Source organism: Delphinapterus leucas, chromosome 9 (genome assembly GCF_059928025.1).
Source record: "Delphinapterus leucas isolate spDelLeu-1000000601 "Yukka" chromosome 9, BTC_Dleu_Yukka2, whole genome shotgun sequence".
Lineage (NCBI taxonomy): Eukaryota > Metazoa > Chordata > Mammalia > Artiodactyla > Monodontidae > Delphinapterus > Delphinapterus leucas.
The window spans coordinates 105571219-105633747 of NC_143137.1; the positions used below are offsets into that span (position 1 = coordinate 105571219).

Below are 62529 nucleotides of genomic sequence, written 5' to 3' on the forward strand. Positions count from 1 at the left end.
ATGTAGAACCTCTGAGCTATGCCAGTATCTTTCCCCTTGGGTAATTTTTCCAACATTAACTGGTAACGATAGGACTGCAAATAGCCTTCCCCTGGGACTGCAGGGGGAAGCAGGCACCTGACAGACACTGGCAGATGCAGCTTTGGGTGACAGCTACTAAATGCATGATACTTATCTAGGTGGAGTTTACCATCTCTGCAGCTATAAAGAGGATAGTTCCTTACTTCCAGCTCCACACCCTGACTGATGTTTTGTATGCTTCACTCATTGTATTTCCGTTTTCAAGATGAGGGCATTTCCTTGCACAATAAACAAACATAATGAATAACATCAACACTGCTCCCCGGATCTTATAATCATATACATTAGAAGACTATGTATTAGCTAGACAGACAACAATATGACTACACATTGCATTAGAAAACTCAGTACCACACAGGTTTCTAGAGAGCTCTGGTGACCTCATTCCTTGCCTTCAAAACGTTTGGAAGAAATGTAAGGAAGTAGTGTCAATATATTTAATTATCAATACTGAAATTATTGAATTATTATTTTTTCTAAGAAGCATGCAAAAAGTCCATTTTTATTGATTTATAATCATATTATCGTATGGATTATGACCTTCATAAATAAAGATGGATCCAGGATGGCATGCCTCTCTGAGAGATGGTATGGCACAGAGCAAACCATAGCAAAAAGGTCCAAAAGATTGAAGCGAGACACAGCCTCATTAGTGTAATGAAATTCAACTCAGTTCATTAAGTATGTATTGATTATCAACTAATACCTATAATTAGAGAGATATCAAAATATGAATTAGTTTACTTTGGTAAAATTGATCCAAATACATTTATAATCATTTCAAATGCTTTAAGCTTGCCAATTCTCCCTGTACCAAAGACTATTATCTAGTTTCTGGATCACCAATCTTTGCTACTCTTTCAAGAATGGGAACCAGGTAACAATAGCACTTGAGTCCTAATGACAGGCTTAGCCTGAATTATTAATTTGCCAAACCTATTTACGAAAACTTCAAGAAAACATAAGATTCCTATTATCTTTCAAGAAAAGATCATTTCAACTTAATTTTATATTTGTTGGGTCAAAATTCCCTATATTATTTGGGCCTTTGTGCAGAATGTATACTGACGTATCTTCTTAGGAAGTTTAAAAAATATTTTTTTTTTTTTGGTTAATATTGCCAAAGAGCTTTAATTTTTTTCCTCTTGAACAAAACAACTCATCATCCATGGTTAGACAATTTTCCCCACAACACCCAACACCATTGTTGTTGTTATGACTAAACAAATCGGGTTTTTTATTTTATGGCAAAAAAAAGTGATTTGAAGTAAATATCAATATATTATGAAACATTGTTTACAAAGCTTACTTAGTATTTAATCATATTCATGACCTCCATAGCAACCACCTCATTTAGTGATTTATCTATTTTAAAATTAACTTGTGAAGCACTAAAAAGCATGTTTTGTTACTAAAAAATTTAAATGTGACACTAATCACGTTTGGCTTGGCAAACACTTGTAACAATGTAGATTGGAGTCTACCTTGTGTTATAGTCTTAAAATAGGCAGAACTGCTTGTAATTTTCATATTTTGCACTTTTAAAAGGATCTGTTATTGCTGTTTATCATATCTTGATTCTATACACCAAGGTAAAAACAAGGTTGTAGGTTTCTATTTGCAAAGCACATTAAAAATAAAACATTCTTAACAGGGACAATCTTGTCTCTGAAAAACCAAGTTGGAGACAATTGTTCTATTTCTCGTCTTGTTTTTCAAAATTCTACCACATCATTTATATCATTTGTGCTGTGAGATTTTTTTTTTAAATTAATTAATTTGTGGCTGCATTGGGTCTTTCTTGCTGCACGGGGGCTTCTCACTGTGGTGGCTTCTCTTGTTGTTGGAGCACCAGCTCTAGGCGTGGGGGCTTCAGTAGTTGTGGCACGCGGGCTCAGTAGTTGCAGCACAATGGGCTCCAGGTGCGTGGGCTCAGTAGTTGTGGCTCGCAGGCTCTAGAGTGCAGGCTCAGTAGTTGTGGTGCACAGGCTTAGTTGCTCTATGGCATGTGGGATCTTCCCGGACTAGGGCTCGAACCCATGGCCCTTGCATTGGCAGGCGGATTCTTAACCACTGCGCCACCAGGAAAGCCCCTCTGCTGTGCGATTTTTTTAACAGGCTTTAGTGAAGTTCATCTTGAGATAAGACTACAAAATTACCACTTAACATCAGTGTTCTTTAAACATCCTGCATTTTGCACAGTTTAAAAGTTTAAATTTGAAACAATTTCACAGCATCATCCAACGTGGTCCCGCACCGCTGGGGTACTAGTGCGAACGTCTGAGCCGAGGGAGGTTCTAAAGCTCCCCTACCCCAGAGAGGTGTGTATTTAAGCGGTAACTCTACTCAATACTTTATAAATAAGGGATTGGTTTTATTTCTCATGTTGTAAAAGAGAACTGGAAATAGGGATCACGGAGGTCAAACTCCAAATCGTCAGAACCACTTCCGGTACCTGCGGGCGGAGGACGCGTCACTTCCGGCAGAGGTTGCGTCACCCAGGGGCGCGACCCGAAAGCCCTCCTCCCCTCAGCGGCTGGCGTCCGGCCGAGCCAGGCGGAACCCGGGCCAGCGGTGGCGTTTCCGGCGGGCAGCGTAAGGCTGGGGTCCCTGGAGTCGGCCGCCTACGGGCGCCCCGCACGGGCTGCGTCCCGCCATGAAGTTTCGGGCTAAGCTCGTGGATGCGGCCTGTCTGAACAACTTCACGCGTGAGTGGGGGCCGTGTCGGCCCAGGGCGGCGGGGAGGAGGGCAGAGGGGAGGGCGGGAGGCCCGGAAGGGGCAGTGCAAGCGGCCGGGGCCCCGCGAGGAGGATGGGGGCGCGCTGGGCTGGCGGGCCGCTGGAGGATGGGGCGGGCGCAGGTGCCGAGGGTTGTCCCTGCAGTTTGAGTCCTATCTCGTGTCTTTTCTTAACCTGGCCGCTGGCGGCACAGACACCTTTATCTGGCGCAGACCGCCCTTCACAGCCCGGCCCCGTTGGTTCCCCCGCCCCCTGCGGCGCCTGGCCCTGCCCCGATCCCTGCAGCACCCGGCGGCCCCGAGTGGACGTGGGAGGGATGAAGGTGGCCGGTAGGCGCCAGTTCACTTACGAATATCGCGGTTTCCTTATTCCAGCCCTGATGGCTGGTGATGTGAACGGCGCAGGGTTGGTGGGAGGCTGGCGTGACCTCAGCGGCATTAAAGGCTTCCCGGTGGGTACCAGCGTAAACGTGATTTTCCCACCGGCAAGCTCGTCGGGCCGAACTGGGAGTTCTGCGAGCTAAGTTAGCGTCTGGGATACTTGGCGTGCTTCTTAGTAATTCCTTACTCGAATCCTTCGCTGTAGGAGTTAGTAACATGATAGCCAAGCTTGCCAAAACCTGCACTCTGCGTATCAGCCCGGATAAGTTGAACTTCATCCTCTCTGACAAGGTGGCCAATGGAGGGGTGAGCATGTGGTGTGAACTGGAGCAGGTGAGCGGAGGCTCTCTGAGGCCTGCAAACCGCCCCCACCCTCGCCCGCCACGAATGCCGCCGGAAAGAGCACAGATGTCCCCCCTTTTTCTTCCCTTAGGAGAACTTCTTCAGCGAATTTCAAATGGAAGGTGTCTCCGCAGAAAACAATGCGATTTATTTAGAGCTAACATCGGAAAATTTATCTCGAGCCTTGAAAACTGCCCAGAATGCCCGAGTTTTGAAAATCAAGCTGACTAATAAACACTTTCCCTGCCTCACAGTTTCTATAGAGCTGGTGAGTACGACGGGAGCGTTTCTGAAACTTCCCAGAGGATTCAAAAGTAGTTATAAGCCTAGGCTTTCTAACAGTATGTGGAAAGCTAATCGGTTTTATTAAAATGAAAGATCTGCAGGTCAGTATTTGTTTTCCCTTGGAGTCATGTCCTCCTCATGTTTAAATAGCATTGTGATCCCATAATATTCAACGAGGATACTCCTTTTCCTATGAAATAACACTTCTGCGTCTTTCTTCTCTATCTGCGTATCCCAGCATCTCCATTTCTTTTACAGGTTTTGTCACCTAGTCTAGAAACCATGGTTTCTCTGTTTTCACTTTTGAAGCATTTGTGTGTCCCTCCCTTCTCCCACGCCTCTGTTGCTGACACCTTTAAAATGACCTCTGGTTCTCGAGGAATACAACTTTCTTCCACGCTACTACCAGATGAATCCAATGCGCAGCTCTCTTCAGGACACATGTACCCCACAGGCTGTCACTGCTCACAGAATGAAGTTCACGTTTCCAACTTACTGTCCGAAGCCCTTGACATGTGGCCCAACCCATTGTAGAGCCAAATTGCAAACACCTGCCCTCTGAGTGGTTCCCCAGGTGTGTCCCGTTCTTTCCCAACTCCCAGGCTTTGGGGATGCTGGGTCTTCTCCTTGGAGTCTCTCCTCTTACTCTTTGAAGCCTTAACTTCCTTTAGCGCCAGTGCTGCCTCCTCCCTGGCCTTCCCTCGTCCTGGCACCTCTCCTCCTTGTGATTTGTGGACTTTATTTTTCGGGTGAGTGTTGTATTCAGTTCAATGCTCTTTATGGAAGAGGATTTCTCCACTTTTTTTTTTAATTGAAGTATAGTTGATTTACAATGTTGTGTTAATTTCTGCTGTACAGCAAAGTGACTCAGTTATACATATGTATGCATTCTTTTTTTTTAATATTCTTTTCCACTATGGTTTATCTCAGGGTATTGAATATGGTTCCCTGTGCTATACAGTAGGACCTTGTTGTTTATGCATTCTGTATGTAATAGTTGGCATCTGCTAACCCCAAACTCCCAGTCCATCCCTACCCCACCCACTCTCCCCCTTGGCAACCACAAGCCTGTTCTCTATGTCTGTGAGTCTGTTTCTCTTTCGAAGGTAAGTTCATTTGTGTTATGTTTTAGATTCCACATACAAGTGATACCATACGGTATTTGTCTTCCTCTTTCTGACTTCAGTCACTTAGTATGATAATCTCTAGGTCCATCCATGCTGCTGCAATGGCATTACTTCATTCTTTTTTTATGGCCGAGTATTATAACGTTGTATGTTTATATATATCACGTGTTCTTTATCCATTCATCTGTCGATGGACATTTAGGTTGTTTCCATGTCCTGGCTATTGTAAATAGTGCTGCTATGAACATATGGGTGCATGCATCTTTTTGGATTATAGTTTTGTCTGGATATATTTCCGGCAGTGGGATTGCTGGGTCATATGGTAATTCTATTTTTAGTATTGTGAGGAACCTCCATACTGTTCTCCATAGTGGCTGCACCAAAACTTACATTCCCACCAACAGTAGAGGAGGGTTCCCTTTTCTCCCCACCCTCTCCAGCATTTGTTATTTGTAGATTTTTTAATTATGGCCATTCTGACTGGTGTGAGGTGGTACCTCATTGTAGTATATTTTGAAAATTAATCCCTTGTCGGTCACATCATTTGCATATCTTTTATCGTATTCTGTGGGTTGTCTTTTGGTTTTATTTATGGTTCCCTTTGCTGTGCAAAAGCTTGTAAGTTTGATTAGATCCCATTTGTTTGTTTTTGTTTCTATTTCTATCGCCTTGGGAGACTGACCTAAGAAAATGTTGCTATGATTTATGTCGGAGAATGTTTTGCATATGCTCTTTCCTAGGAGTTTTATGGTGTCAATGTCTTACTTCTAAGTCTTTAAGCCATTTTGAGTTTATTTTTGTGTATGCTGTGAGGGTGTGTTCTAACGTCATTGATTTACATGCAGCTGTCCAAGTTTCCCAGCACCACTTGCTGAAGGAGCTGTCTTTTTCCCATGGTATTTTCTTGCCTCCTTTGTCACAAAGATTAATTGACTCTAGGTGTGTGGGTTTATTTTTGGGCTCTCTGTTCCGTTCCATTGATCCATATGGCTGGTTTTTTGTGTCAGTACCATGCTGTTTTGATTACTGTAGCTTTGTAGTATTGTCTGAAGTCTGGGAGGGTTATGCCTCCTGTTTCGTTCTTCTTCCTCAGGATTGCTTTGGCAATTCTGGGTCTTTTATGGTTCCATATGAATTTTAAGGTTATTTATTCTAGTTCTGTGAAAAATGTCATGGGTAATTTGATAGGGATTGCATTAAATCTGTAGATTGCTTTGCTTAGTATGGCCATTTTAACAATATTAATTCTTCCAATCCAAGAGCATGAGATATCTTTCCATTTCTTTGAATCATCTTTAATTACCTTTATTAATGTTTCATAGTTCTCAGCATGTAAGTCTTTCACCTCCTTGGTAAGGTTTATTCCTAAGTATTTTATTGTATTTTTCTTTGATGCAATTTTAAAAGGTTTTTTTTTTGTTTTTTGCTTTTTTACTTTCTCTTTCTGATATTTCATTGTTAGTGCAAAGAAATGCAACAGATTTCTGTATGTTAATCTTGTATCCTGCTACCTTGCTGAATTCATTTATCAGTTCTAGTAGTTTTTGTGTCAAGTCTTTAGGATTTTCTATGTGTAGCATCATGTCATCTACATATAATGACAGTTTTGCCTTTTCCCTTCCAATTTGGATACCTTTTATTTCTTTTTCTTGTTTGATTGCTGTGGCTAACACTTCCAGTAATATGTTGAATAGAAGTGGTGAGAGTGGGCATCCTTGTATTTATCCATATTTTAGTGGATAGGCTTTCAGCTTTTCATTGTTATTATATTGGCTATGGGTGTGTCATAAATAGCTTTTGTTATGTTGAGGTATGTTCCCTCTATACCCACTTTGGTAAGAGTTTTTATTATGAATGGATGTTGAATTTTGTCAGATGCTTTTTCTGCATCCATTGAGATCATCATGTGGTTTTTGTCTTTTCTTTTGTTCTTTTTTAAATTTTTAAAATTTTTAAAATTTTTTTATTTTTTGGCTGTGCTGTGTGGCATGCGGTACTTAGTTCCGTGACCAGGATCAAACCCATGCCCCTACAGTGGAAGCATGGAGTCTTAAACCACTGGACCGCCAGGGAAGTCCCAGTCTTTTCTTTTGTTGATGTGGTGTATAACATCAGTTTGCGTATGTTGAACCATTCTTGTTAACTTGGGATGAATCCCACTTGGTCATGGTGTCTGATTTTTTTACATGTTGTTGGATTCGGTTTGCTAATATTTTGTTGAGAATTTTTGCATCTATGTTCATCAAAGATATTGGCCTGTAATTTTCATTTTTGCTGGTATCTTTGTCTGGTTTTGGTACTGGGTCAATGGTGGCTTAATATAATGTCTTTGGGAGTGTTCCCTCCTCTTCAGTCTTTTGGAAGAGTTTGAGAAGGATCTGTAAAAGTTCTTCTTTGTATGTTTTGTAGAATTTGCCTGTGAAGCCATCTGGTCCTTGACTTTTGTTTGTAGGGAATTTTTTTTTTATTACAGATTTTATTTCACTTCTAGTGATCAGTCTGTTCAAATTATCGATTTCTTCTTGATTTGACTTTTGGTGGGCTGTATGTTTCCCGAAACTTGTCCATTTCCTCTAGGTTGTCCAATTTGTTCAAATATAATTGTTCATAGCAGTCTCATGTTTTTTTCTGCAGTATCAGTTGATAGTTCTCCTTTTTCATTTCTTATTTTGTTTGGTTTCTCTCTCTTTTCTTCTTGGTGATCCTGGCCAGACGTTTGTCAATTTTGTTTACCCTTTCAAAGAACCAGCTCTTGGCTTTATTGATTTTTTTCTATTTTTTTACTCTCTATTTTATTTATTTCCCCTGTGATCTTTATTATTTCCTTCCTTCTGCTGACTTTAGGTGGTGTTCTTTTTTTGATTCTTTTAGGCAGTAGGTTAGGTTGTTTATTTGAGATTTTTCTTGTTTTTTGAGGAAGGCCTGTATTGCTATGAACTTCCAAGAACTGCTTTTGCTGCATCCTTAGATTTTGTATGGTTGCGTTTTCATTGTCATTTGTCACAAGGTATTTTTAAATTTCATTCTTGATTTCCTTCTTGACCCATTGGTTTCGTAGTAGCATGTTGTTTAGTCTCCATGTAATTGCTTTTCTCTCATTTCTTTTGCTGTGGTTGATTTCTATTTTCATGCCATTGTGGTCAGAAAAGATGCTTGAAATAATGTCTGTACTCTTAAATTTGTTGAGGTTTGTTTTGTGCCCTAGTATGTTGTCAGTCCTAAAGAATGTTCCATGTGCACTTGAAGAGAATGTTTTCTTTTTTTTTTTTAATGTAATGTCCCAAAACCAACAATTAAGTGTAGCTGTTCTGTTGTATCATTTAGGATCTCTGTTGCCTTATTGATTTTCTGTCTCAAAGAGCTGTCCACTGATGCAAGTCAGGTGTTAAAGTCTCCTACTATTATTGTATTCCTGTCAGTTTCTTCCTTTATGTTTGTTAGTATTTGTTTTATGTATTTGGGTGCTCTGATATTAGTTGCATATATGTTGACGAGTATAAAGTCCTCCTCTTGTATTGATCCTTTTATCATTATATACTGTGCTTATTTATCCTTCTTTATGGCCTTTGTTTTAAAGTCTGTTTTGTGTGATACGAGTGGTGCAGCTGCCACTTTCTTGTCAATTCTGTTTCCATGAAATATCTTTTTCCATTCCCTCACTTTCGATCTTTGTGTTTCTTTTGCCCTAAAGTGGGTCTCTAGTGTTTGTTTTTTTTTGGCTACACCATGCTGTGCTGTGTGCAGGATTTTAGTTCCTAACCAGGGATCAAACCTGTGCCCTGTAGTGGAAGCACAGAGCCTTAACCACTGGACTGCCAGGGAAGTCCCTGAAGTGGGTCTCTTGTAGGCAGCATATTGCAGGCTCTTTTTTATCCAGTCCGCCACTCTGTCTTTTGATTGGAGCATTTAGTCCATTGACATTTGAGGAAATTATTGATAAATATGTATCTATTGCCATTTTAAACCTTGTTTTCCAATTGATTTTATGTTTCTTCTTTGTTCCTTTATTTCTCTTCTTGTTTTTCTTTTTGTGGTTTGATTCCTTTTATTTTATGCTTGTGTTCTGTTCTTTTTGGTTTTTGTGAATCTATCGTATGTTGTTGATTTGTGGTTACCCTGCTTTTCAAGTATGTTAACCCCTTTCTATATCTGCTTGCTTTAGACTGATAGTCATTGTAGGCTCAAACACATTTTAAAAAAAAATCTACATTTTCTAGTTCTCCTCCCCTACGTTTTATAAATTTGATGTCCTGTTTTACGTCTTCATGTTTATTCTTTTGTAGTTTGTTGTGGTTATCATCGCTTTCACAGATAGATTAAAAAAATTTTTTTTTCTTTTTAATTTGTATGTTGGCTTAAGTGATTTACTTTCCGTTTGTTATTCCCTCTTTCCTATAGCTTGTTGCTTCTTTTCTATTTAGAGAAGACCTTTCAATATTTCTTTTAGGCTAGGTTTAGTATCACTGTATTCTTTTAGATTTTGCTTGTCTGAGAAATTTTTTCTCCTCCTATTCTAAATGATAATCTTGCTGGGTAGAGTATTCTAGGTTGCAGATTTTTTTCCCTTTCAAGACTTTGAATATATTTTGCCACTCCCTTCTGGCCTGCAACATTTCCATAGTGAAATCAGCTGATAGCCTTATGGGGGTTCCCTTGTAATTAACTCCTTGTTTTTCTCTTTCTGTCTTTAGAATCTTCTCTTTAACTTTTGCCAGTTTTTTTTTTTTCTTTTTTGCAGTACGCGGGCCTCTCACTGTTGTGGCCTCTCCCGTTGCAGAGCACAGGCTCCAGATGCGCAGGCTCAGCGGCCATGGCTCACGGGCCCAGCCGCTATGCGGCATGTGGGATCCTCCCAGACCGGGGCACGAACCCGTGTCCTCTGCATCAGCAGGTGGACTCTTAACCACTGTGCCACCAGGGAAGCCCAACTTTTGCCATTTTAATTGTGTCTTGGTGTACGTCTGTTTGGGTTCACCTTACTTGGGACCCTCTGTACTTCCTGTACCTGGATATATGTTTCCTTCTTTAGGTTTGGGAAGCTTTCAGCCATAATTTCTTCAAAACATTTTTGATCCACTTTTCTTTCTTCTCCTTCTGGAATCCGTATTATGCATCGATTGGCATGCTTTATATTATCCCATAGATCTCTTATCTTGCTTTCATTTTTTTTTTCTTTTGGCTTTCTGTCTGCTGTTGTGATTGAGTGATTTCCATTATTCTGTCTTCCAGCTCACTTACCACTTCATTCTTCTATGTTATTCATTCTGTTATTCGTTGCCTTGAGCTCAGTTTTCATCTCGGCAAATTAATTTTGTAAGTTTTCTTGGCTCCTCCTTGTTGTCTCTAGTTCTTTTTTACAGTACTCTGCACTTCTGTCAAAAGCCTTTCTTAATACCTTCACTATTATCATCACCACCTTTTTGAACTTTTTCTCTGTTAGACTGAAGAAGTCTGTTTCATTGTTTGTTCCTTTGGGGAATTCTCTCTTTGTCTTTTAACTGGGAGTGGTTCCTCAGCTTCTTCATTTTACTTGTATTTCTCTTTCTCTGAGCTTAGGAGAAACAGTTACCAACTGTGGTCTTAGAAGGCTATTTATATGCGGGAGTATCCCTGTGTAGCTTGTGTAGGTTTAGTAGTTTTGGTGTGAGGGCTGCTTTTAGTATGGATGCCTTTTGCCGCTCCTCAGCGTGTGTTGGCCACTACCCCCTTGATAGGGAGTGTGCAGATGCGGCGGCTTTTGCATGTTCCCGGAGCCGCAGCAGTGAGGGCAGCTGATGCCCCCTCCTGGAGTTCTCAGCGGTGGCGGCGGCTGGCACCTGCCCACCCAGAGCCCACAACAGAAGCTCATGTGTCTTCCCAGAGCCTGCAGCGGCTTGCACGTGCTCCTGGAGCCTGCGATGGCAGTGGCAGCTGGCGCCCACTCCTGACACTCTCAGCGGCAGTGGTGGCTCACGCCCGTCCCTGGGACTCATATAGGTGGTGTTGTGTTGCCTGAAAGTGCGTGTGCACGTGGAAGGAAGCTCCTGTGGCGGCCCCGCCCCTCCCTTCACACGTCCTCCAACAGTGGCACGTTGCCTCTCTGGCGGGCCCAGGTACGTCCTTGGTTGTGGCCACACCACACTCCAGCCCCTTCAGGCAGCCCACCCCAGTCCTCTCCCTGGGTCTGAGCTCCGAAGCCTGCACTTCAGCACCCAGCCCCCACCCGCCCCCGCAGACACGTGTCTCAGGCTGGGCAGTGCAGGGCGGTGGCATCTCCCGTGTGTGCAGGTCTTTCTCCATTCTGCCTTCTGTAAACTGGTTGCTGCATTCTCCTCCAAGGTTCTACAGCTCCTCCTCTGTCCAGGCTGATCTCCCTGCCTGTGAGGGGACATCCAGGGTGTGGGCATCTTTCCTCTTTCACAGCTCCCTCCCTGGGGTGCAGGCCCCATCCCAATTCCCCTCTCTGCTTTGTTCTTTTTTCTTTTGTCCTACCCAGTTGCGTGGAGGTTTTCTCGCCCTTTCTGAAGCCTGAGGTCTTCTGCCAGGTCTCAGTAGGTGTCCTGTGAGCACCGTTCTGCATGTGGATGTAGTTCTGATGCATCTGTGGGAGGTGGTGAGCCCGCATGCTGCTCCTCCACTGTCTTGATCACTCTCTTCGTCAACCTTCCTTCCTTTTTCTCAGCTCTTTGCAGTCACGCAGTTCTCAGAGCTAATCTGTATTTCACCTCACAATATAAGTGTGGTGTGGTTCTAAAGTTACTTAGGGAAAAGTAAGAGATTAACATATCATGCTTTTCTTTCTTAAAGTGCAGAATATGTTGGTCTGTGGAGTCTCAGAGGAGCCCATGCACATAGACAGGTCGAGTTTTATCCTTCCAGCAGCACACGAGTGTCCTGTGCACACAGAACGGTCTCTTGGTCGCTTCTGCATAGCAAGTCAGCTTGTGCTTCACGACTTTACACTGCTCTTCTCCCTGCCTGGGAGAACACTGTCTCCCTCGTCTCTATTTTCCCATGACTGGCAGCTCGTCCTTGTTCTGGTCCTATCTGAAACGTCACCTCTCGGAGAAGCTTTTCCTGACTTCCCACTCTAAGACCCTCCTCACACGCTCACCTGGTTGCTGTTTTGCTTTCTTCAAATCTGTAGTGATTATATGTAGTGCACCCAGCTTGTATAGTTTGTGTTTCCTTCCTTACCCACCTGTACCTCTGGAACAGAGGGAACCTTATCTTATTCTTGTTCACCACACTTCCCAGCTCCTAACAGGACCCCAAGCTGGATACGCACACCATAAATATTTGTTGAATTGAGAACATTCCACTTAGATTTGGTATCAACTTTTTTAGTCTTTCAGTTCTTTTTTTTAAGTGTTGACAGGATGATACAAATAATTTTTAATTTTTCTGTTGGCAGTTATCCGTGTCAAGCAGTAGTCGTGTTGTGACACATGACATCCCTGTAAAGGTTATTCCTCGAAAACTGTGGAAGGACTTACAAGAACCGACGGTCCCGGACGCTGACGTGAGTGATGCCTGGCGTCCTGTCACTCACCACGTATTAAATGGTGTGATTTGAATTCTCTGACCTTAGATAAAGTCTTGCCGTAGGTTTTATTTGAAAGTTGTATAGTGCCTGAAAAGAGATAGTCTTTTTTTTTTTTTTTTTTTTTTTTTGCGGTACGCGGGCCTCTCACTGTTGTGGCCTCTCCCGTTGTGGAGCACAGGCTCCGGACGCGCAGGCTCAGTGGCCATGGCTCATGGGCCCAGCCGCTCCGCGGCACGTGGGATCTTCCTGGACCGGGGCACGAACCCGTGTCCCCTGCATCGGCAGGTGGACTCTCAACCACTGCGCCACCAGGGAAGCCCAAGAGATAGTCATTTTTAAAGGACACTCCCAGAAAAAAAAAATTTTGCAGTATTTGTCTTTAGTTGTTCACATAAAACATCCTAAAGTAGCGTTTTACATAATAGGAATGCCACATTCTTTACAGTTAGGAGAGAGAAAGTCTTGCCCAATAATAATGCTTAAGTAAAACTAAGGTAGTATTTTGGAGGACCATCACATTTATCGGGAGTAGCGGTCCTAGGTGCCAGCTTGGGTTTCACAGAACGTGGTTTTTTCCTTTGTCTCGTAAGGAGTGATGCCCGGGGTGTGTGGGAGAGCCTGCTTTAGTTCTCCTGACAGGAGTCCCAGAGCCACTGGAAGTAAAGATGATGCCCAAGGGTCAAACTCTTGCTCATGATGTATTGAAGAAGAGACCATGAAAATACAGCGAATGGAATATTTACTTGGCTTTTGCTAGAAGACATCTTTGCTGGGAAAAAGCCAGCATTGTACCAAGTACTGCTGCAACCCAGTCTGGGCACTGCTGCAGAGACTGGCCCCCAGTGTTTCTGCACAGGGTAGGAGGCGGACCTTGAGCCTGGGTGTGAACCCCTGGAGGACGGCCTCCCCCGGTGCTGAGCCTTAGTCCCCTGGGGCACGTGCAGGGCATCTTGGCTGCAGGGCTGCAGTCTTGGAAGCAGGGAATGCCTACAGGGACATGGTCACTGATGTCACCAGAGGCAGGCATGACTGAGTGAAGTTGTAAAATTGCTTTTCTTTTTATATTTTAAAAAGGACCTGTATTCAGGCAATTTAAAAACAAGATTCCAGAGCTTTTAAGCGTACACACATTGCGAACAGGTAATGAGCACCTGTCAGTACTTGACCATGTTATGTCAATGTGTTAATACTCCTGATTTTTCTCATTTGCTTTATAGGTTAGTATTTATTTACCAGTCTTGAAGACTATGAAGAGCATTGTGGAGAAGATGAAAAACATCAGCAATCACCTTGTAAGTCCTAACTCCTTGGAAAAGAGCTCCCAAGTGTGTGGTTTCGGCTGCGTGTCCTGGGAGGAGCCTCGTCTGATGGAGTCTTGGTGCCCTGCCATTCACCATGTGGTGTCCGCGTGGGGCGTCCCTCACCCCCCGGCTCTGGGGGCCTGGCTGGTTGTTGAGAGCCTGCAGTTTTACAGGTGCCCGTAGCAACCTGCTCAGGTCTTCTCAACTTTCCTCACTCGCATTTGCCCTAGTCCCTCATATCTATATTAATAGTATGTTAAGGATATATTCAACAGTTTTGGCTTTCTTTCCATATGTTCTGGACAGCATATTACATGTTTTATCTGATAATGTACATATTTTCTTATGATCACTGATGCTGGCCTCTCTACTTGCCAGATGTCTCTGTGAGCCCAGGACGGAGATCCCCTAGGACACACCCCTTTTCCTGTAGGCAGCTCTTAGGTCAGGTCGAGGGTCATGTTTACTTCCCTGTTTTCTTCTGTGAAGGTTTTCTGCCAATGTCATGAAACGCTATATGTGACAGTGACAGTGTTGGGGGATCGTGTGGGTCATTCTCCTTCCCTCCTAGGGTTCTCCTGAGTTCTTCACTCACCCCCAAAACTCATTCGATTGTGTCCCTGGATGTTTCATTATAGAAACCCCTGTCCACCTGGTGAAACCTTTGCTCTTCGGTGTCTGCAGGCCGGTTACCTGCCACATGGCTGCCCCCTCCCTGCAGGACCCCTCTAGACTCTTGTCCATCCCCGCAGCACCGGTTCTTCCCAGGCCCCGTCTCTGCCGTTCACACTTGGCTGCTTCTCTCCCGTTGTCCCCTGGAAAGCACTTGGCCCTTCTCACTGCTCATCAGAATTCCCAGACCTTCTACCACCACACTGGCTGTAAGCCCCTCCTCTGCCGAGCTGCTCTGTTCAGCACTACATAAGTTACCTGCTAGCACCTGGGAACCCCTCCTAAAGTGGCAGCTTCCTGAAAAGGGAAATTGTCTTAACCGTCTCTGCGTGACAGCCACCCACTGTGGGGTTGCCAGTCAGCACGTGGGTGATAGGTGTTTGCGCACGGACCTGGAATGAAACTTAGCTTCAAGAGATCTTTGGAATTACAAAAGTTTCCTGAAGCCTAGAAAACGTCGATGGGCTGTTTTATTGCCGCAGGTGTGCTCGCTTGAGAGTAATTTTCTTCCATGACTTCATCTTTATAGATTTCACTTTAATTTAGGATGGCTTCGGAGGAAGCAGTGTGTCCTGGGCAGACGTGGGTGTTCTGCTCTGCCTGCCTTGATGTTGACCCAGTTGTCAGGCTGGGAGCTGCCTCTGAGGATACCCTGGGGGCCTCCAGAGAGGTTCGAGAGGCCCAGGGGAGAAAAGGCAGGGCGAGTAAGCCAAGGATCCGATTGTTTGTTCTTTTGGTCCAAGGGAAATGAGTCAGCAAAGTCGCTTAGATAAAATCATCAAAGGTGTTTTTCTCTTCCCTGGAGTGTTTAAAAGCCAGAATTTTGTGGAAGTGGCTACTGCACTGTGAAATACTAAGGGGAAAGTTATCAAGCATATGGAAAGTTGGAGTAGCCAAATGCATAACGAGATCTACTTGAGTAACCAGAATTCTGTGTCTGAAGATTACAGACAAGAGAACTAAGGAAAATGACTAGGACTTAACACATTAAAAATATCCCTGTCCCGTCAGATGCCCCAGCGGCCCTTGATGAGATGCCATCCTTACCTTACTTCCTTTAATGAGAGACGTGGCCCGTGGGGGTGGGTTGCGTGTACGACTCAGGTAGGAACAGAAAAAACAGGCATGGACTGACAGGAGTCTCCGCCAGGTTTTAAGGCATTGGGATCCCCTCTAACCAAATGCCAGTTCTGGTTCAGGAGGTCTGCGGTGGGGTCAGCCTGAGTTTCTGACGGGCGCGCAGGGATGCTGTTGCTGTGGTGGACATGTGGGTCGGCGGTGCTTGGTGGTCGGAGCAGTGCTCTGTTGCTTACACCTTACACGTTGTCTCAGCCTCACAGGAGCCGAGTCCTTGCAGCCACCCTGGGCCCCCCGCTGAGTGGTGCGCCCCGGTGCTGGGTGTTATCCAGCACGGGAATGGCAGCCTAACTGTCACAGTGGCTCTGTGACTTTTTGTGAATCGAGATCACTTATGTTAGGTTCCCAGTGCGTTTAGCCACTCTTCCGTAAATGGTGGGTAATTATCATTTGGGGAATCTCCGAAAGAGGTAAGACTTTGTCCAAGTCCCTAAGAAGCAAAGTATGTTGATGTGGCTAATACTCTGGCCATCGCTCACAAAATAAACACGGCGACCAGTGTTCAGAGTGTCGCTCGTGAACTCCCTTGGCAAGTCCTGTTTGAATGCTGCCCCACACCAGGCACCGGGTGTGGTCAGAGGCGTGGAGCTACTGTTTGATCACTCAGGCGGTGGGGATGTGAAGAAAGTTGTGAGTGTTTCAAGTCTGGAGTGAATCTAGAACCTTGCAGGCTGCCTTCCTGAATAAATCTGTACTTATATAAAACCTGTTTTTCAAAAGCGGGGAGAATTTACAGGTAGATACTGAGTGTGTGCTTACTCAAAGCAGACGGGCCTGTGTTATGTGTTAGCTTTAGAGTCCCAGTAAGCACAAGGATTGTTTTACATATTTCAGTCAAGTATTGTGTCCAGATAAGAGAGCAGGCTTAGAAACATCACCGTGTGTTTCTGGGTAGTGAAAGAATAATGAATTCTTCTCATTCAGAGGTACGTTTACTAGATGACGCAGCAAGGAAATGTAGAGGCTGTTTTCTGTGTAACGTCAAAGCCTTAGAAATGAGAGCTCACTCAAGTTAAAAACATTTTTTGATTTTGTTACTAGGATGGAAACTATTCAGAGTTCACTGATTTTAAGGAACAAGAATAAGGTCTACTAGGTGACACTCCGAAGTAAATCTGTGTGAGATTTAGCTGCAGCTGAGCCCTGCGGAGCAGGCTGTGCTCCGCTCACCCATGGCCTCTGCCCCTCTTGCCGCGCCTCTGGAATGGCTCCTCGGCCAGATGACCACCATCACCTGCGGCGGCTCGGTGGCCTCTTGCATTGTTGGTTGAGCAAAATGCTGGCTTGCATGCTGCTGCACGGGCTTTCTGAAGACCTGCCAGGCTTTAGAGATGGCCAGATACCAACGGTAAAAGGCGAAATGCAGCGTGCCCTGGGCAGATTGCCCAAATCTTGGTACCTGTATCATGTCGTGGTACCTGTATCTTTCTCTGAACTTCATTTCTAGATTCTGTCCCGTTTATAGACCCTGTTGGTTGGTGGAGGGCAGAGCTTGAAAGGAAAGGGCCCCTCTGATCTTGGGAGAAGTTCCAGGCACTGTTGGGGCGGGGAGAGGTGTGGCCGGTAGGGGCCACGGCAATTGGTCACCAAGCCCAGCTGTCCTCTGAGTGTGGAAAGCCCAGCGGCCACGGGTCCCCGCAGCTTGTTGGAGTCCTGGACACCTGACGGCATCTTCGGGCCTTTCTGAATTTGGAAATCTCACTTCCCAATGTCTGAGTTTATTTTTCAGGTAGATGGTTATGTTCTCCTGATATTCTGAAGGCTTTCTGATTATGTGGAATTGGCAGTTGTAATAGATGGTTTGGTCCATTTATAAAGATAAGGCAGGTGGGGCTTCCCTGGTGGCGCAGTGGTTGAGAGTCCGCCTGCCGACGCAGGGGATGCGGGTTCGTGCCCCGGTCCGGGAAGATCCCACATGCCGCGGAGTGGCTGGGCCCATGAGCCATGGCCTCTGAGCCTGCGTGTCCGGAGCCTGTGCCCCGCAACGGGAGAGGCCACAACAGTGAGAGGCCCACGTACTGCAAAAAAAATAAATAAAATAAGGCAGGTGGTGAGCTTCTAACTTCACGTTCTCTTCCGGTTCTCCTCCCTCCGTTTTGCAGGAGTCACACAGTGTCTGTGTTGTCAGAGCTGCTAGCAGGGACCCCCAGCCCCACCTGTTCTCAGGTCTTCCCATGGCGCTCTGCACGCAGAAGGGCTGCTCTCCGGGGATTTCTGAGTCTCTGGCTCTCAGACCTTGTCTTCTTGCTGATGCCATGTGGGGCTTGGTGCTGTCAGGAGTGCCCTGGGTCTGGGGGGGCTACCTTGTCACCTGGTTTGTTGGAAGCTGGTGTTCACTTTTTTTTTTTCCTTTTTCCTTTTCGTAACACTGTAAAATACTCAATTTGCAGATTATTGAAGCAAACCTAAATGGAGAATTGAACTTGAAAATAGAAACTGAACTAGTATGTGTTACAACTCATTTTAAAGATCTTGGAAATCCTCCATTAGGTAAGTTTCCTGCTGGGTTATGTTTTGCTTTTGATAAATTGTTTCAGATGACATACCATACCGAGGTCTGTAGATGGAAAATGGTTGAACTTTGGGTGCCTGTGTTTCATGCTTGGGAAGGGAACAAATAATGGGGCTGGATCACTTGTTACTGCACTGTGGTGGGCAGGTGAGCCTCCTGGGCATGAGGAGCTGTGCCTCCACCAGTGGCTGAAGGGTGAGCCCTGGGGCTCCCTCGTTCCTCATCCATAAAACCTGGGCTTGGGCTCAGTCTCCAAGAGCCCTTCCAGCTCTTCACATCCTGTGCCTTCTCCCAAAGATTGTAGTTTCTCACGTGGGGTGGAGTTAGACATGTAGATGACACTCATTTTCTCCTGCTTTTTTTGTGTGTGTATTAAAAAGTAAAAAGTTTTTCTTTCTTTCTTTCATTTTTTTTTTTTTACATCTTTATTGGAGTATAATTGCTTTACAGTGGTGTGTTAGTTTCTGCTTTATAACAAAGTGAATCAGTTATACATATGTTCCCATATCTCTTCCCTCTTGAGTCTCCCTCCCACCCCCCCTCCCTATCCCACCCCTCTAGGTGGTCACAAAGCACCGAGCTGATCTCCCTGTGCTCTGCGGCTGCTTCCCACTAGCTATCCATTTTACATTTGGTAGTGTATATATGTCCATGCCACTGTCTCACTTTGTCACAGCTTACCCTTCCCCCTCCCCGTATCCTCAAGTCCATCTTCTAGTAGGTCTGTGTCTTCATTACTGTCTTACCCCTAGGTTCTTCATAACCTTTTTTTTTTCCTTAGATTCCATACATATGTGTTAGCATACGGTATTTGTCTTCTCTTTCTGACTTACTTCACTCTGTGTGACAGACTCTACGTCCATCCACCTCACTACAAATAACTCAGTTTCATTTCTTTTTATGGCTGAGTAATATTCCATTGTGTATATGTGCCACATCTTCTTTTATTCATCCGATGATGGACACTTAGGTTGTTTCCATCTCCTGGCTATTGTAAATAGAGCTGCAATGAACATTTTGGTACATGACTCTTTATGAATTATGGTTTTCTCAGGGTATATGCCCAGGAGTGGGATTGCTGGGTCATATGGTAGTTCTATTTGTAGTTTTTTAAGGAACTTCCATACTGTTCTCCATAGTGGCTGTACCAGTTCACATTCCCACCAGCAGTGCAAGAGTGTTCCCTTTTCTCCACACCCTCTCCAGCATTTATTGTTTCCAGATTTTTTGATGATGGCCATTCTGGCTGGTGTGAGATGATATCTCATTGTAGTTTTGATTTACATTTCTCTAATGATTAATGATGTTAAGCATTCTTTCATGTGTTTCTTGGCAATGTGAATATTTTCTTTGGAGAAATGTCTCTTTAGGTCTTTTGCCCATTTTTGGATTGGGTTGTTTGCTTTTTTGTTATTGAGCTGCGTGAGCTGCTTATAAATTTTGGAGATTAATCCTTTGTCCATTGCTTTATTTGCAAATATTTTCTCCCGTTCTGAGGGTTGTCGTTTGGTCTTGTTTATGGTTTCCTTTGCTGTGCAAAAGCTTTTAAGTTTCATTAGGTCCCATGTTTTTATTTTTGTTTTACTTCCATTTCTCTAGGAGGTGGGTCAAAAAGGATCTTGCTGTGATTTATGTCATAGACTGTTCTGCCTATGTTTTCCTCTAAGGGTTTGATAGTTTCTGGCCTTAAATTTAGGTCTTTCATCCATTTTGAGTTTACTTTTGTGTATGGTGTTAGGGAGTGTTCTAATCTCATACTTTTACATGTACCTGTCCAGTTTTCCCAGCACCACTTATTGAAGAGGCTGTCCTTTCTCCACTGTACATTTCTGCCTCCCTTATCAAAGATAAGGTGACAATATGTGCGTGGGTTTATCTCTGGGCTTTCTATCCTGTTCCATTGATCAATATTTCTGTTTTTGTGCCAGTGCCATACTGTCTTGATTACTGTAGCTTTGTAGTATAGTCTGAAGTCAGGGAGCCTGATTCCTCCAGCTCCGTTTTTTGTTCTCAAGATTGCTTTGGCTATATGGGTTTTGTTGTGTTTCCATACAAATTGTGAAATTTTTTGTTCTAGTTTTGTGAAAAATGCCAGTGGTAGTTTGATAGGGATTGCATTGAATCTGTACATTGCTTTGGGTAGTAGAGTCACTTTCACAATGTTCATTCTTCTAATCCAAGAACATGGTACATCTCTCCATCTATTTGTATTATCTTGAATTTCTTTCATCAGTGTCTTATAATTTTGTGCATACAGGTCTTTTGTCTCCTTAGGTCAGTTTATTCCTAGATATTTTATTGTTTTTGTTGCCGTGGTAAATGGGAGTGTTTTCTTGATTTCACTTTCAGATTTTTCATCATTACTGTATAGGAATCCCAGAGATTTCTGTGCATTAATTTTGTATCCTGCTACTTTACCAAATTCAACATTTAGCTGTAGTAGTTTTCTGGTAGCATCTTTAGGATTTTCTGTGTATAGTATCATGTCATCTGCAAACAGTGACAGCTTTACTTCTTCTTTTCTGATTTGGATTCCTTTTAATTCCTTTTCTTCTCTGATTGCTGTGGCTAAAACTTCCAAAACTATGTTGAATAAGAATGGTGAGAGTGGGCAACCTTGTCTTGTTCCTGATCTTAGTGGAAATGCTTTCAGTTTTTCACCATTGAGGACGATGTTGGCTGTGGTTTTGTCATGTATGGCCTTTATTATGTTGAGCAAAGTTCCCTTTATGCCTACTTTCTGGAGGGTTTTTATCGTAAATGGGTGTTGAATTTTGTCGAAAGCTTTCTCTGCATCTACTGAGATGACCATATGGTTTTTCTCCTTCAATTTGTTAATATGGTGTATAACATTGATTGATTTGCGTATATTGAAGAATTCTTGCATTCCTGGAATAAACCCCACTTGATCATGGTGTATGATCCCCTTAATGTGCTATTGGATTGTTTGCTAGTATTTTGTTGAGTTTTGCATCTATGTTCATCAGTGCTATTGGCCTGTAATTTTCTTTGTGACATCCTTGTCTGGTTTTGGTATCAGGGTGATGGTGGCCTGGTAGAATGAGTTTGGGAGTGTTCCTCCCTCTGCTATATTTTGGCAGAGTTTGAGAAGGATAGGTGTTAGCTCTTCTCTAAATGTTTGCTAGAATTCGCCTGTGAAGCCATGTGGTCCTGGGCTTTTGTTTGTTGGAAGGTTTTTCATCATAGTTGCAATTTCAGTGCTTGTGATTGGTCTGTTCGTATTTTCTATTTCTTCCTGATTCAGTCTTGGCAGCGTTGTGCATTTCTACGAATTTGTCCATTTCTTCCAGGTTGTCCATTTTATTGGCATAGAGTTGCTTGTAGTAATCTCTCACGATCCTTTGTATTTCTGCAGTGTCAGTTGTTACTTCTCCTTTTTCATTTCTAATTCTATTGATTTGAGTCTTCTCCCTTTTTTTCTTGATGAGTCTGGCTAATGGTTTATCAATTTTGTTTATCTTCTCAAGGAACCAGCTTTTAGTTTTATTGATCTTTGCTATCGTTTCCTTCATTTCTTTTTCATTTATTTCTGATCTGATCTTTCTGATTCCTTTCTTTCTGCTAACTTTGGGGGTTTTTTTCGTTCTTCTTTCTCTAATTGTTTTAGGTGCAAGGTTAGGTTGTTTATTTGAGATGTTTCCTGTTTCTTAATGTAGGATTGTATTGCTATAAACTTCCCCCTTAGAACTGCTTTTGCTGCATCCCATAGGTTTTGGGTCATCCTGTCTCCATTGTCATTTGTTTCTAGGTATTTTTTGATTTCCTCTTTGATTTCTTCAGTGATCACTTCGTTATTAAGTAGTGTATTGTTTAGCCTCCGTGTGTTTGTATTTTTTACAGATCTTTTCTTGTAATTGATATCTATTCTCATAGCATTGTGGTCAGAAAAGATACTTGATACAATTTCAATATTCTTAAATTTACAAAGGCTTAATTTGTGACCCAAGATATGATCTGTCCTGGAGAATGTTCCATGAGCACTTAAGAAAAATGTGTATTCTGTTGTTTTTGGATGGAATGTCCTATAAATATCAATTAAATCCATCTTGTTTAATGTATCATTTAAAACTTGTGTTTCATTATTTATTTTCATTTTGGATGATCTGTCCATTGGTGAAAATGGTGTGTTAAAGTCCCCTACTATGAATGTGTTACTGTCGATTTCCCCTTTTATGGCTGTTAGTATTTTTCTTATGTATTGAGGTGCTCCTGTGTTGGGTGCATAAATATTTACAGTTGTTATATCTTCTTCTTTGATCGATCCCTTGATCATTATGTAGTGTCCTTCTGTGTCTCTTCTAATAGTCTTTATTTTAAAGTCTATTTTTTTCTGTTATGAGAATTGCTACTCCAGGTTTCTTTTGGTTTCCATTTGCATGGAATATCTTTTTCCATCCCCTCACTTTCAGTCTGTATGTGTCTCTAGGTCTGTCGTGGGTATTTTGTAGACAGCATATATATGGGTCTTGTTTTTGTATACATTCAGCCAGTCTGTGTCTTTTGGTGGGAGCATTTAATCCATTTACATGTAAGGTAATTATCGATATGTGTGTTCCTTTGACCATTTTCTTAATTATTTTGGGTTTGTTATTGTAGGTCTTTTTCCTTCTCTTGTATTTCTTGCCTAGAGAAGATCCTTTAGCATTTGTTATAAATCTGGTTTGGTGGTGCTGAACTCTCAGCTTTTGCTTGTCTGTAAAGGTTTTAGTTTCTCCATCAAATCTGAATGAAATCCTTGCTGGGTAGAGTAATATTGGTTGTAGGTTTTTCTCCTTCATCACTTTAAATATGTCCTGCCAGTCCCTTCTCGCTTGCAGAGTTTCTGCTGAAAGATCAGCTGTTAATCTTATGGGGATTCCCTTGTGTGTTATTTGTTGTTTTTCCCTTGCTGCTTTTAATATCTTTTCTTTGTATTTAATTTTTGACAGTTTGATTAATATGTGTCTTGGTGTGTTTCTTTTTAGATTTATCCTGTATGGGACTCTCTATGCTTCCTAGACTTGATTAACTATTTCCTTTCCCATATTAGGGAAGTTTTCAACTAAAATCTCTTCAAATATTTTCTCAGTCCCTTTCTTTTTCTCTTCTTCTTCTGGAACCCCTATAATTCAAATGTTGGTACGTTTAATGTTGTCCCAGAGGTCTCTGAGACTGTCCTCAGTTCTTTTCATTCTTTTTTCTTTATTCTGCTCTGCAGTAGTTATTTCCACTATTTTATCTTCCAGGTCACTTATCTGTTCTTCTGCCTCAGTTATTCTGCTATTGATCCCTTCCAGAGTATTTTTTATTTCTTTTATTGTCTTGTTCATCGTTGCTTGTTTCATCTTTAGTTCTTATAGGTCCTTGTTAAATGTTTCTTGCATTTTCTCCATTCTATTTCCAATATTTTGGATCATCTTTACTATCATTATTCTGAATTCTTTTTCAGGTAGACTGCCTATTTTCTCTTCATTTGTTAGGTGTGGTGGGTTTTTATCTTGCTCCTTCATCTGCTGTGTGTTTTTCTGTCTCTCATTTTGCTTATCTTACTGTGTTTGGGGTCTCCTTTTTGCAGGCTGCAGGTTCGTAGTTTCTGTTGTTTTTGGTGTCCGTCCCCAGTGGCTAAAGTTGGTTCGGTGGGTTGTGTAGGCTTCCTGGTGGAGTGGACTAGTGCCTGTGTTCTGTTGGATGAGGCTGGATCTTGTCTTTCTGGTGGGCAGGTCCACGTCTGGTGGTGTGTTTTGGGGTGTCTGTGGACTTATTATGATTTTAGGCAGCCTCTCTGCTAATGCGTGGGGTTGTGTTCCTGTCTTGCTAGTTATTTGGCATAGGGTGTCCAGCACTGTAGCTTGCTGGTCGTTGTGTGAAGCTGGGTGTTGGTGTTGAGATGGAGATCTCTGGGAGATTTTCGCCATTTGATATTACGTGGAGCTGGGAGGTCTCTTGTGGACCAGTGTCCTGAAGTTGGCTCTCCCACCTCAGAGGCACAGCACTGACTCCTGGCTGCAGCACCAAGAGCCTTTCATCCACATGGCTCAGAATAAAAGGTAGAAAAAGTAGAAAGAAAGAAAGAAAGAAAGGAAGAAAGGAAGGGAGGGAGGGAGGGAGGGAGCAAGGGGAAAAAAGAAAATAAAATAAAGTAGGGTAAAATAAAATAAAGTTATTAAAATAAAACATAATTATTAAGAAAAAATTTTTTTTAAAAAGTAAATAAAACAAAACAAAGCAAAAAAATCCGACGGATAGAACCCTAGGACAAATGGTGAAAGCAAAGGTATACAGAGAAAATGTCACACAGAAGCATATACATACACACTCACAAAAAGAGGAAAAGGGGAAAATATAATAAATCTTGCTCTCAAAGTCCACCTCCTCAATTTGGGATGGTTTGTTGTCTATTCAGGTATTCCACAGATGGAGGTACATCAAGTTGATTGTGGAGATTTAATCCACTGCTCCTGAGGCTGCTGGGAGAGATTTCCCTTTCTCTTCTTTGTTTGCACAGCTCCCGGGGCTCAGCTTTGTATTTGGCCCCGCCTCTGCGTGTAGGTTGCCAGAGGGCGTCTGTTCTTCGCTCAGACAGGACGGGGTTAAAGGAGCAGCTGATTCGGGGTCTCTGGCTCACTGAGGCCGGGGAATGGGAGGGACATGATGCGGGGCGAGCCTGTGGCGGCAGAGGCCAGCTTGATGTTGCACCAGCCTTAGGCGCACCGTGACTTATCTCTGGGAAGTTGTCCCTGGATCCTGGGACCCTGGCAGTGGCGGGGTGCACAGGCTGCCCGGAACGGAGGTGTGGATAGTGACCTGTGCTCGCACGCAGGCTTCTTGGTGGCGGCAGCAGCAGCCTTAGCGTCTCATGCCCGTCTCTGGGGTCCACGCTGTTAGCTGCAGTCCGCTCCCCTCTCTGGAGCTCCTTTAAGCAGCGCTCTTAATCTGCTCTCCTCACGCACCAGGAAACAAAGAGGGAAGCAAAAGTCTCTTGTCTCTTTGGCAGATCCAGACTTTTCCCCAGCCTCCCTCCGGGCTAGCCGTGGTGCACTAACCCTGTGCAGGCTGTGTTCACGCCGCCAACCCCAGTCCTCTCCCTGTTACGTTATTTATAATAGCAAATCACCTGCTAATGTTGGAGGGTCTCCTGCAGAGGTGGGGGGTGGCTGTGCCTCACCGTGGGGACAAGGACATTGAGAGGAGAAGTTCTGGGAAGTACTCCTTGGCGTGAGCCCTCTCATTTTTTTTTTAATTGTTGGAATATAGTTGCCTTACAATGTTGTGTTAGTTTCAGGTGTACGGCAGAGTGATTCAGTTATATATATGTGTGTGTGTGTGTACATATATATATATATATATATATATATATGTACACACACACACACATATATTTCTTTTTCTGATTCTTTTCCCGTATAGGTTATTACAGAGTACTGAGTGTAGTTTCCTGTGCTATACAGTAGGTCCTTGTCATTTATTTTATATATACTGGTTTATGTACATTAATCCCAAACTCCTGGTTTATCCATCCCCTTCACCTATTCACTCCTGTTTTAGGGAGTGTCCTAATTTCATTCTTTTACACGTGGTTGTCCAGTTTTCCCAGCAGCACTTATCGAAGAGACTGTCTTTTCTCCATTGTATATTTTGGGATTCTTTATAAAAGATTAATTAACCACAGGTATGTGGGTTTATTTCTGGACTTTCCATCCTCTTCCATTGATCTGTATTTCTGTTTTTGTGCCAGTACCTTACTGTTTTGATGACTGTAGCTTTGTACTATAGTCCAAAGTCAGAGAGCCTGATTCCTCCAGGTCCATTTTTCTTTCTCAAGATTGCTTTGGCTATTTGGGGTCTTATTTGTTCCCATCCAAATTTTAAACTGTTTTGTTCTAGTTCTGTGAAAAATGTCATTGGTACTTTGATGGGGATTGCATTGAGTTTGTAGATTGCCTTAGGTGGTATAGTCATTTTAATTCTTCCAGTCCAGGAGCATGGTATATTTTTCTATCTGTTTGTGTCATCTCTGATTTCTTTCATCAACGTCTTATAGTTTTTGGAGTGCAGGTCTTTGCCTCCTTAGGTAGGTTTATTCCTAGGTATTTTATTCTTTTTGATGCAATGATAAATGGGATTGTTCCCTTAATTTTTCTTTCTGATGTTTCATTGTTAATGTGTAGAAATGCAACAGATTTCTGTGTATTAATCTTGTGTCCTGCAACTTTACTGAATTCATTGATGAGCTCTAGTAGTTTTCTGGTAGCATCTTTAGGATTTTCTATGTATAGAATCATGTCATATGCAAACAGTGACAGTTTTACTTTTTTTCCAATTTGGATTCCTTTTATTTCTTTTTCTTCTCTGATTGTTCTGGCTAGGTCTTCCAAAAGTATGTTGAAAAAACGTGGCAGAAGTGGACATCCATATCTTGTTCCTGATCTTAGAGGAAATGCTTTCAGCTTTTCACTGTTGACTATGATGTTAGCTGTGGGTTTGTCATATATGGCCTTTATTATGTTAAGGTAGGTTTCCTCTGCCCACTTTCTGGAGAGTTTTTATCATAAATGGTGTTGAATTTTGTCAGAAGCTTCTTCTGCATCTGTTGACGCATGTTGGGATGATCATATGGTTTCTTTATTTTTGTTGATGTGGTGCATCACACTGATTGTTTTGCGGATATTGAAAATTCTTTGCATCCCTGGGATAAATCCCACTTGGTCATAGTGTATGATCCTTTTAATGTGTTGTTGGATTCTTTTTGCTAGTATTTTGCTGAGGATTTTTGTGTCTATGTTCATCAGTGATATTGGCCTGTAATTTTCTTTTTTTGGTATCTTTGGTTTTGCTATCAGGGTAATGGTGGCCTCACAGAATGAGCTTGGGAGTGTTCCTTCCTTTGCAAATTTTTGGAAGAGTTTCAGAAGTATAGGTGTTAACTCTCCTCCTCTCTGTGTTTGATAGAACACACCTGTGGTCCTGGACTTTTGTTCATTGGAAGATTTTTAGTCACAGTTTCAAATTCAGTACTCCTGATTAGTCTGTTCATATTTTCTGTTTCTTCCTGGTTCAGTCTTGGGAGATTGTACCTTTCTAAGAATTTTTCCATTTCTTCTAGGTGGTCCATTTTATTGGCGTATAGTTGCTTGTAGTAGTCTCTTATGATCCTTTGTATTTCTTTGGTGTCTGTTGTAACTTCTCCTTTTCCATTTCTAATATTATTGATTTGGATCATCTCCCTTTTTTTCTTGATGAGTTTGGCTAAAGGTTTATCACTTTTGTTTATCTTTTCAAAGAACCATCTTTTAGTTTCATCTTTTCTACTTCCTTCATCTGTAGTTCATTTATTTGTGCTGTGATCTTTATGATTTCTTTCCTTCTACTAACTTTGGGTTTTGTTTGTTCTTTCTCTATTTGCTTGTTTTCATATCCATTCAGCCAGTCTATGTCTTTTAATTGGAGCATTTAATCCATTTACATTCAAGGTAATTACTGGTATGTATGTTCTTATTGCCATTTTGTTAATTGTTTTGTGTTTGTTTTTGTCGGTTTTTTTTCTTCCCTTCCTCTTTTGTTCTCATGTGATTTGATGGCTGCCCTTAGTGTTGTGTTTGGATTCCTTTTTCTTTTTTGTGTGTATATGTATTGTAGATTTTTGCTTTGCAGTTCCCATGATGTTTTGATATGGCAGGCTACATATATACAAAACTGTACTCTTGTCTTCTCACGATTGCTGGTTTTCATGTCATATTTGTGTGTGGATGATTTCCTACTTTTACTGTATGCTTGCCTTTACCAGCGAGCTTTACCATTCCTCATTTTCTCGTTTCTAGTTGTGACCTTTTCTTTTTCTCCTAGAGAACTTCATTTAGCATTTGTTGCAAAGCTGGTTTGGTGATGCTGAATTCTTTTAGCTTTTGCTTGTCTGTAAAGCTTTTGATTTCTCCACTGAATCTGAACAAGAGCCTTGCTGGGTATTCTTGGTTACAGGTTTTCCCTTTCATCACTTGAAATATATTGTGCCACTCCCTTCTGGGCTGCAGAGTTTCTGGTGAGAAATAAACTGATAACCTTATGGGGATTCCCTTGTATGTTATTTGTTGCTTTTCCCTTGTTGCTTTTAATATTTTTTTCTTTGTCTTTTATTTCTGTCAATTTGATTACAGTGTGTCTCGGCAGGTTCCTCCTTGGGTTTGTCTTGTATGGGACTCCGCGCTTCCTGGACTTGGGTGACTGTTTCCTTTGCCAGGTTAGGGAAGTTTTCAGCTATTATCTCTTCAAATACTTTCTCAGACCCTTTCTCTCTCTCTTCTCCTTCTGGGACACTTATAATGGGAATGTTGGTGTTTTTAACATTGTCCCAGAGGTCTCTTAAATTGTCCTCATTTCTTTTCATTCTTTTTTCTTTATTCTCTTGTGCAGCAGTAATTTCCCACCATTCTGTCTCCCAGTTCACTTATCTGTTCTTCTGCCTCATTTATTCTGCTATTGGTTCCTTCTAGTGTATTTTTCATTTCAGTTATTGAATTGTTCTACTCTGTTGTTTATATCTTTTAGCTGTTTGTTAAACATTTCTTGTCTCTTCTCGGTGTGTGCCGCCATTCTTTTTCAGAGATCTTGAAACACCTTTACTGTCATTACTCTGATTTCTTTTTCAGGTAGATTGTCTATCTCCACTTAACGTAGTTGTTCTTCTGGGGTTTTATCTTGTTCCTTCATCTGGAACATATTCCTCTGCTGTCCCATTTTGTCTAACTTTTTGTGTTTGCCATCCCACAGGCTGCGGGATTGTAGTTCCTCTTGCTTCTGATTTCTGCCCCCTGGTGGGTGAAGCTGGTCTAGAGGCTTGTGCAGGTTTCCTGGTGGGAGGGATTGGTGCTTGCCCACTATCAGGTGGAGCTGGGTCTTGTCCATCTGGTGCGCAGGGACTTGTGGAGGGGTGTGTTTTGAGGCGGCTGTTGACTTAAGATGACTGGGCAGCCTGTCTGCTGATGGGTGGGGCCATTCCCCCATCCTGTTGCTTGTTTGTGTTGAGGTGTCCCAGCACTGGAGCCTAAGGCTGTTGGGTGGGGCCGGGTCTTGGTGCCTCCAGGAGAGCTCACGCCGATGAGTACTCAGTGTTACCTCTGCCGCCAGTGTCCTCTTCTCCACAAAAGTGAGCCACAGCCACCCCCCACTTCCTCGGGAGACCCTCCAAGACCAGCGGGTAGGTCTGGCCCAGGCTGATATGAAGTCACTGCATTTTCCCCTGGGTCCCGGTGTGCATGAGACTATGTGTGCACCCTTCAAGGATGGAGTCTCTGTTTCCCCAGTCCTGTGGAGCTCTTGCACTCAAGCCCCACTGGCCTTCAAAGCCAGGTGCTCTGGGGGCTCCTCCTCCCGATGCTGGGCCCCCAGGCTGGGGAGCCTGATGTGGGGCTCAGAATTCTCCCTCCTCTGGGAGAACCTCTGGGATAATGGTTATTTTCCAGTTTGTGTGTCGCCCACCCAGCCGGTGTAGGATTTGATTGTATTGTGAATGTGCCCCTCCTACCATCTCCTTGCGGCTTTTTCTTTGTCCTTGGATGTAGAATATCATTTTGGTAGGTTCTATTCTTTTTCTGTTGATGGTTTTTCAGCAGTTAGTTGTGATTTTGGTGTTTTCGTGAGAGGAGGTAAGGAGGTGTGCTCAAGTCCTACTCCACTATCTTGTCTCCAACCCCACCCACTTTTCCTACTTTACTGTCTTTGGTACTTACAGAACTATATTAGCAAATATTAGCTTTTCGTGCATCATCAAATTTCTTGTCCCATACAAGGTGGTAAGGGACTAGGAATCAGTTCAGCAAGCAGTGGATGAGGGGGTGGTTGAGCAGATTGGCTCAGGAGTCAGAGCCCTGTGCTGTGGAGCTCACGGTGGTGGGCAGGCTGTGGGAGGGAAGCTCCAGCAGGGAGCGAGGCAGAGGCCCTGGGGACGGTGCTCGCTCTGTGAAGGCCGTTTTAGTCACTCGTGTGTTCCAAAGTAGATCTAGTAAGGCTCCTGCCACTTTTAGAATTAAAATTCGTTACTACAAGTTTGCTTATTAGAGACACGTTGTAGCTTACCGTTGCGAGGGAATTTTACTTCATAGTGATGGGCATGCTTCTGGAGCAAAGTGAAATCCATGTGAATAAAGCTTTGACAACAGTTGTATGAAATGACTTATTTTGGTGTTCCTCATTTTGTTTATTTTAGTAAGTAGCAAAGAGGGTCTTTGATACCTTCCCAGAGATGAAAGGATGTTTTCTTCCCATTCATTCCACTTTATAATGAGAGGCCTTGCTTTAGGTGTATATGGTCTTTTTTCTTTTTGGGGTTTTTATTTGGCCATGCCATGAGGTATGCAGGATCTTAGTTCCCCGACCAGGGATTGAACATGGGCCCTCAGCAGTGAAAGTGCAGAGTCCTAACCACTGGACCACCTGGGAAGTCCTGTATATGTTTCTAAGAGAAACTGTTTTCTTTGACCTTAAGAAGGAGATTGGGTCATATTTCAGGTCCCTATAATCGAAGATTCCCTGTACATTAGCGTAGTATTTTTGTGGGGCTGTGACTCTTGTGGGATCTTAGTTCCCTGACCAGGGATTGAACCCTGGCCCTCAGCAGTGAAAGCATGGAGGCCTAACCACTGGACCGCCAGGGAATTCCTGTAGCATAGCATCTTAAAAGAGTCAGTACTTAATAAATGTTTGTTTAGTGAGTGATTGCATTTATATCATGCAGTATTTCTCTAGGCTGCTAAAGTGAGTGGTCATGTAAATCATTTATTTAAATGATTTATTGATCAACAGTCATCGTACGATCTCTGGGTTCCCTGTTCCACTTGAAGATAATTGTATCTTAAAATATTCTGTCATTTTAGCTTCTGAAAATGCTTCTCAAGATAGAAACTCAGAACAAATGGCTGAAGTGCACATAGACATTAGGAAGCTCCTACAGTTCCTTGCTGGACAACAAGTAAATCCTACAAAGGCCACATGCAGTAAGTTTGCATTTTGATTCGTTTTTCACACTTGAAGTACTTTAATCAACTGTAGTCTTAAGTGTTGTGTGCAGTTTCGTAAATGCAGGGAACAGCTCGGTCACTGGTGGACTCCAGTTTTCTGGGGTAGTCGGGTATTTGGGTTTTCCTGGCCAATGGGTGTGGGCTGCTTTGCCTGGCGTCATGTGTGAGTCTGCACCTGGAGAGAAGCTGCATGTGGGCAGGGACGTCCAGCCCAGTCTTGCTGTGTTTCTCTAACCTTACGTATGTGGAGTCTCTGATACCGCTGGGCTTGGATTTAAGTTTCCATCTCAAAGCATTTCTTTCCTTCCTGTGTCTGAGCCTGACTTGTTGCAGTAGTCCGGTGTCTTGCCATCTGTGCTTCCTCTTGACTCCTGACTTTTAACAGTGGTTGGCTCTGCTGCCCGCCTCTGGGGAGCTCTCCCCGCCGCCCTCAGCCTCCACCGCCACCTCTGTGTGTGCAGCACGTCTTCTGAAGTGTCCTTCTGCTGGTCCCCTGTGTCCCTTCCCAACCTCCCATTCTCTTGGGACTGGTCTCTCAGCAGCCTGGGCATGTGCTCTTTGTTTGCCTTTCTCCTGCTGCCTGCCTCGTTCTAGCTTCAGCCAGCTTTCCTCAGGTATGGCCTTCCCCATGGCTCCCCCTGCAGCTCCTGCCCTCGGTGGTGTGGCCCTGGCAGCTGGGCTGCTTTCATGCTGCGGCCACTCCTCTTCCTCTTGTCTGGCTTCTCTCTTTGGTCTTGGGCCCCATGCCTCGGTGCTCACCTTAGGCTGCATGGTGCCTGCCCTTGCAGGCTGCCTCCTGCTCTCTAACAAGGCCCTGCATGCTTGGCTCTTCTCAGCACACTCAGGGCACCTGCTGATGGGAAGCTGCTTTTTTCCTGGAAGGATGGTGACTTGGGTACATGTGGCTTCTGGGAAGTCTGCCCTGTGGGTTTTTCCTTGGAGACCTTGGCCTGTTCCTCGGCAGCAGGTGAGTCAGCCTGGGCCAGGCCCCTGGTTTGGCATCGGCTGGGCCAGTTGAGACCAGTCACCTTGAGAGGGCCTGGGTGCTCCAGGAGAGGCTCGGGGGAGAAGCTGCTACAGTGTTCAGGGCTGAAAGTGTGTGTGCGGAATGGGTCTCGACGGTAATGGATTTCCTCTCTGCCTAGATATTGTGAAGAACAAGATTGTTCATTTTGACCTGCTCCATGAAGACGTCTCCCTGCAGTATTTCATCCCAGCGTTGTCGTAACCCCACCTATGGGATCGGGGAACTCAGGGACTTTGGTCTGGACCCGAAGAGGCCGTAGGGCGATGTGTTCTAAGTCATTTGTCTCTGTCCCCACAGCAGTGAAATCCTATGTATTTTTACTTTTTTTTTCCCTTCTATAATATTTTAACTAGAAATTGAATTAATGAAACACAGTTGGATAAACATTTCTTCATATTATTTCTTTATTCTGTCTGCTTTGTTTTGCCTTTAAGACGTTGAAAACAAAAGTTAAAATTTATTTATTCATACTTTAAACTTTCTTATTAAAGTTGTAAAAATCCTCCTGTGTTTCGAATTGGTGTAGTAATCAAAATTGGCAAAGATAATGTTTGCTGAGCCTGGTACTTTCCCCAAGGCACTGTCTCCAGCTCAGTATGTCACTGTGGGAACAGACCTGGGGCACTTAAGTTTCCGTGTGCTTGGAGCTCAAGAAGGTGAGGACGGCCCTCCTGCCACCTCTGTCCCACAGAGCGGACCCCGCAGAGCATCTTGGGGTCGGGCTGCTCTTGGTGCGGCCTTGTCATGACGCCCATGGAGACTGGAGTTGGCCCCTGTGGTGCCGTGAGGTGGTCCTGCTGCCCCAGCTCCCAGTGTCTCCCTGAGGCCGGTGTGGTCTCAGTTGTCATCTCACAGTTCTTTCTTCCACAGTGCATTGAGTCTGCCATTCTGGAAAGGGGAGAAGCAAACGAGACTTTGGTCAGGGTCAGTAGTCAGTGAGGACCCACATTTGTGTTTGGACGTCACAGCTGGTGCAGGTCCTGGCAGGCCTGCATTCTTCTCCTCCCAAAGGCATCCTGCATCATAATTCCTGTCATGATTGAGTTGCACTTGTCCTGTGTGGGTGGATGTCATAAACACCATCTCAGCATCACACTGCAGAACTGAGAAATGAGGCAGTTGCTTAGGATAAGAGGAAGAAATGGAACATCAGCAAAATTGAAAAATTATTTTATGTCTTTCTCCTATTGTTTGGTAAAAACCAATGTATTTGGATGACTTCCAGTGCTCACTAATGTTAGTTCCAATGGGATGTAATATTTTGTTAAGCTAACACTTTAAAATCAGAATCAGGATATTTGAATTTTGAAGCCTCTCTCCTGTCTGGGGCTTATAGCAAATTAATTCCAGTTGCGGTGATAAAATTTAAAACTCATTACGTACAGTGAAGCAACACTTGTAAGTAGTTTTATAAAACGTAGACTTCTGTTAAAATGTGGTAGCGACTCACCAATCTGGAAAACTAGCTATTTCTGATTGTTTAAATGATGATTTATAACGTATAATGAAGATAATCTAGGACTCTTTAGTGTAAGTTATTAGTAACGGAGCACATCTCCTCATCTGCATTACACAACATGCCTTCAAGTTTTGTCTCTCAAGAATTTAACATGCATCCTTTGGCCTCCCACTGTCCGGGGCCAGATGTCATGGTGGTCCTGAGGAGGACGCGTGGGCAGGACCTGTCCCAATCAGAGCAGTACGGACCCTGCAGAGCTCAAGCGACCTGCCCTGCGCCACACCGCTGGTGGCAGGGGTGGGATTCGAACACAGGGATTCTGATTTCCCTTTCCCTCGCTTCTGCTACGTGACCAGAATAGAGAATAATACGTTTCAGAGTTAACAGTAACCAACCATTTTGGGAATCTGGAAAGAACGTCTTAGTTTTTGTTTTTTTTTAACATCTTTATTGGAGTATAATGGCTCTACATTGTTGTGTTAGTTTCTGCTGTATAACAAAGTGAATCAGCTATACATATACATATATCCCCATATCCCCTCCCTCTTGTGTCTCCCTCCCACCCTCCCTATCCCACCCCTCTAGGTGGTCACAAAGCACCGAGCTGATCTCCCTGTGCTATGCGGCTGCTTCCCACTAGCTATCTGTTTTACGTTTGGTAGTGTATATATGTCCATGCCACTCTCTCACTTTGTCCCAGCTTACCCTTCCCCCTCCCCGTGTCCTCAAGTCCATGCTCTAGTAGGTGTGTGTCTTTATTCCCATCTTGCCCCTAGGTTCTTCATGACCATTTTTCTTTCTTTTCCTTCTTAGATTCCATGTATATGTGTTAGCATATGGTATTTCTCTTTCTCTTTCTGACTTACTTCACTCTGTATGACAGACTCTAGGTCCATCCACCTCACTACAGATAACTCAATTTCGTTTCTTTTTATGGCTGAGTAATATTCCATTGTATATATGTGCCACATCTTCTTTATCCATTCATCTGTTGATGGACACTTAGGTAGTTTCCATGTCCTGGCTATTGTAAATACAGCTGCAGTGAACATTTTGGTACATGGCTCTTTTTGAATTATGGTTTTCTCAGGGTATATGCCCAACAGTGGGATTGCCGGGTCGTATGGTAGTTCTATTTGTAGTTTTTTAAGGAACCTCCATACTGTTCTCCATAGTGGCTGCACCAATTTACATTCCCACCAACAGTGCAAGAGGGTTCCCTTTTCTCCACACCCTCTTCAGCATTTATTGTTTCTAGATTTTTTGATGATGGCCATTCTGACCAGTGTGAGGTGACACCTCATTGTAACTTTGATTTGCATTTCTCTAATGATCAGTGATGCTGAGCATCCTTTCATGTGTTTGTCGGCAATCTGTATACCTTCTTTGGAGAAATGTCCGTTTAAGTCAGCTGCCCATTTTTGGATTGTGTTGTTTGTTTTTTTGATATTGAGCTGCATGAGCCGCTTGTATATTTTGGAGATTAATCCTTTGTCCGTTGTTCATTTGCACATATTTTCTTCCATTTTGAGGGTTGTCTTTTTGTCTTGTTTATGGTTTCCTTTGCTGGGCAAAAGCTTTGACGTTTCATTAGGTCCCATTTGTTTATTTTTGTTTTTATTTCCATTTCTCTAGGAGGTGGGTCAGAAAGGATCTTGCTGTGATTTATGTCATAGAGTGAAGAATGTCTTAGTTTTCAATCTGTTATGATAAAGTAAGTTTACATGCAATTTTTTTTTTTTTTTTTTTGCGGTACGTGGGCCTCTCACTGCTGTGGCCTCTCCCGTTGCGGAGCACAGGCTCCGGACGTGCAGGCTCAGTGGCCATGGCTCACGGGCCCAGCCTATCCACGGCATGTGGGATCCTCCCAGACTGGGGCACGAACCCGTGTCCCCTGCATCGGCAAGCGGACTCTCAACCACTGCGCCACCAGGGAGGCCCTACATGCAATTTTTTAAATGTCATAAAACCAGATATAATTTCCCTCAGCTCTGCATAGTGTTCATTTAGGGAGACCTGATTTGGACTGTTTTATGGATGGCTCAGGTTTTCTCTGCATGGACGTGGCCGAAGGGGGCCTTCCTTGGAGTGGCGAAGCCGGGTCTCCTTCTGACTGTCAGCAAGTCTGGCAGCTCAGTGTCTGCCTCAGCCGTTGCTCCCCCAGAGCTCCTCAGAGCTGCTGAGTGAGGGTGGCCCTTCCTCCCATGGGGGAGGTAGCAGACGTGGCGACCTGGGGAGACAGTGGTGCTGCTGTACAGAACAAGTATCCCAGGGCAGAATATCACTAGGTCAGGAAATAGCAGTTTAGTCCGTTTAGAAGAAAGAATATAATTTGAGAAATTAACTTATTTCAAGACTGACATCTCCCGATGTTGAGGTCTCTTCTTAACCTGCTCTCTGGGTTTTAGAGACATGCTTTGGCTGGCTGCGATTGTGGAAGGAGCTGCCGTGTGGAGGGCTGTCCTGGGTGGTCCTGCTCAGGCCCACGTTGCTTTGGGAACATGTCTGGGCTAAGTTTGGGGGCCATCCTGTATTGGGTCCGGGATGTCTAAGAATCCAAGCACCTCGTCCACCTCCCTGCGGGGCCCACCTGCCCACCGTGATCCCCAGGGCCTGGTGGAGGCGGCCTGGAACGTGGCCTCAGCATCGGTCCTGGGCTGGAATTCTGGCTCTGCCCCAGGAGTGGGAAGTGTTTGATGGCTTCGTGTCCTTGGCGGATGCTGTCCGATGAGCAAGAGCGTCGTTTTGAAGAGATGCGGTTGTGTCCCTTTATGTGGATTCTAGTGGGGGTTCGAAAGGAAGCTTGGGCGTTTCTGTGCTTTTACAGCTTCTTCTCAGTGCAGGGGGTAAGAACCACCTGTTGTGAGGTGATCAGGGAGATACGTCGTCCCCTCAGACACTGCTATGGGAGTGTGACTTGATAGCACTTTTTTTGGAGTCGAGTTTGGCATTTACTGTATATGGAAAGCCTTAAAATGGTATGTACCGTTTGATTAAATACTCATTAAATACTCCTTATAGGAATTTACATACATATTCAAAGGTGTTTTTTATACTGTTACACTGAAAAAAACATGAAATGGGGGATTGGTTAAACAGTCTCTGTTTCATACTCTGAAAGTAATGTTACAGGGACTTCCCTGGTGGTCCAGTGGTTAAGACTCTGCACGTCCAATGCTGGGGACGTAGGCTTGATGCACGGTCGGGAACTAAGATCCCACATGCCACGCAGTGTGACCAAAAAAATAAAAGTAATGTTACAGAAGAAAATATACTGATATGGCAAAATGTTTATGACTTAAAGTTACAAAAGCAGACCAGGCATTAGTGTGTACCATCTGATCCCAGTTTGAAGAATACTAATGTACATGTGTATGTATGAGAAAAAGATTGGGGAGATAGGCACCAGTACTTAAACTTGGTTATTTCTGGATGTTTTATTTCAATTTTTGTAAATTAAGTATTTTCTAAAACCTTTATAATCTGCTTTGTGACAAAAACATTTTTAAGGGACTGAGTAATAATATTTATTATTTGAATGCAGTGCATAATCAACTGGCAGTTACAGTTTCCTGAATATTGGACTTTAGACTTAATTTTCACGGCACGTCCTTATTCACAAGTAGAAAACTAAACTTTTGTTTGTCATGTTGAAATTACCACGGGTTTGAAATACTGAGTCTGGATCAATATGGTAAGATCGCATCACAGAATAATCTCTTATCGTGGGCCCATCACGCATGAGGCTGAGTCAGTGTATGTAAGAAAGTCTTTGTAAGACAGTTCAAGTTCCAGGCCATCATGTCCTGATGACATGAAAGAAGACCCCAGGGATAGCAGGGGAATAGGAGCCGCCCTGCTGAGAGCCAGGACTCTCTGTTGTCGCTGTCCCCGGAGTGAGCCGTGTTCTGACCATGCTCAGCGCAGAGGGAGCCCTGTGTCCACAGCCCGGACCTGGGGGAGACGCCGGCCCTTCCCGGCATCCGCATCCTGGGCTCCCTAGAGAACAGCCTCTGGAGCAGTGACTGACGCGCTCCCCCCGGTGGCATGTAGAGGAAGTGCAGCTCTCGGCACTTTTCTAAACTGGGGATTTGGTCAGAACACGAGAAACGGTACTGTTCCTGTCAGTCTGCTGCTGCCCAGCCCTGTGTTTTAAACGGCTTCAACATTTAGGCACTTGGAAAGCACCTAGGAGCCTTCCTTAGGGAGGGAAACCTTCCTTAGGGTGAGGAACCCCAGGTCAGGCTTTCTGGGTGGAAGAGAAGCCAAGGAACAGACAGTGACACCCCGACTGGGCCTGGGGCTCCCTCGTGAGCTGTGCTCTCTTCTGTTCCTTCCTCCCTGCTTGAGTAAACCCGGCAGAGGGGCAGGAGGAGGCGGGGTGCAGGGCCTCACTCACCTCACCCCAGGGGGCCGAGCCCCTTCTGAGCAGGCTTCCGCAGCAGCCCTGCCTCAGGGCTTCACCGTTTCTGCAGCAAGCGGACCTCCCAAATCAAGAACATCATGCTCAGTGTGATGTGGGGTGTTCCTAATGCCGCAGGCCGACCTCCCTTCACACCGGGCACGTCTGAAGTGACCCGGAAACCGATGGCTCTATTTCAGCTCCGGCCACCTGCTGGGGAGCGTGGCCTCATCCTGAGTCTGCACGACAAACGCAGAGTTTGACTTGCATCACATGGTTAGATTGATTTAAATGCGAAGGTTTCTAGAGATGATTTCATTCGTATTTTATGATATTAGTTACATCAAATAATGTATTTGGTGTGGCTTTAGATGTGGATTTGGTTTTTCTAATTCCTTCTCATTTTGCTTATCTTACTGTGTTTGGGGTCTCCTTTTTGCACGCTGCAGGTTCGTAGTTCCCGTTGTTTTTGGTGTCTGTCCCCAGTGGCTAAGGTTGGTTCAGTGGGTTGTGTAGGCTTCCTGGTGGAGGGGACTAGTGCCTGTGTTCTGGTGGATGAGGCTGGATCTTGTCTTTCTGGTGGGCAGGTCCACATCTGGTGGTGTGCTTTGGGGTGTCTGTGGACTTACTATGATTTTAGGCAGCCTCTCTGCTAATGCGTGGGGTTGTGTTCCTGTCTTGCTAGTTGTTTGGCATATGGTGTCCAGCACTGTAGCTTGCTGGTCGTTGAGTGAAGCTGGGTGTTGGTGTTGAGATGGAGATCTCTGGGAGGTTTTTGCCATTTGATATTACGTGGAGCTGGGAGGTCTCTTGTGGACCAGTGTCCTGAAGTTGGCTCTTCCACCTCAGAGGCACAGCACTGACTCCTGGCTGCAGCATCAAGAGCCTTTCATCCACGTGGCTCAGAATAAAAGGGAGAGAAAGAAAGAAAGAAAGAAAGAAAAAGAAAGAAAGAAAGAAAGAAAGAAGACAATAGAAAATAAAGTAAGGTAAAATAAAATAAAAAATAATTATTAAGAAAAAATGGGAGAAAAAGTAGAAAGAAAGAATTAGTAGAAGTAGAAAGAAAGAAAGGAGGGAGGAAGGAAGGAGGGAAGGAAGGAAGGAAAAAAAGAAAGAAGATAAAGTAAAATAAAGTAAGATAAAATATAATAAAGTTATTAAAATAAAAAAATAATTATTAAGAAAAAAAGAAGCAGCCGGGTAGAACACTAGGACAGATGGTGGAAGCAAAGCTCTACAGACATAATCTGACACTGAAGCATGAACATACACACTCACAAAAAGAGGAAAAGGGGAAAAAATCATAAATCTTGCTCTCAAAGTCCACCTCCTCAATTTGTGATGATTCGTTGTCTAAAGGAGGGAAGCAAGGAAAGAAAGAAAGAAAGAAAAGTAAAATAAAGTTATTAAAGTAAAAAATTATTAAGAAAAATTAAAAAAACATGATTAGTGAGTTTAATCCATTTAAATTTAAACTAATGATTGATTGTAGTTATAGTTATTCTTAATACTTTTGTCTTTTAAATTTTTAACTAGGGTTAAAAGTGGTTTGTGCACTACCATTACAGTATTGCATTGTTTTTTATTTGTCTATATATTTACCAGTAAAATTTATACTTTCTTATGCTTTTGTGTGGTTGTTTAGTGTCCTTTTGCTTCAAGGACACTTTGTTGCAGTAGCTTATTAAAAGAAAAAGCCAAAAATGAAAGAGTTAATCCTTTAATCGCATACTGCGATGTGTACTGTTGATGTGTAATCAATAGTACAGAAATGCAGAAAATGCCAACTGCTTCTATTTAATTTGGCCCCCTAGAACAGCACACTAGTTGAGGGTCATATGGATCTGCACAGACATGAGGGCCGTCTCATTGTGGAGGGGGGCCCCAAAAATATGGCCCAGCAGTCTTATAGACACTAGGGTAATGGAGAGGCTGAGGTTGAAGGACTAGGAGTGGAAAAGTACTCAGAGTCAATAAAAAATGGCTTCAAGCTTTCCCCTATCTCCTTCCCCCATATGGAAGCCTCAGGAGAAATGCCTGAGGAAGACATATGTGCAAAGCCTCAGAGGAAGCAACCTGGGAATGGAGGTATCAGGGCTGGAAATGAAAATATGGAAAGAGGGACTTCCCTGGTGGTGCAGTGGTTGAGAATCCGCCTGCCGAAGCAGGGGACATGAGTTCGATCCCTGGCCCGGGAAGATCCCACATGCCTCAGAACAGCTAAGCCCATGCGCCACAACTACTGAGCCTGCGCTCTAGAGCCTGCGAGCCACAACTACTGAAACCTGTGTGCTTAGGCTACATGCTCCACAATAACAGAAGCCCTCACTTGCCACACATAGAGAAAGCCTGTGTGCAGCAACGAAGACCCAGTGCAGCCATAAATAAATACATACATACATACATACATAAATACATACATAAATAAATAAATTTAGAAAATATGGGAAGAGCATGCCTGGCCAGAGGGACCTGAGGGCAGCTTCCACCATGAGGCCAGTTAGATAAAAGCCTTTGTAATTACCTGTGGTGAGGCCTAAAACATCACACACAGTGCATTCATCCATCCTGGCTGCTATAACAGAATATCTTAGACTGGTTGTTTTACACAGCAAACATTTATTTTTCACAGCTCTGGAGGCTAGAAGTTCAAGATCAAGGTGCTACAGAGTCAATTCCTAGTAAGAGCTGCTTCCTGGTTCATTGACAGTCATCTTCTCATTCTGTCCTCACATGGTAGAGAGGGGCTATGAGCTCTTCCTCTTCTCACAAGGTCTCTTCTTCCTCCTCCTCATCACTAATTTGCACGTGGGGGCTCCACCCTCATGACCTCATCTAAAACTAATTTTTTGGGGCCTCCCTGGTGGCGCAGTGGTTGAGAATCTGCCTGCTAATGCAGGGGACACGGGTTCGAGCCCTGGTCTGGGAAGATCCCACATGCCGCGGAGCAACTAGGCCCTTGAGCCACAACTACTGCGCCTGCGCGTCTGGAGCCTGTGCTCCGCAACAAGAGAGGCCGCGACAATGAGAGGCCCGCACACCGCGATGAAGAGTGGCCCCCACTTGCCACAACTAGAGAAAGCCCTCGCACAGAAATGAAGACCCAACGCAGCAAAAATAAATAAATTAATTAATAAACTCCTACCCCCAACATCTTCAAAAAAAAAAAAAGAATAAAACTAATTTTTTATTTTTTGTAAATTTGTTTGTAGAGGTAAGTTGAGGCCTAAAACATCTTCTTTAGGTCTTTGGCGGGGGGCACCATCAATCTGGAATCTTCTTAATCCAACTTTGGAGACTTGAGATTATTGTGGGAAACAAGAAAGGTCAAGTTGAGTTGCAGTCTTCACAAGAGCATAATTATTTCTGGTTCACCTTTATTTTGATAATATGGTTGTTCAGCATCCCACTCCAAATTGCTGGAAAGGGGATTACAAACATTCCAGCCTTATTGGGTCTGGATTCAAACATCTGTCCCCCTCGCTCTATGCATCTGTCAAAATTGAAGGTCAGTCTCTCATCAGCCTCTCCTGTATTTACAAAGGCAGTTTCAAAATGTCAGATTCAACTCTCTGGATTTCTAGTCTACCTGAGATCTTGGCCTAGTAATTCTTCACTACAATGTTAATTCTAAAACACATTCCTGCAGATGCTTTAATATAAATACAGATGGAGAAAATGAAAGAGAAAGAGGTATCTCACTTTGCATGGTTCCAATGTGCAAAATGTTCAATAACTGTAGCTTAGTTAAATGACACCAATACCCTAACAATGTGGTTCATATTTCAGTTTCCACAAATTATCATCTGTAATTGCATGAAGTACAAAGCTTGCTGCTGCCTGTCTGCTGCTGTTCAGTCTGCAATCTCTACATAACTAACAAATGTGTAACATGATCAGTGAGCAATCCTCTTTCAGAGCCTTTTGTTGATTGCTAGGTGTGTATCTGTTTTCCAGGTGGAATTGTGTTGCCACCTTGTCTCCACCATAAAGTGAAGCTGAAAAGAATTGCCCAAGAAGAAGGGAAGGGAAGCAAAGAAACAAAAAATAATGACACTAGATGTGGTTAGGAGACAGCTAAGCATGCATATGGCAGTGCTGCCACCATGCATGAGGCTATAGATGTGCCATCAGAAGTACTGACTGCAAGAGAGCTCAACAACATGAAAAAGGACAGGCTGAAGACATCTCAGGGAGGTGACATTGCTGAAAACTTTCCCATTCAAGGAACACTGACAGATATTTCAGGACGTGGAAAGCCCAAAGGGTAAAATGTTGACCTTAACTTAGGAATGTGTGTTCCTCAAGCCATAGAAAAAGGTATTGCATAAATAAGGCAAGCACTGTACAAACTACTGTTAATATATTTTTTATAAATGAATAAGATGATTTCATTGAAGTGTTTTCAATTATACTATAATAAGTAAGCAATATTTTTGGTATTTTTATATTCTATACATTTTTAATTGCAAGTAAGAGGGTTTTTAATGTTTTGACAAAAGTTTTGAATATCATTGAACAATTGTATTTTTCCCATTGATTAACACGATTGCTTTTTTGAGCTTTAGCTTTCATGGTCATTTTATGGTCCTGAACTACCCTTCAAAGTGAGGACTGTGTGTAATTGTGTCAATTGTGTAATTGTGTCAATTTAGAAAGTTGATGCTTGATTACATCATAATATACAATTCTTCATTGTTTACGTACAAAACTGTTGAGAGTTGGGAAGGTTACTAGAATCTAGATAACCGTGTCAAATACACTTCGAAAACAGTTTTCACATTTTTTCTCTTTTAATCTGATTATTTTCTAAGAAGGACAGAAAGTAGAGACTGACAGGTACTTGGATTCACGTAATTTTTTCCTTAGTAAGAACTACAGGGAATAAAACTAATCTCTCTTCTCTGAGGGAGATCCATAGGCAAAGCTCTATAAACATTAACTTCTTTTTACTCTTCTTCCAGTGATCTATTCATGCGTCCTTAGATGGTTTCTGTATCTTGGCTATTGTCAGTAAGGATGCCATGAATATAGGGGTGCATGTATTTTTTTGTGTTTTTGTTTTCTTTGGAAAAGTATCCAGATATCTACCCTGGATCATAAGGTAGATTAAAATTTTTTTTTATTTTTTAGTGTTTTGAAGGACCAGTATACTGTTTTCCATAGTGGCTGTAACAATGGACATTCCCAGAAACAGTGCACAAGTGTTCCTTTTCTCCACATCCTCACCTGCCAACCCATCTTATTTGTTGTCTTTTGTAGGATAGCCATTCTGTCAGGTGTGAGGTGATATCTCACCGTGGATTTGATGTGCATCTCTCCGATGATGAGTGATACTGAACATCTTTCCATGTGCTTGTTGGCCTTCTGTATGTGGTTTTTGGGAAACAAACAACAAAAAAAAACAAAAACAAAATAAAAAAAAACCTGTCTGTTTGGGTCTTCTGCCATTTTTTTTTTCCATTGGATTTTTTGGGTTTTGGAGGTTGGGTTGTGTGTTCTTGGTCTGTTTTGGATAAGAACCCCTTATTGGATATATATTTTGCAAATCTTCTCTCCCATTCAGCATGCTGCCTTTTCATTTTGTTTATGTTTTTTTTCTCTGTGCCATAGCTTGTCAGTTGGATGGAGTTCCATGGGTGGGTTTATTTGGGGCTTTGTTTCCCTTGCCTTAAGATACAGATCCAAAGAAAATCTCGCTCAGATTGATGTCAAAAAGTGCGCATACTAATCCCTTGTCGGACACATCATTTGCAAACAGCTCGTGAGGCTTAATATCATCAAAACAAACAACCCAATCAAAAAATGGGCAGAAGAACTAAATAGACATTTCTCCAAGGAAGACATACAGAAGACCAAAAGACACATGAAAAGATGTTCAACATCACTGATGATTAGAGAATGCAAATCGAAACTACAATGAGATATTACCTCACACCAGTCAAAATGGCTAACATCAAGAAATCCACAAACAATAAATGCTAGAGAGGGTGTGGGGAGAAGGGAACCCTCCTTCACTGTTGGTGGGAATGTAAATTGGAATAGCAACTGTGAAAAACAGTTTGGACGTTCTTTAAAAAACTAAAAATAGAGCTACCGTATGATCCTGCAATCCCATGCCAGGGCATATATCCAGAGAAAAACATGGTCCAAAAGGATACATACACCCCAATATTCATTGCAGCACTGTTTACAATAGCCAAGACATAGAAGCAACCTAAACATCCATCGACAGAGGAATGGATAAAGAAGTTGTGATACATATATACAATGGAGTATTACTCAGCCATTAAAAAGAATGAAATAATGCCATTTGCAGCAACATGGATGGACCTAGAGATTCTCATACTAAGTGAAGTAAGTCAAAGAGAAATATCGCATGATATCAATTATATGCGGAACCAAAAAAAATGATACAAATGAACTTATTTACAAAACAGAAACAGACTCACAGACTCAGAGAACGAATTTACCGTTACTAGGGGGGAAGGATGGGGGGAGGGATAGTTAGGGATATTAGGATTGACAAATAAAAGTTGTATATCACTGTATTGTACACCTGTAACTTATATAATATTGTACATCAACTATACATCAATAAAAAAGAAGAGAAAGATAGTGCACATACTGCTTGTGTTTTCTTCTGAGACTTATGGTTTCAGGTCTCAGGTCAAAGTCTTTGATCCCTGTTGAGTTTATTTATTTTTAACATCTTTATTGGAGTATAATTGCTTTACAATGTAGTGTTTCTGCTGTATAACAAAGTGAATCAGCTATACATATTATCTCCATATCTCCTCCCTCTTGCGTCTCCCTTCCATCCCTGTTGAGTTTATTTTTGTAGATGGTGTGACGAATGAGAATGTGGAGTGCGTGATCCATTTGGGGTCCCTGTTTGTCAGAGGTGTGAGGTATAGGTCTGTTCAGATCTCCTGCTCACTTTTTTTTCCCCATCAGGTTGTTTGGTTTTTGGAGATTGAGTTGTGTAAGTTCTTGGTTTGTTTTAGATAGGAACCCCTTATCAGATACATATTTTTTCCATATTTATTTATTTATTTTTAAAAATACATTTATTTGTTTATATTTTTGGCTGTGTTGGGTCTTCATTGCTGTGCGTGGTCTTTCTCTATTTGTGGCGAGCGGGGGCTACTCTTCATTGCAGTGCACGGGCTTCTCACTGAGGTGGCTTCTCTTGTTGCAGAGCATGGGCTCTAGGTTCACGGGCTTCAGTAGTTATGGCTCATGGGCTCTAGAGCACAGGCTCAGTAGTTGTGGCGCATGGGCTTAGTTGCTCCGTGGCATGTGGGATCTTCCCAGGCCATCGAACCCGTGCCCCCTGCATTGGCAGGTGGATTCTTAACCACTGTGCCACCAGGGAGGCCCTATTTATTTTTTAATGGCAGTCATTGGAAGTTTAGATAGGAACCTCTTATCAGATATATATGTTTTTCCATTTTTATTTTTTTATTTTTTAATGGCAGACATTGGAAGTTCTACAACTTGAGTTTGGCTGGTTGTTTTGTTTTGTTTTTTATTGGACTACAGTTTATCATCATCATTTAACATATTCAAGCGCACACAACACATAGTGGTGTATTATATAGATGTACTGGAACTCGGTTTATAGTGGATAGCTCTTGACACACACACACAGTTTTCCCCGTTATTGTGGTAAGTCGTGTTGAAATCCATGTTCTCATGACCACAGGTGTATTTTCCCCAGTGTCCCCCACACACCCACTTGCTGTCTTTGGACTTTGTCACGGTCTATGCAGAGAGAGATTTTATTTCCACTTGTACGGTTTTGAGCGTATCGTCTTTTCGTTTCTAGCTTCTGGGCTTTCCGTCTGCCTTCGAAAGACCTTCTCCGTTGGACAGTATGGAATCAAAACCGACTCATGCATTGTTGTTCTTTGAGCACTTGTTTGGTTTCTGTTTCACAGTCCCCATCTTCCCTCCCTCTCCGGAGCCAGGGAATCGCGTGGGGAGTGTGTCTCCACGGCGGCAGACGCCAGCATCTTCCCAGCCTCCTCCCCCTGCCCCCTCTCTCCCTGTCTGCTGCCGGGGTCGGATCGTGCAGTGATGTGCCATGCCAAACCTAGAGCTAACTCCCACGACGATGCCTCAGGGCCGGGGCGGACGCCCTCCACCCGCCCCGGGACAAGCTATGGCTTTGGGGCGGCCAGCGCTGCGCCCTTGACCCCGGGCGTTCAGGATCTGTCCCGTTTACGTTTGCGCCGGTTGTCTGGCGCCATCTGGTGGTCTCTTTTATATCGTCTCTTCCCTCTGGAGCTCTGGCGACCTTTGCGATGGATGGGACTCGGCCTCCGAGACCGAAGAAGAGTTCCTGGAGGCCATCGGCGCTGGCAGCAACTGTCCTGGTCGCACAGGGACGTGGGCGTGTCATGCTCTCGCCGGAGACTGGGAGTGCAGGCTTATGGGGGAGTGATGGGCGCCGCGCTCCTGCCTGGTTGTGGGGCCACCTGGCCGGGTCTACCAGTATCCACCAGCGCCCCTCAGGCTGCATGGACCCACCCTACGATAGCCAGGCCACTGAGGGGGGAAGGGAGAGTGTCCCGCCCTCAGATGCCTGAGGCCCTGGTGTTCTGTGTCAACCTTATTAATTTCCCCACTCCCTCTACACTTCCTGCTCCTGAGGCAAAAACCTTTGTGTGGCCCATGGAGTATGCAGTGGGCTCAGTGGTGGGCACGTTTGAGCCCTGGTGGTTGGATTCTTTATGATGGGTTTGTCAGAGCCGCCTTCAGTAGGTGGGGACGGCCCCGGGCCATGAGAGAACCTGGATAGGGTAGCAAGGGCCTGGGCACGGTCCCACTTGGGGCCCAGTCGTCAGAGGCGTCTTTGCAGAATTTTCCCCAAGCGCCCATCTAGAGACTTGGATGGACCGGTACCTGCCTACTTGGGCAAACTGGAGAGGGCATACCTGGCCCACTTTGTTTCCCTTATGTCCTCCTTCCCCCACCCCTACCCCCTTTGTCACCACAGTACTCTGAGATGGCCCTGAGAGCTCTGGAGCTGGCAGTGACGGGTTCGTGCTGGGGACCAGTAGCTGGACTGAGGTTCCGGAGGCCCCCCTGCAGTTTGTGAATAGGCCTCATTGCTGGGCATGGTCATTTTTTCACCTAATGTGGACATTTTTTGCCACCAGATAAGTGCAGCCTTCTTCAGTACCTGTTGCTAGGGATATTGGCCTTCTGGATGTACATGGGGCTCTGGGTTTGACCACAACTTTACACCTGGCTCTGCCCTTGTTTCTTGAGCTGTCTGCCTGGGCTTGTGCATTGGCTCTCTTAGGTGCTTTTCCAGCTGACCCAACCCTGCATCATACTCAGTCTCTGGTATCTGGCAACCCAAGGGCAGTGAGGCCAGGCAGTGTGGGTCCTCTACCCTGTTGTGACTGTGAGAACTCCATCTCATAGGTGTCAGGCCATGTATCAGATGTAAATTTTCAGGATTGTTGGGTACTGTCACCTGAGAAAATGTGGCTGGTGAGGCTGAAGCAGGCTCTGCTGGTGACGGTCTCCCTGGGTCTCCCCGTTGGGGATTCCGTGCACCTGGATTGGTGGTGGGGTCACACTCTCCAGGGCTGGGCCTAAGTTGAACAAGATGAGTACTGGAATTCCAAAGCAAAGGAGGCCACTCTTTCTGTCCTGCCCTTGGGCCCCTGGCCTCTCCCCACTGCCTGTTGGTGGTGTGTGGAAGGCAGGAGTGCAGAATCTAGCCTGACCTCAGTCTCTTGTCCTCTGCTTCAGGGCATCAGTGGAGCTGGGGTCCTTTGACACAACAGATGATTTTTTGCACCTTCCTGGTGTGTGTCTTGCAAGTGGCCTTCCCTGTCCTGGGGAGAGCCCTCCCACTGCTGTGCAGCATACCCCCCTTGGTGTGTGAACCTGTGTCACCTGTTCTCTGTGGTGATCCTGGAGTTGTCCAGATTGTACCTCAGGTGCTAAAAGCCAAGCAGTGCTGTTTCCCATTTGTATCACAACTGTGGTGGTGTGTCCTGTAGCATTCTTGGGGGCCTAGGTAAGGGGGGCACAAAAGTGGGACAGGTACCTCATCGTGGTCATCCTCACTGTGCTGGGGGGACTGACTTGGCAAGGTGAATGCCATGAGTACCTTCTTTGCCAGGATACGTGACCAATAGTGGCAGGCTGGGCAATGCAGAGGCGGTTCAGTCAGACTTCAGAAAAGCCCCCTCATGTGAGAAACAGGTGAGCCTGAGGCAGCACAGAGTCCTCCCCATAAATACTCAGGCTGACCCTTCGCTTACTCGTACCACAAACACCCCAGGTGCAGCCCAGTCCTGCCATCTCTTGAAGTGCTTCTGCTGGCTGACTGAGGTGAGAATGAGTGTAGGAGAAAATGTGCCCTTGCTGAGAAAGCCTCTAGTGATCAGAGAGGCAGCCTTGGAGTGCTAGACAACCCCCCGCCAGCTTCTGCCCTTCCAAAGCATACAGCAGCCACTGCTGCAACTGGCACAACATATGGGCAGAGCCCCTCACCTTCCTGTGAAGTGTATGCTGGCCCTGTGGTGGGGCTGAGCACGGTGCTTTGTCTAAACTAAACTGTGCCTCCCCACTCTGAGTCAGGGCAGGGTTCTGAGAGGTTGGCATCCAGTGTAGGGCCGTGTGTCTGTATGTATGTGTGCTTCCCTCATGCTGTGCTGGGGTTGGGGGGGTGGTGGAATGCTGCATCCTGACTCCTCTGTCCCACTGCTGTGAGCAGCTGTCCTGCCTGTTCCTGTCCAGAGTCACAGTCTGTGGTTGTGCATGGATTGGGCTGTGCCTTGCTGGAGGCCTGTGACAGTGAGACCTGGTGTTGTGCCCTGGTAGCTGACTTGTGTCCAGGTTGTTTAGATGGCCCCAGACTCCTTGCAGCAGCACTCAGCCTACCTACTCCACTGCTTTCCCAGTGCCTATCCTCAATGCTAGCCTTCTTTCCATCTGTCCACTCTGCCAGCCTCAGTTCTGTGGCCTGGTGCATCTTGCTTCCTGGGCCCACCATGGCCCCCCTCCATGTCCATTGCTGCCCTGGACAGCTGGCAGCATTATGGGTGAAGGACTGCCGTCCCTGACTTGCGTGGCTCTTGTGGGCTCTCCTGAATGTGAGTGCAAGCTGGGTTCCAGCTAGTTTTTGTGATTGGCCACTGTAGCCGTACTGCCCCCTGTCCACACAAGAGCAAGGATGTGCTGGCTAGACTTGAGGAGACTGCCTGGTGCCCCAGACCCACTCCATGCCACAGTGGGGGACTGTGCCTGGGGATGCCACCAAGGCCTTTTTGTTTGCTTGTGAGTGATTAGCCATCCTTGTCCTGGGAAGGGTAGGTGGCAGACCCTGGGCAGGGTGTTGGCCTCCCTCACCTTGAGGAGAGTGCTGCCACCCACTGCTGGATTCCCAGTGCCCTGTGTTCCACATGCTTGACATGCTTTAGAGCTGGCTCTCTCCCTCTGGTTCTTTGCAGTGTGCCCACCTACGTGGTTGTTTCTGCCAGTAGCATACGCTGCTCTCAAAGATTAAGGCATGAATGCTGAGGTATGCATGGGTGTGAAACTGAATGGCTCATTAAATGAGGTATGGTTCCTTTGGTCACTCGCGCCTCTCCTACTTGGATAACTGAGGCAATTTCAGAGCTAATACATGCCAATGGATGCTGATCACCTTCATGGGGGAATGCATGCATTTATCAGACCAAACCACCACACTCAGCCTCCCCATGACCCTCCCTGGGGGGCAGGTGCCATTGGCTTTGGTGACACTAGGTAACTCGTGCCAATCACACCCTCCACCATGGTGGTGACTCATTCAAGCACCTGCCTGATCAACATTTGATGGTAGTTGTCATACCTACCATGGTTACAATGGGTGATGGGGAATCAGGGTTTGAGTCTGGAGAGGGAGCCTGATAAATGGCCACCACATCCAAGAAAGGTAGCAGGTGTGCAACTGACACACCCCTGGCCCAGGAAAGTAGAAATAAAACAGGACTCTTTCAAGGCCTATAAATGGAACGAGTCCAGTTTAAATCCTTCCACAAGGATCCCTTGGAGGGCAAGCAGTAATTCCAGCGCTAATGCTGCAGTTGAAAAGCTTGTAGTTGGATCTTGGGAACGGGCAGTGGTGCACCACACAGTGAGTCATTGCCCACCCCTGCCCCTTGCCTCTCGCTGCTCCCTCAATATTCCTAGCTGAGTGTCTGTGGGACCAGAAGCATTTACTTTGAAAAAAACTTGAGTGTTCAAAGCAGGTCTGATCCCCTGGAATGCTAGAGCTAGGAACAATGGACTGGGACTGTGGTTTTATTTTGTTGGTTTTCAGAACAGGCCATGATTAAGAGACACGTGGGATGCTCACATTGTGCCACTATAGGTGAAATTCATGGACTGGTGCAAGATGTACCACAGTGAAAGCATTTGCCAAGTGTTTTCATTAATCATGAATGAAAGTCGGAGGTTCAAAGAGGACCAGATAGTCATAGTTCTGACCATAAGCGATGCTGAGTGGTGATGTGGTGGCGTTATTCCTATGACGTGCCGGGCAGCTTCTGGAAAACCAGAGTTTCTGGGTTCTGGGGGGAGTATGGTTGCAAAGCTGAAACTTAAAATGATGAAAGTACCACGAGGAGTGGAGCCTGTGTCTTAATTTGACTCAACACGGGGAGAGACGGGGTGGTGTGAAGGGACTGCGGAGAAGGCTTCTTGCCTTTCCCTGCCGGTCTCCCCCTGTTTCTCCTGGACCCCCTGTCCATGAGGCATGTCTGGCATGTCTCTCCTGGGAGGTGGGTGGAGGTTTTGGGGGCTGTGCCCCCTGTACTTTTGTCTTTAGCCTGGTCACCCCTGTGAGCTGTGACCAACCACATGGTGACTTCAGTACTTCTTGCGTTGTGTGGTGCAGTGGTGGAGGTCTCACAGGGCCTTGACTGCCATGGGGCTGCCACTGCCTGCTGCTGCCCACACTGGGCTGGTTCCCTGGTCATCAGCTCTGATCCTGCCCCCCGTTTCTCCTTGCCCTCTGAACCTTGGGCCTGCGCCTGTCTGTCTGTATTCCCCTCGTGCCCTGCTCACTTGTGTGCCACTTCCTGTTTTATAGCTCCCACTCTCTGTTGTAAGACCTGGGGGTGGGTGCAGGGAGGCCTGGGAGTTGAGGGGAAAGGAGCGTATGGGCATTAGTGTGTTGGGGTGGCACTGGAGAGCAGCAGGACTTGGGAAGGGGTTGGATAGTGCCTGGTGGGTCCCTGTCACAGGCCTGCAGTGCTGAGGTCTGCTTCCCTTGGGTGGCCACAGGAGTGTGGCTGTCAGTGGTGAGACAGAGGCGGTGGGGTGCCGCCAACCCTGCCTTGCCTGTCTTCCTCTTTCTAGGGACCTTGCGTTACCCAGGTGTGGAGGGAGGTTTAAAAGCCCTTGAGGGTCACCCTCCTGCCTTGGTGTCAGGAAAGTCTGGCCCAAGGGTGTTGGGAAGCCTGTCCCTTTTCCCACAGACCATGCCTCCACACTGGGCGCCACACTGTGACCGCTGGGAGAGATCTACACTGCATCTTTGGGCCACACTGTGTGCACACATGCTCTCTGTCTGGGGACGCTGGTGGGGACCCCAGGGTGCTGGTGGGGCATCAGAGTCTACCCCAGGGGTTGCGCTGGGTTCCCTGTCCTGAAACCTCTGCCCTCTGCTCTGACTTTTGTCAGGCGTGGCTGGCAGAGGCACCCCTTCCAGGGAATATGCCATTCTTGGGTAGGCTTCCCCTCTGGGGGGACCCTGCCAAAATAAAAAGGGCTTGTAAAATCAGCAGTGGATCACTTGGCTCCTGTGTTCATTAAAATGTGGCAGCTTTGAGAATTAATGTGCATTGCAGGATAAAATCAATGGTCATTGACACTTCAGACACACTGGTGGCCTGGGTTCTTTAACTGCCTGAGCATCCCGTGATCAGTTACCCTCTCATGCTGTGTGCCTTTGTGGGGTTGTGGGGGTGGTGGTGACTGGAGGGTTTCTGTGCCCTCAGCCCCCATAAGTACAGCCATAGTGCCCCCAACCCATGCCCAGTTTCCCTTTGGCGTGACACTACTGCCTGCTTGGTATTGTGCCATGTGGGAGGTAAGGGTGATAAAGCCCTGGGGTGCCTGCAAAGAGAAGAGAGCTCATACTGGCCCTGTCTGCCATGCATCCAGTCAGCCCTGACCAGGTCTTCTGTGCATACAGAGTCCCTACGTTCCCCCGCTCTTTGGTGAGCCCTGTTTGGGTGGGTGGCTCATGTTGATGTTGTGCATGGCTGTGCCCCAGGGCTGTGTGGCTGGCAGTGATGTGTGGGATGCCTCTCTGTTCATCACCACATGCTGTTCCCTCGGTTGTGGCCATACCACACTTCATGCTTGCCAGCCCAGGACTGGGGGTGCCTGGTGTTCATTGCTCATTGGGGTGTCTTACAGCTGCAAGGGGGACATGTAGGAGGGTTGGGTGGTGTGGGAAGAGGGTCTGGCAGTTGGGGGGTCTACCACTGGGTTTCCCTCCCTGCTGCAATGTCTCAGGCCACGTGCAGCATCGTGTGACACCACCCCCCCCCCCCGACCTGTGTTTGAGTGAAGGCCAAGGTGTTTGACTGTGGCTTGGCCTGGTATGCCACCAGATGTGGAGGTCCTCCTCTGAAGCCTGTACCAGCCTCTCTGTCCCTCTTGTGGGCTCTCTTAGCCATGCATGGATTAGTGACTGGGAGCCCCTTCTGTCCATGTGTGCACCCGGTGTGCGTGTACCCACCTTCCATTCCTCTCTGCCCTCTGAGATGTGACCTCAGGTCAGATGTAGAGACTTGCTGAATTTAGTGACATTGGCCAGGGGAGGAAAGGAGCGTAACCAGATTTCCCTCAGTAATGGCAAGTGGGACCCCGAAATGTGGTGGGCAGAAGGTCCACAGTCTAGTGTTGCCCATGGGGGCCTCAAGGGCTTCTGATTGTGGCCCGGCCTCTGGATTGGGTAAGGGTGGAAGTGGCCACTAAGTGTCCCAGGCCTGTGTCTTCCTGGAATTAGGTTGCCTTGGGCATGCAGCCCAAAGTGGGAGTTAAGTTCTTTCTAAGGCTAAATGCTGGCAGGATACCAATAGTCAAGTACTGTAAGAAAAAGATGAAAACTTTGTAGAAGGATCAAGAAAGCAGCAAAGCCATTATGATGTAAACAGGTGGAGTCTGCACAGATGATTCAACCTAGTGGTATCTCTGGCTGTGTCGGTGGTCCAGCAGATGTTTCCTGGTCCCTGTTCCCAATGATCCCTCCTCCTATTTCCTCCCCTAGAGTTTGGGGTTTATGGCAGTAGGTGGTTGGGGCCAAGGGTGGGGTCAGTGGGGGGCCATCCCCCTGAGGGTGACTGGCCACATTCAGGTGCATTTCTGCTGCAGAAGTGCAACACATTTGACTCTGGGACAGTTTGGAAGGCCACTGGGAAAGTTGTTTGGGGGGTGAATCTTTTCCTCTTTCTCAAGAGAAGCGAGGGTGGCAGGCCCATTCCCTGAGTATTACAGGCCCACTGGCAGTGGCTGAGGGAGCTAATCTTATCCCTTCCTAGTGACTGTGCCTGCCTGTTTCACAAAGGGAGCTGGGCCACCTCTCACTAGAATGACTGTTCTTATATATATGCCTTCCTATATATGCCTTACTAGAAACTGACCAAAGTGAGAGTGAAGGGCACACACGGAGTCAGCCGCAATATTGGAAAACCTGCCTGACCTGTCTTGAGAGACAAACCACAGAGTGTGTAACACATGTATGAATAAGGGTGTAGGTGAAAGCCGAGAAGGCACAATGAAGGGAAAGGCTGCTCGGTGGTTGAGGTGGGATCCTGAATGTGCAGCAGAGGTCCAGGTCAAAAAACCAAGCTGGGGAGGTGAAGCATGAGTGCACATGTAAAGATAACTAAAGATGATGAACGATACCTTGGCAGGGTGAAGCGAGAGGAAAGCCTGGTGGAGGACCATAGCATTCCTGACATACCAATTGGTCCTCCAACCTCAGTAAAGGGGAGAAAGGCAAATTGAACAACCTAATAGCTGGTCCTCAACAAAGTTTCCATCAGGAAAGCTGGTGCTCTCGCTAAGGCCCATGGAAGCTTTACTGTAAATAAGAAAAAGGATTTTCAATCTACTCTCAAACTTCAATGGTGAAGAAAGCTGGCTCACTGGAATGCCAGTAAAAGTCAAGGCCTTGTAAGGTCCCAGGTGCTGTGCTCCAATGCGAACCATCTTCCTCTTGTGACTGACCTCCAACCTGACCAAAGAGGGAAGTCTTGGATACAGGAGAAATTCCATGGCACCATTGGCATCTCAAGCTTCTTGTTCCCTGACCCGTTCCCTGGCAACTCATTCAAATGGACCTCTCACCACATAGCACATTCTGACAACGTTTACACAAGGGATGCACTACCTTAACAAGATTTGAGTCCATGATGTCTCAGGCACCCAGAAGAGAAGCATCAAGAGAAAGAACTTCACATTGCTTAAGCCAGATTGCATCTGGATGTGGACCCTAAGAGGAAATGAATCAAGACACTCAAATGCAACTGAATCCATCCTACTTTCTGGAATGCCCGGTTCTCAGGCCAGTCCTTCTCTGGCCGTTATCCTAGGGTAGGGGTTTTGTTGCAAGAGTGCTTGTAGAGTGTTCCTCTGACTCAGCTTCATAACAAGCTTCCTTCTCTTGTGATCCTCTTGAGAGGAGGCAAGGGGAAACTATGGTGGGGGGGTGATTCCATAGAGATGTGAAACTATGGTGCCCTCTCAGCTGTGGCCATTGTGACCTGTGGAAGACCTCTGGGTCCAGAGCTGACTCTGCATATGGAACAAAGTTGGGTACAGTGAAAGCCATGCTGAATGGGACCATGGTTGTTGAAGCTATGCTACTATTAGACAAGATGATCATTGAGGTTATGGGTCAGGTTATCCCTACCACTCACTGATAATCCACAGAAATCCGTGCCAAAACAGAAACAACAACAAAAAAGGAAAGCCCAGAGAAACAGGGCAACAAGATAGAAGGAGGTTTCCATCTTATGGATGCCTGGGAAGCACCCTTGATGGCTTCTACAAGACTTACTTTGATCTCTATGCTAATGAGAGAAGCCTGTCTTATGGCATATCATAGGTACAGGGCACGTCTGCTTTCACGATTTGAAAGGAAAGGAGACAAAACAAAACCCAAAACAGAACAAAATACAGAACGTGTTATTCAGTTATTTTGAAGATCCATGTTCAAGGTAAGGACCAATGTGGTACCATTTCTGATGGCATCCCCTGCTGTGCTCCTCGGAATCGGACTTTCACTTTGTAGGCGTCAAGGTCATGCTGACTTGCTGTGGGTACGTGCTGTTCCTTCTCCTTGAAAGCCCTGAAGTCCTGGACGCTTTCCCAGTTGATGTTTGGTCTTTGTGGTGATAAGGAATAGCAGTGTGTTGGTTTCAGGTGGTCCGAAGGGAGCCGAGCGGGATGACCAAGGTGGGTGTTGTTTCAGGCATGTCCCTGAATCCCTGAGACCTTTAATTTCCTGAACTCTATCCAACTCTGGGACCAACACCACCCTTATCCCAAGGAATACCTGTTAGCAGCTGCCAACCCATGGTCTCAAGGTCTTCCCTGGAAGGGGCCAGGCAAGGGTTTCAGGCCCCAACCAAGACTTCCTTAACAGGGGCCCTTCCTTCTCTTGCCAACTCCAATGATAATTCTTGGAAATAACTCACGGAGCCACGGAGTGAAGTATCTTATTGCAGACATTGCTTTTCTAAGTCTCCCCCACCTGCCCACGTTGTACTCCAGGGGAAGACAATTCACGTGCTTCTGGAATTTGTGTCTCTTGGGCTCTAATTTTCAGTTTCACTCAAGGAACACTCTCTTCCCATCTTCATACGAATTGGATGTTGTGCATTTCCAGTGATACAATAGAAATTAGCCAGTTCAAATGGAAAACAAACCAAAAGAAAACAAATCAATAGAGGAGCTATTGAGGGGCAGCAGGGTTACCAACTTAGATAAAGTGCTGAAGCCACTGTCCACCATGTTGCTGGGCTGATTCCTGAAACACGGCCCTGGTGAGATCTGACCCTGCAGCCTCAGTGGTCATTTATGTCTTGATGATCAACCCTTGGGAGGGCATCAAGGCATTTGGATGACCCCAACCACAGAGCCCAGAGGCCGAAATCAACATACAGCTTGATGAGCTGGGTGAATCCACGATTCACACAGATGGCACAAAAACTGCTGGCCGACTGTTCAGGGGCCAGACGCGCTGGACTTATAAAGGACACAAGGGTACCCTGCTCCTATTTAATAGCTGCCCACGGAGGGTAACCCTTCCTTCAAAATTGAGGACCTGGAAGGAGTCCTGTGAAGCAAGGGGGCAGTGGGATGAAAGGCAAATTCAGAGGTTCACAGGAATTTTTGGATCTGCTGCTATTGTCAATCATTGTCCCCGGTGATTGGGTTCCGTTTTCACACATTTTCACATTCCAAAATTCGCTTGCCAGAAAATAATGGAAATTCTTTTTATTTATGGGTAATTCTGAAACAGCTTGATAAGGTATGTCGTTCTCCCTGCTCTTTATTTCATGAAGACGTCCATGCAACGACAAGAAAATCAACATCGTGATTCAGTAGCGGCACTGAAAGTGTCATGATGCCATCCTGCAGCGATCCTTTAAAGGCCAAATAGTTTTTGGTTCATTCTTACCTAAAACCTCCACTTTTGACAGTATGATAAAGGAAATGTAATCACACACAGAGGTGAAAAATAAAAGAGTTCAAACACCCAGCTACAAAGCAACTAGCCTGTAGGAGGAGGAGACAAGTTTTCCTATGTAAACCAGTAAATGACACTAGACTCCCCTGGGTGTGACCTTGATGGGAAAGCCTGTTTTTCAAGAAGTGAGCATATACACTCGTTGATGTTCAGATGCCTGTACCAGATTATTAAATGAAGGCATCCCGTGATTGTACAATTGCCGTTTTGGGGAATAAAAATTCTGTAACTCTTTGCTATCTGTGGAGATTGTAGTGTGGTCCTGAGAGTTTACGACCTCGGTGATGTGGCTGGTTGCAGGAATATACGAAGCTAAGGGAGGCCCTGGGAAATACACTCCAAGTGATGTTTAAAGAGTCCATATTATATTCTGTATATTTTACCATGAAAACCGTCGTGGAATTCAGAAAAAAAAAAATAGACCTACTTTAAAAAAATATATAGTTCTTTCCGAAAATACATATATGGCTAAAAATAGACCCAGATGTCCGGACAAGCCGACCATGAAACTGCACTCGCATCCTTTGATGTAAGGTGTGAAAACGAGGTGAGAGAGAAGGTCCCTTGGGTGCGAAAGACTTACGGAGATCACGTGATCTTAAAGCCCTCTGTAGGTCTGCAGTCAGGAAGGTTCCCCACTGAAACTGTCCCTGCCACCCTGGAAGCTGCACCTCCTTCAGGGGAGTTTTCCAGCACCCACCTTGCTCAGGACCTCATAACGGGTAGGAGAATCAGGGCTGAATTTCAGGTTGGTTTCTTATAAATTTGCTCTTCAGCTTATGCATCTGAGTAATAGAAGAGTACTCCAATTAGTTCGTGACTTGTGTATGGGAAATGGACTATGGGTGTTGCTTTGTTTTTTAAAATATATTTACCTGTTTTTGAAGTCTTACATAGGCCTTATTGTTATAATGGAAGAATGGTTTTATATACACAATGCTTATCTGAATGTCTCTCTTCCATACACACGCTCCACCCATCATTCATACTTACGATCTGACAGCATGACAGCATGCTCTTCAAGACGTTTACTCCACCCCCCCAGACACTTCCATGAAGTTATGCCCGATTCTGCCCTGTGTATCTTTAGCTTGTTTTTGGAAGCTTGTTTTCTTTATTGAATTTAAATTCATGGTTTCTTTTCTTGGCGTTTCTCCTACCAGTGAAGGTGCACGTATGTGTCTTCGTCCATTCAAGGTTCCTCGTTTTTCTGAAATCAGGCTAGATTCCATCCTGCTTATGGTTCAGTATAATGAACGTGGCTACTTTATTACTAGTTCTTCATTTATGCATTTATCCATGGATGGGCAGCCATACGAAGGATTGTATCGCCTAATTTTTCTTCTAGATATGGTACTGATTCTGGTCCTGTTTGCAGCCTTAAGTTTCTTTCATGTGTGTTTCGGGTAGTTGTAAGAGTGTGACCCAAATTCTTCCTATTTACAGGTAATTGGGAAATCATTCTCCATGGCATTGCCTTCATGAATGATGGCCGTGAAATGACGTTAAAATCAGCAACTACAATTCATAACTGGCACTGGAAGAGCCATGATGCAATGCTGGAGAAAATATTTTCTATAAACTTTGAAAGGCCAAAAACACAGTTTATTCATTCCTACCTGAAACCTCTTCATTCGACCATACGATAAAGGAAATGAACTTGCAAAGAAAGGTAAAAGATCAATTGAAAGAGTTCAAGTACATGGCTGTGAAGCTCTACTAGTCTATAGTGGAGGAGAAAAGCTTTCCTTAAGCACGCCTGTAAATGACAGTAGACTACTCTGATGTCATATGGGAAGACTTATTTTTCAAGAAGGAAGCATACTCTCTTTGATTTCCAAAAGCCCTTGCCAGAACATTAAATGAAGCCATCCCATGTTTTTATGATTCCCGTTTTTGTGAATAAAAATGCTATTCAATTAGATGGTGGTGTGGTCGTTACAGTGTAGGAACTCAGTGATGTTGCTGGTTGCAGGAGTATATGAAGATAACGGAAGCCATGTGAAACACACTTCAAGTGACATAAGTAGTAAATATCATATATTTTTACCATGATAAACGTTGTGGAATTCAGAAAAAAAAAAGGCGTATGTAAAAAGTAATTAGTTGCGCTTTCCGGAAATAAATGTACTGGGGAAATGAGACACAGTTGTCTGGCTAAGCCTAAAGGTCATGAAAACACTGCAACACAAATTGCAGTCCCATCCTTTGATGTAAGGTGTGAAGAAAGGTGAGAGATGAGGTTCCTTGGGTGAGAAATTCTCAAGGAGATCACGTGACCTTAAAGCCCTATAAAAATCAGCTAGGCAAGGAGTTTCCCCGTTAATCCTGCTTGACTCCTTTGGTTGCTACACCATTTCCAGTGGAGGTGGTACAGCACCCACTTCTCTGAGAACCTATTGACACGTAGGAGAAGCCGAGGTGCATTTAAGGTTGGTTTCTTCTAAATAAGGTGGTTCCCCTTATTCCTCAGAGAAGTAGAACAATACTCAAAATAAGTAGCGAGGTGTCTTGAGGCAATGGAGTAACGCCTTTTGATATTATGTTTTTACCTAGGGATCACTGGAACAGTAGTCTAGAGGTTTCATTTTTACAACACTGTATTTGAAATTCTTTTTTTCATATACATGCTCACCAAAAACAAAACAAGCAAACAAAAGCACTTTGTTTCTTTCTGATATCATACTGTTATTCTCCAATTTCTCATAGGGCACTTCCTTTGAAAATCTTCCCAGTAGAAATGCAGAGTTCAGCCCTGTGAATCTTTAAACTTGTGTTTTTGTAGTTTGATTTTTTTCATGACTACTTTTTTCTTTCCTTTCTTTCTTTCTTTCTTTCTTTTCTTTCTTTCTTGTGGTCCCCATACCATTTAAATAATAGATAATTTGTCTTCTGCTTCTGACTTATTTTGGGACCATACTACATTCTAAGTCCATCATTTTTTGGAATCCAGAGAGACTTCATCTTTGTCCTGGCTGCATAGTTTTCCTTTGAAGATGTATTTGTTAATTTTTTAAAAAAAATCCATTTATCCTCAGATGGACAGTTTTGTCAAGGACCATAGGAACTGGCTTTTATTTTAGGAATGTTACAGATTCAGGTCCTTGATTCGGGTTTTCATTGGTATGGAGTTGAGTTTTGTGTGTGGTGCAAGTTAAAGAACAACATTCTTTCCTTTTAAAGGGGATTCTCAAACGGATAACTGATAAAATACAAAGTACACCCTGTCTTACAGCTGCAAGGTGGACATGTGGGAGGGTTGGGTGGTGGGTAAAAAGGGTCTGGCAATTGGGGTCTACCACTGGGTTTTCCTCCCTGCTGCAAAGATTCAGGCCAAGTGCAGCATCATGTGACCCCCTTACCCCTCAGCTGCCCGTGCCACCAGAATTGAGAGAAAGCCTAGAGCCTAGATTTCCTTGTGTATGTTTCCCACATCTCTCATCATCTCCTGGACCTCACTGCATCCCATCCCTAAAGCATTTCCTTTCCTGGGCTTTGAGTTCCTGATAATTCATATGCTAAGTTTGACTGCTGAGACAGGGTCTACTTGTTAGTCCTGAACAATTTGGGGCTTTTTCAAGTGTAATCTGAAGCCTGCCCCCTTGCTCATGTACCATGGAGAGACTCGAGAAGGGGTAGACCACACTATATTGGTAGGAAGTAGGCGTCACAAGCCAAGGAACTTATTTCCAATGTTTGTCCTGGGTGGCCGCAAGATGAGTAGGTCTTCCCCCACCAGTCCAGCATCATCTTAAAGAAAGTTTCTATAGAGACCTGAAGAGGGTCCAGTCACCTATACTGCACAAAGGTGTGCACCTATCCTGTCCACCTCATTGTCTCAGAGCTGTATTGTTAAGCCTGTCTGTCCTGGGGAAGCAATTCCAAAAGCTCTGGAGGGGGTTGAGGTGCCTTCAGGGGCCTGGGTCCATCTCTTGGTTCTACCAAGGTCAGGGTCTCTCAAGGAATTGAAAAGACACATGGCCAGTGGCTGAGGGGACCCCATCCCCAGCCCATACAATGTATTCAAAAGCAACGTTCCCTGACAAAACCTTTCAAAGAGGAGGAAGACCTAATCGTTTCATATTTGGCTGGCAGGGAACCAGACTACCTGTAGGTGCTTACTCCTTCTCTGGACTGCTCTAGTTGGAGAAAGACCCCAAAACAGATGAGTGCAATGAAGAAGGGTCATGGCACAACCACCTGGGAGAAGGGAAGGATGACTCTAGTGAGAGGAGAAGTACAGTGATAACCATCCAAGATAGACTGAGTGTTCTATGAAATGAAAACAGAAAGAAGACCTGAAGTGCCAATTTACATGAGAAGGTAGTGTGGTTTCAAAAAGAAAAGAAGAAACAGGAACAACAAGCAAGAGCAGCAGCAGCATAAAGCAACTTAGATGATGGATGATGACACAGCTGGGCTTGAAAGGAATGCTGTGTATTCAAAATACAACCAGCCCTAAATTTTCATTATGTTTAGGCTCTGGAAAATTGAAAAAGATTAAGGGAAGAACACACACAGACACATAACCACCTTTCATGTATTCTTTCGCCACCCAGGTTTATAAATCTGAGTCATGTAGATTAACATGAGGGTAGTGAGCTTATTTAGGAGCAATTGGGAATGGGACTAATTGCACCAGTTTGTTAAAATAATGCTGGGGTGTGTGTGTTTATTGGCTTTTTGTTGATCTCTGTGTTTAGATTTTCTACACACAGTAAAGGTGGTTGTCAGGTGGTACCAGTGGATGGATGCCCCTGGCACTGTTAGCTCTCTGCAAGTCCCAGGAGAATGTCTTGAGGTTGTCCAGATTGTGGTCTCTTTTCCTCAGTTGCCAGAGTTCAGAGGGTGATGGGACCATCTTGTTGGATTAGGGTGGTTTTCCCCAGAAGGTGGAATTTGGGCTGATAAAATCTGCTAAAACATCAGATTTGATGGCTCCTCCTGCCAAGGCACTTTTTGTCAGACCTCCATCGGCTTCCTCATAGACAGCCCAGGTGGTGGAAGGTTGCTTGGGAGAGTGGTGGTTTTGCTCTGCATGGCCGCCAGGGTATTCTGGGAGACCGCAGCTGTGTTTCTGCACAGGCCGCCAGTGGACTGTCTGTGGGGGCTCTACTCTCTGTCTCTGGGCTCTGAGGTTTCTCTGGAGTAGGTGGCATTGGACCCCAAAGGGGCTAAGCCACAGCTCCTAGCTCTAGCTACAGTCTGTGCACGTCTCACTGCCCAGGGGCAGCTGAGTGTTTCCTGGAACATGCTGATCCAGTCTTCCTCCTGCCTTCTTGAAAGTGCCATCCTTTCCACAAGGTATCCCTTTCCAAATATCCAGTCCTACTTGTCCTAAGGTTACCATGTCCAGACTCTTTTCCCAGAAGTATCATCTCACCCTGTGTGGCCCTTGAAACAGACTTCCTTTCTGTTGAAGGAAAATAGAGATCTGTCCTTTGCTATAGAGCTATGGAGAAAGGGGAGCCTAGGAAAAGGGAGTGACTGGGAGGGATTTGAGGACTAGATGTATCCACAGAGATACACCCTATAGACCCAGACACCTGGATGTAGTTATAGCTAGAGACTTAGATACCTTGGTGTATACACCTTCAAGTGGCAGGTATCAGATTGTTTTCCCACTTACTGCTGCTGACACACACATGCTGGACATGGGGCACGGATTGAGTGAGTAGAGAAATCACAGCATGTACAAGGGAAATACCTTGGAAAACATTTTTGAAAAGAGCAGTGGAAGGGAT

General features: G+C 44.8%; 1 protein-coding gene across 2 annotated transcripts; it reads left to right on the plus strand.

Moving 5' to 3' along the window:
* Window positions 1-2590: 2590 nt before the first annotated feature.
* On the plus strand, window positions 2591-32639 carry HUS1 (HUS1 checkpoint clamp component). 2 transcript variants are annotated; one of them, XM_022593226.3, is made up of 8 exons: window positions 2594-2789; window positions 3405-3532; window positions 3633-3809; window positions 12347-12454; window positions 13696-13770; window positions 17979-18078; window positions 30967-31086; window positions 32256-32639. In XM_022593226.3, exons 1-8 carry the CDS (start codon window positions 2738-2740, stop codon window positions 32336-32338), a joined length of 843 nt encoding a protein of 280 aa, XP_022448934.1. In that variant the 5' UTR covers window positions 2594-2737; the 3' UTR covers window positions 32339-32639. The 2 variants fall into 2 exon arrangements, with proteins under 2 accessions (XP_089774071.1, XP_022448934.1); XM_089917945.1 differs by lacking the exon at window positions 30967-31086 and having other exon boundaries at window positions 2591-2789.
* Window positions 32640-62529: the final 29890 nt, after the last annotated feature.

Bases quoted from the DNA above. Each gene is read 5' to 3' on its own strand.
- HUS1 (XM_022593226.3), top strand. From the start codon at position 2,738: ATGAAGTTTCGGGCTAAGCTCGTGGATGCGGCCTGTCTGAACAACTTC. The intron at 3,533-3,632 runs GTGAGCGGAGGC...TTCTTCCCTTAG, and splicing joins TGTGGTGTGAACTGGAGCAG to GAGAACTTCTTCAGCGAATT. The intron at 13,771-17,978 runs GTAAGTCCTAAC...CTCAATTTGCAG, and splicing joins AAAACATCAGCAATCACCTT to ATTATTGAAGCAAACCTAAA.